The sequence below is a fragment of the Podarcis pityusensis genome (assembly GCF_964106645.2).
Source record: "Podarcis pityusensis genome assembly, chromosome: 9".
NCBI lineage: Eukaryota > Metazoa > Chordata > Lepidosauria > Squamata > Lacertidae > Podarcis > Podarcis pityusensis.
The window spans coordinates 74228398-74299999 of NC_138034.1; the positions used below are offsets into that span (position 1 = coordinate 74228398).

The 71602-nt window shown below is 46.7% G+C and overlaps 1 protein-coding gene and 2 long non-coding RNA genes across 3 annotated transcripts; 2 read left to right on the forward strand and 1 right to left on the reverse strand.

Annotated features, from left to right (window-relative positions):
• The first annotated feature begins 1026 nt into the window (after positions 1 to 1026).
• Positions 1027 to 3254, forward strand: LOC308485413 (uncharacterized protein). The gene is made up of 2 exons (XM_081021292.1): positions 1027 to 1179; positions 2818 to 3254. The coding sequence occupies exons 1-2, from the start codon at positions 1157 to 1159 to the stop codon at positions 3206 to 3208; spliced, it is 414 nt and encodes a 137-aa protein (XP_080877418.1). The 5' UTR covers positions 1027 to 1156; the 3' UTR covers positions 3209 to 3254.
• A 646-nt stretch (positions 3255 to 3900) lies between these two features.
• LOC308485485 lies at positions 3901 to 4600 on the reverse strand. Its single transcript, XR_013990558.1, has 2 exons — positions 4519 to 4600; positions 3901 to 4089 (listed from the first exon to the last, which is right to left on the reverse strand). It is a non-coding gene; the product is annotated as an uncharacterized lncRNA (long non-coding RNA).
• Positions 4601 to 4711: 111 nt separating this feature from the next.
• On the forward strand, positions 4712 to 9808 carry LOC308485437. Its single transcript, XR_013990490.1, has 2 exons — positions 4712 to 4872; positions 9340 to 9808. It is a non-coding gene; the product is annotated as an uncharacterized lncRNA (long non-coding RNA).
• The last annotated feature ends 61794 nt before the right edge of the window (positions 9809 to 71602 follow it).

The following is a 71602-nucleotide window of genomic DNA, read 5'->3' on the forward strand; positions in this document are numbered from 1 at the left end:
CATAAATTTCTCTTGCCACTGTTCTTTTTTCGGGGTTTCCTCATTCTTCCATCCTTGTGCTATCAAGACTTTTGCTGCTGTTGTTGCATAGATAAATAAATTCTTTGTTTTCCTTGGCAGGTCTTGTCCTACAATCCCTAACAAAAATGCTTCTGGTTTTTTAACAAATGTCATTTTAAACATTTTCTTCAATTCATTATATATCATTCCGCCCCCCCCTAACTTCTCTACATTCCCACCACATATGATAAAAAGTCCCTTCTTTTTCTTTACACTTCCAACATGTATTTGACCCATGCTTTTTGGATACCACCACCACCATGTATTATTTACACCCAGCCCATCTGGGTGGCTCCTAACAGAATTAATGATAATAATAATAATAATAATAATAATAATAATAATAATGGGATAAAACATCAGACATTAAAATCTTCCCTAAACAGGGCTGCCTTTAGCTGTCTTCTAAAAGTCAGATAGTTGTTTATTTCCTTGACATCTGATGGGAGGGTGTTCCACAAGGAGGGCACCACTACCGAGAAGGCCCTCTGCCTGGTTCCCTGTAGCTTCACTTCTTGCAGTGAGGAAACTGCCAGAAGGCCCTCGGAGCTGGACCTCAGGGTCTGGGCTGAACGATGGGGGTGGAGACACTCCTTCAGGTATACTGGGCCAAAGCCATTTTGGGGTGGGGAGCATCCCCTAGCCCAAAATGAAGGGGATCTCAGAATGGGCTCGACCCCCAGGAGTTGGTACCCCTGCTGGTAGCAAACAGGGAACCAGTGCAATTCTTTCACCAGCGAGGGAATGTGGTAGAACATCTGGAAAACAGGGACACTTAGAGGGTCTGTGAATGGGTCTCACTCTGTATATGGCAGCTTCCTGTGATCCTGTGCCTTTGATCTAACTGGGTGAAGGAGCTGAGATGCTTCCACCACCTGGCCCCTTTTAGCCAGCCTCTGGGCTACCCAACCTAATTTATGACATCAGCGCCAGGTGATGTGGTCATCAGCTTGCTTGTCCCACCGGGATAATGGACCTTGCAGAGGCCACAAGAGCTGTTTGGCTGGCAAGAGCTGGAGCCCAGCTGAGAGGGGAAAGATCTGGATGAAGGAATGAAGACAGGCTGCGTGTGGGAGGACAACACCCAGGGATAGAAATGGCTCGTTCAGAAGGCAGTCGGTGAGTAGGAGATTGCCGCAGTGCCTCTGTATGTGGAGCTCTTAGGGTGATTCTCAGTGGGCAAATCCCAACACAAGGACTCATAGACTCCAACAGATGACTGGAGCCAGATGAATGCCAACAAAGTAGAGTAGCCTAGTTTATGTACAATCCCTGTATCACCTAAACAGGTGAACACGAGGCATGCTCAGAGTCCAAGGACACAGTGCAGCCAGGCCAAAATACCTCTCTTGGGCTTGCCAATCAGAAAGTTCAGTGGTTCGAATCCCCACAACAGGGTGAGCTCCCATTCCTCTGTCCCAGCTCCTGCAAACCTAGCAGTTCGAAAGCACACCACTGCAAGTAGATAAATGGGTACCACTGTGGCAGGAAGGTAAACGGCGTTTCTGTGTGCTCTGGCTTCCATCACTGTGTCCCTTTGCGCCAGAAGCGGTTTAGTCCTGCTGGCCACATGACCCAGAAAGCTGTCTGTGGACAAATGCCAGCTCCCTCAGCCTGAAATCGAGATGAGCGCCACAACTCCATAGTCGCCTTTGACTGGGCTTAACCATCCAGGGGTCCTTTACCTTTTTTGTGTGATGAATGTGGCCTGGGAGAGCTTTGAGGGCCAGCTGGAGAGGGCTGCATAATGTCTATGGAAGATCCGTTCCTCAATCCAGACCAGGATTCCGGAATGCTTAGCCTGGGGAGCTAAATTCAGCCCCCTAGGACTGAGATTTCTCACTTCTGGTTTATACATACCCTCCATCATTCCTCAGATGAAAATAGGGATGTCCTATTCAACAGCAGCAGCAGCAACAACAATTGTATTATTTATATCCCGCCCATCTGATTGGGTTTCCCCAGCCACTCTGGGTGGCTTCCAACATATATAAAAACATATTAAAATTAAACATTAAAAACTTTCCCTATACAGGGCTGCATTCATATGTCTTCTAAAGGTTGTATAGTTACTTATCTCCTTGGCTCGGGGGTCACATAACTCCAGACCCTCTAACATTTCTCCAATGAAAATAGGGATGTCCTAAGGTAACCTAGGGACGTGGGTGGTGCTGTGGTCTAAACCACTGAGCCTCTTGGGCTTGCTGATCAGAAGGTTGGCGGTTTGAATCCCCGCAACGGGGTGAGCTCCCGTTTTCAGTGTTTTGCTTCCAGTTTGAGTGTCACACGTCCTTTTTGAGTGTTACATTGAGGTCTATCTATTTTTGCCATTTATTTTGCGTTTTTGTTTTTGCGGCTCTCTTTTGTTGGTTTTTGTGACTGTGTGGAACCCAGTTCAGCTACCGATTGATTGATTGTGTGACTGCTGCTCATTGCTTATTGCTTTCATTTTATGGATCAGTGGTCTCATCAGATAGTAAAATCCATGTTAAATTGGTGTTTTAGGGGTTGTTTTTAGAAGTCTGGGACGGATTAATCCATTTTGCATTACTTTCTATGGGAAAGCACACCTTGGTTTTGGAACGCTTTGGTTTTGGAACGGACTTCTGGGACGGATTAAGTTTGTGGACCAAGGTGCCACTGTAATTCACAATCCATTCCTCCTGTTTTGTTCCCTGTCGGCTGTTGCTTTATCACATACCCTCAAAGAGCAAACGAGGTCACGCGTTCCCTTGCCTCCTTTTCTGCCCCCTCTAGGCTGAATGTGTCACCCGAGGAGAAGGCCCCTCTGTCTCCGAGGTCGAAGACCTTCCTCGGCCTGCGTTCCATCGCAAGCAAGATCCTGGGGGCCCTGGAGCAGACGCTGCTCATCTTGGCCGTGCTGGTCTACAGCATCTTCCTGGCAGAGATCATGTTCCACGTTGTCGTCTCCCTCTCCATCCCACTAGCCGTCTTGCACGACCGCATGGTCCCTGCTTCCCTGGTCTTCATGGATGCCTTGGCTCCCGCCACAGAAGTCTTCTACAACGAAGTGCTTGGGGCCCTTCTGATTTTCCTGGGTGCCTTGCTGCTGCCGCTGACCGCCGGCTGCTGCCTGCACCTCTTCCTGCTCCCCAGCTATTTCAGGCTGCTGCGGCTGGCCTGGTGAGGATGGCGGTCCTGAGAATCCAGCTCAATACAAGCAACATGAACCAGCCGCGTGGTCTGAGCTCCTGCTTGCGTGGCGAGTTCCGCGCCGCCCCCAGTGGAAATAATGACGCATGACATGATTATTAAGGTTAATGGGCTAAATAAGGCCACAACTTTATTGGTTACAGGTGATGAGCGGTATTGGCTTAGGCATTGGTCCTAACCGACTATATCCGGCTTCAGCCCGTCCGCTTGAAGTCTGGGAAGGGTTAACCACCAGTAGGGGGAGTCCTGCTGATGCACATCAACTAGGAACTCCCCCTGGGTCACTGCTATGGGGCGTGCCTTAGGCCCTCACCTCCCCAGGCTTCAGACATGGCCACGCCCCCCGGAATCCATTAACGGACTTCCCTTCAATATGCGGGGCAGGTGATGGTGTTACCTCCCCTTTTCCACCTACAGAACAATACCAATGCCTAATTGCCAATACCAAGAAAGTTGTGACGATTTGCTACCAGGTAGGCGAAAACAAGGGATGCGGGTGGTGCTGTGGGTTAAACCACAGAGCCTAGGACTTGATGATCAGAAGGTTGCAGGCTGCTAAAGCTTTTGTCCTGTTTAACCCACTTGCAAAGCACCCTCCTCTCTCTACTCCTCTTGCAGCGAACAGACTACACACTGCTAAATAAGTTTAGACGCTTTACTTACAAATTCAAAGGTCAGATTCATGCATTTATTCAAGCAGCAGCAAGGAGAACACAGGCAGAATACTCTTGGATAGGAAATACAGCAACATAGCTTCAAACACATGCTCTGGGCTTGCAGCTTGCTTAGACACATCTTCCATGGTAAGTTACATGTTGTGGAGATAGAGGGAAGAGAAGGTTTCACTTTCACCTACTTTGGAGAAGAGGGGGTTGACCTAGCTGTGTCTAGGAATCTCACTCTGTGGTCTTAACCCCTTCATGCACTAACTAGTACTCATACATAGTTATGTTTGGCTGCAATTTCCCCAAAACAGTAGGATGGACATTCAACAATGCCTGTTGCTCAACAGTGCAACAGGCTGCCTCAAAACATAGTGGACTCTCTGTTTCATTAGGGGTCTTTACAAGCAGAGGCTGGATGCGTCAGGAATTAGGGATTAGCAGATTTCCTACAACAATCACCAGGAAACCATGCTCATGTTGGGACAACTTGGTACCGTATTGGCCTTTTGGGCCTCAGAATCACATGGTTGCCTCAAGAATGCAGCCATGCTGACTTTGAATCTTCTCAGGTTGGGTGGCATCTTTCTGAAGGGCCGGCGACCCACATGAGGCTTATCACCAAAGCCTAAACCATTGAACACCCACGTCCAGTGGCTTTCAGCACCATCTCAAACGGCAGTGACACTGCGCTGCTGGACTTGCCTCCCAGTGCCCTTTCCTCACTTCCTGCCAGCCTGGAGTCAGCTGGGCCTTCCATTAAGACCACACCCATTTGTGACATCACCGGAAGGAAGCATGACAGGGTGACAGAGGTGCCATGCTCACACAGCCCTGGCAGCGGCCCAAGGCTGTTGAGGAACCATGGCAGGAGAGAGGGCTCCACTCATTTGGAAGACGGACAGAGGTCGGGCGTGAGGTCAGGCAGGCAGGCCAATGGGACAGAGGGCAAGGTGCAGATGGTGCGAGGAACAAGGTGGGTCCACTTCACTGCATCGGGCAAGTCAGTTTAGAAGCAGGAAGGATCCTTCTCACCTGTTTGCCTTTTGCTCTCTAGCATTGTTGCCACTCCCCAGTCCCTGAGTCCTGGGACTTCACAGAGTAATAATAATAATAATAATAATGATAATAATAATAATTGTAGGGATAATAATAATTGTAGGGATGATCGCTGGGTGCAGAGCACACTCCCTGCCCACAGGCAGCCTCAGCTGTGTGCATGCGTGACCTTGGGATGTGGGGCACACTCCCCCTCACAGATAAAGCCACAGCTTTCTGAACATCTTGCCCTCTGTCTAACCTTTTGCGGTCTCAGTAGTCTGTGGTGTCCTGTCTGTAACCTTTGTCTCTGAGACCTTTGTCTCAGGTGGAAACAGGTGCCAAAATAGCTTTGTACCACCCCACGATCTCGGGACTGGCAGACTTGTAAAGGCCACAGCCCAAAATGTATCTGCCTGGGTTTGCATATTGTGTCAATAAAAGGAGCCTCCACAGAGCTGGCCGGCAGCTTGCTTGCAGCTCACCTGCATTATCAACTCCTGCCTCATGTCCTTCACTTCAATAATAATAATAAATTTTATTTATACCCCGACCTCCCCAGCCAGAGCTGGGCTCAGGGCAGCTAACACCAATAAAATCACAGTAAAAACATAATAGGGGAAAAAGAGAGGGGGAAAAAACCCAATTTAAAATACAGGTTAAAATGCAATTTAAAATGCAGTCTCAATTTAAAGTAGCCGATAAATCAAGACCATAAGGGGAGGGAAACATAAGGGTCAGACTGAGTCTAAACCAAAGGCCAGGCAGAACAGCTCTGTCTTGCAGGCCCTGGGGAAAGATGTCAAGTCCTTCAGGGCCCTAGTCTCTTGTGACAGAGTGTTCCACCAAGTCGGGGCCAGTGCTGAAAAGGCCCTGGACCTAGTTGAAACCAATCTAACCACCTTGCGACTTGGGACCTCCAAAATGTTGTCATTTGTGGACCTTAAGGACCTCCACGGGGCATACCAGGAGAGGCGGTCCCGTAGGTACATGGGTCCTAGGCCACATAGGACTTTAAAGGTCAAAACCTTTAGCCATAGCATTGTAGGTACTCCCAGGAGCCATCTAGTCCAAACCCCTGCAGTGCAGGAATCCCAGCTGAAGAACTCCTGACAAATGGCCACTTTCCCCTGCGGTTTAGCGCTGAATTGGAACAAATGGCCGTTGGGTGGACAAGCCCTTTCAGAAAGTTGGCTTGACTCAAAGAATCAGGCAGGAGATGCCTTGCCCAGTGCTTGTTATTATTACCTGGTTTGGGGAATCTTCTCTATCTGGCTAAATTACTGCCTGGGAGACAGGTGTGGAGAACCTTTGGCACCTGCAGAGGTAGCTGACCCACACCTCCAGGTGTTGCTAAGCTCATCTCTAAACTACAACTTTAAACACATTGGGGATGATGGGAGTTGTAGTTCAGCAACATCTGTTTGGCCAGAGTCTCCCCACCCCTGCCTCGCAGGTTCTCGAGCAGAGATACACAATCTCTCCTTCCTCATAGGCTTTTAAGCAGAGGTTGGATGGTCATCTATCATGAATGCTTCAGTTGAGATTCCTGCATTGCAGGGGGTTGGGCTGGATTACCCCCGGGTCCCTTCCAGCTCTGCAATTCTATGATTCCATGAATAATGATCAGAAAGAAAAGGGGAGGCGATGAAGGACTGGAGATTTATGGCTTTTCAGTGGTGGTGATGAACCAAGGACTTATTGGAAGAGGTGTCGTGATCAGGGGGCGAATAAAGGCGTCATGACACCTGGGGCGGGGTGTCGCTACATAGGGTACATATGCGGCGCCGCTATGTACGACGCATGCGCTGTACGTAGTGATGCTGCACATGAGCTGTACATAGCGGTTTGCCGGCACCGGCGCTCCAGTGCCGTATGGACGGTGCTAGGATCCTCTGCTTGCAGCTGTAGCAGTAAAGGAGTGCGCTGGAGCACCGCCGCCAGCAGACCGCTATGTACAGCGCATGTGCACCGTCGTTTGTACAGTGCATGCATGCGATGCCGCACATGTGCTGTATGTAGCAGTTTGCTGCCAGCGTTGGGATCCTGTGCTTGCGGATGCAGCCTTGAACAGAGGATCCTCCATATGTGGCTGGGGTGGTGTGATGGCTGCTTGCGCCGCCGCGAGCCCCCGTGGCGTGCCTTCATGTCACCCCCCCAAACATAGCACCTGGGGCGCACTGCCCCCCGCCCCCTGTTGCGATGCCACTGGTCGTGATCTGGGGTCATAGGGGGTTGAAGACCCGCTCCTGTTTCTACAGCAGGCTTCCTAATTCCAGGGTTCTAGAGCCACCCATTCAGCAAGAAAGGGGATTTTCTTTAGCCACTGAGAGAAAGCATTCTCACCCCTTGTGCTGATGGGAGCCAATCAGAGTGAAAGGAGGTGAGTCGGCCACTGAGGATTGGCTCCTAGGGTCACGCTGGAGAAAGTGTTTGGGAAGAAGACTGAGTTGTTTTTCTGTATGCTGCAAAGCCAAGGATTGAGGAACACAAGGCACTTCCATTACAAGAAAAATGGTGCTCAAGTTCTGCTGTGTATAGGAAAATACAAGTCAATTAGGAAAAACGAGATTGGAGCACTCCAAATCGTATGTCCATGTACATGCATGGAAAATAGTGGCTCTAGCTGAAAGGTAACATGTGGATGATGGACTATATGGAATTGGCGGAAATGACTGGCAGAATCCGTGACCAGGGAGAAGAGTCGGTGGAAGAAGATTGGAAGAAATTCAAAGATTACTTACAGAAATATTGCAAAATTAATGAATGTTAGAGTGATGTTGGATTGAAATTAAGTGGCTTCTAGCTGTACATGCTTTAAAATTTATATAGATCAAGATTAAGGATTAGGATTAAAAAGGTTAAAAGAATGGAAAATTGGTTTTTAATAGGTAAAAATTTAATGTTATATTATATTAAGATTAAAGATTGGGATTAAAAAGGAGGGAAAGGAATTGCTGGACAAACAAACTGAATTGGAATACAAAAGAGGGAGGTATGAGGAGGTCCGAGAAACAAGTAAATGTAAAAGTAGTGATGAAAAGATGGAATTGTTTTTAACTGTTTTTATTCTACTTTCTTTTTGTATTCTGTATTGTGTTTTTTTCTTTTTCTTTTTAAATTCTTTTTTTATATTAATGTGATTCTTTTCATGTGAAACTTTAATAAATATCATTTAAAAAAAAAAGAAAGGTAACATGTGGAGATCTGTAGAGATGGTTGCGTCTCTAATTATTACAGTCATACCTCGGGTTACAGACGCTTCAGGTTGCGTTTTTTTCGGGTTATGGACCCGCCAAAACCTGGAAGTACCGGAACAGGTTACTTCCAGGTTTCGGGGATCGCGCTTTGCGCATGTGCAGAAGCGCCGAATCGCAACCCACGTGTGCGCCGATGCGCCACTGTGGGTTGCGAACACTGTGGTTTGTGAATGTGCATCCCATACAGCTCACATTCGCAATGCGAGCTTTCACTGTATTATTGTATAATTATGAGATATGGGTATGATCTTCGAAGCTCGTATAATTTTAGAAGGGGATGTGGCTGTGGCTATAAAGTAGAGCAGCCTTTCATTCCTGAACTTACCACTGCCCCACTGCTTATTGGTTGCAAATGTTTGGATTCTGTAACGTCATTGCACAAGTATAGAAACTGATACAAGCCACAGGATTCAGTATCCAGAGAATTCCATAATCAAGGCATGTTTAAATCCTAGGTGGAATCTACACGCATATAAAAACCATTCTGAAAATGCTTTTAAAAATAACAATAATATTGAATTTCCCATAAGGCTCACTATCACCATCTAGTGCCACATTGCATACTGCACTTAAAACACACCTGAAACGTTTTATATGCAGCTGTATAGCTGAGGGACGCGGGTGGCGCTGTGGGTAAAACCTCAGTGCCTAGGACTTGCCAATCGCATGGTCGGCGGTTCGAATCCCCGCGGCGGGGTGAGCTCCCGTCTTTCGGTCCCAGCTCCTGCCCACCTAGCAGTTCGAAAGCACCCTTAAGTGCAAGTAGATAAATAGGTACCGCTTTATAGCGGGAAGGTAAACGGTGTTTCCGTGTGCTGCGCTGGTGCTGGCTCGCCAGAGCAGCTTCGTCACGCTGGCCACGTGACCCGGAAGTGTCTCTGGACAGCGCTGGCGCCTGGCCTCTTAAGTGAGATGGGCGCAAAACCCTAGAGTCGGACACGACTGGCCCGTACGGGCAGGGGTACCTTTACCTTTACCTAGCTGAGTCCCTACCCTTCATTTTGTTTAGAATTTCAGGATGGCGTCCAATCAGTTATATCACTGCAAAATGTAGACACGGCGGGAAGCGGATGGGCAACTGTCTTTCCTCCAACCCATGTTTCGTGCTCCCATGATCCTCCAGTCCTCTCTCTCCTCCCTTGCAGGGACGGTGCCACAGCTGAGGAGTCTCCACAGCCAACTGCCCACGCCGAGTGAGCTCCCAGGCAGACCCTTTGGCAGAGCATGGCCTTCCGCATCACCTTGAGAGGCATCTTCCGCTGCTTTCGGAAGCTTCTCTCCATCTTCTTCACGCTCCTCTTCTGCGACCTCCTCCTCCGCATAAGCTTCGTCCTCCTCTTCTTCCTCCTCCTCCCCTTCTTCATCATCTACGACCATGTGATCCCTTCCATCGTCTTGTTTGCCAGGTCGACTCGGCCCATCTTGGACACCTTCTTCGGGCGGCTGCTTCCCTCGCTCTTCGCCTTCGTCCTCTCCCTGGTCCCTCCCATCCTCATCTTCTTCTTCACAAAGAGGATCCTAATACCGGTCTCCATCAAAATCTTCCAGCTCACATGGTAAACGGCCCTCCTGGCCGAACTTCTCCGAATAAAACAGTCCAAAGTTATAACCTCACGATGGATCTCCTTTCCCGTTGAGATTGCAGGGTGCTGAGGAGGCAAAGGGAGATTTGAATACGCGCAGCCTGGGGGCTGGGAGCTCAGGCAGAGCGACTGAGGGTGGCTGAGGGGGACGTGATTGGCATGATCCAGACCCCGAACCGGGCAGCACTGGGCCTGCAGGGCACCCGAGCCACGGAGTCCCTAGCAGGCGACCTCCAGCTGGAAGGCAGCTGGGAGGATGGCAGCTCGGGTGCCCTGCAAGCCCAGCACCAGGGGGCAGGAATGTGCCTGCTCCATCCTTCTTGGCTGCCAGAGGGTGGCTGGGGGAGGGGAACGCAGCAGTTCAGGGGCATTGTGAGCCAGGCCCTGCGCTGTTTTTGTGAGCAGCGCATAATAATAATAATAATAATAATAATAATAATAATAATAATAATTTATTATTTGTACCCTGCCCATCTGGCTGGATTTCCCCAGCCACTCAGGGCGACTTCCAACAAAGATTAAAAGTACATTAATGTCACACATTAAAAACTTCCCTGAACAGGGCTGCCTTCAGATGTCTTCTAAATGTCAGGTAGTTGTTTATCTCTTTGACATCTGGTGGGAGGGCGTTCCACAGGGCGGGTGCCACCACCGAGAAGGCCCTTTGCCTCATTCCCTGTAGCTTTGCTTCTCGCAATGAGGGAACCACCTGAAGGCCCTCAGAGCTGGACCTCAGTGTCCAGGCTGAACGATGGGGGTGGAGACGCTCCTTCAGGTATACTGGACTGAGGCCTTTTAGGGCTTTACAGGTCAGCACCAACACTGAATTGTGCTTGGAAACTTAACTGGGAGCCAGTGTAGGTCTTTCAAGACCAGTGTTTTGTGGTCTCGGCGGCCACCCCCAATCACCACTCTAGATGCCACATTCTGGATTAGCTGTAGTTTCTGGGTCACCTTCAAAGGTAGCCCCACGTAGAGCGTATTGCAGTAGTCCAAGCGGGGGATAACCAGAGCATGCACCACTCTGGAGAGACAGTCTGTGGGCAGGGAGGGTCTCAGCCTGCATACCAGATGGAGCTGGTAGACAGCTGCCCTGGACACAGAATTAACTCTCAGGGTCCCTTCCAACCCTTCAATGCTGTGATTTTAAAGCTCAGTCGGAGCAAACGGCAATCTGCATAAAAACTGAATTGCCGTTTGCGGAGCTTCAGCTTTTAAGAGTGGGTTTCCTCAGGAAAAACTCCAGGGCAAAATGAATAAATGGGATTAAACCAACGTTCCGACACTGAGCTTTAAGGTGTCGTCTGTGCCTGGAAAAAGCCGGGCGAGATATTAATGTGGATAAGCCCGTTGTGTTTCTCCTTCTGGCCCAGGAGTCAAGCAAGGTGCTTTCTGTGGGTGCTATTTGGCAGAGTGGCTTCCAGGGGGCAGGATGGAGCCACTTTGCAGAGCTGAGCTAAGTAGGCTCTCCCTGGGGCAAGGCAGGCAGTGGAAGACACATCAACAAGAATTTGGCAGAAGAGGAGGAGGAGGAGAAGGAGGTACGCAGCCGGCTAATGTGTCCCCTGCCAGACTCTGTGTCTGATCCGGTTACCGCTCTCTAATTGGGACCCTCCAGACTCCAGTGGTGTTTTGGATGACTTCAGAAATGGCAGGAGGGATGTCCCTGGGGAGGCCGTGCTGTGTTCCCAGGTGACCAATTTAAGCCTCCCCAAGGAGGATCGGGGAACAAGAAAACAAGCCATGGAACATTTGGCAAAAGGGCTGGGGCAGAGGAGGCGAGGAGCCACAGCAAAAGTATTAGAGCGAGAGATTGTGCATGGACCTGCGCGGGGTTTGAAAAGGAAGTTGTGGGGCCTCGAGCTGTGGGGAGAGCCTGGGCAACACGCACACATGCACACGCAACACTCTTTGTGCCTCATGACATAGGGCTATGCTTTGCCTGCAAGGTCACAGGCAGCAGCGCTTCTGAATGCCATTTGCTGGAGAAGAGAGAGCGCTCTTGTGTTCGAATCCTGCTTGCTACAGGCATGTACACAAAACAAAAGAATTGCCGTGAAAATCCCTGAAACGAGAAGTAATCGACTATAGAATTGAATTAAATAACAAAAATCTAAAAAATTAAGGAAAAGTTAACCTAGAATTAAAGACTTAACGAGATGCCGGCTACAAAACTCATTTCACTGAATGAATCAGTTTCCTCAGAAGGAAATAAAGAAATTATAAACCTTAAATGATTTAAAGTGATATCAAACAAACTCAAGAGCAGGGCTGAAATGCTTCCTTGAGTTTACAAAAAAGGTATCAAAACCTCAATGACAAGTTTTACAAGTTTTACAAGTCAATTACTTCTCGTTTCAGGGATTTTCTCGGTAATTCTTTTGTTTTGTGCAATTTCTTGGTTCCGTGACTGTCTTTTTTTCACTGCTACAGGCATGTGGCTGGCCACTGGGAGATCTGGCCACTGGTCCAGGTGGGCCACTGGCCTCATCCACCAGACTCCTCTAATGTTCTAACCAGGGGCATTTTTCTAGAAAAAGAGTTGCTGGACCTCACCACGAAGGCCTCTCTTGTTCTCTTATAATAATGGCAATGGCGCCCATCTAGTCCAGCGCCCTCTTCTCAGATGCCTGTGGGAATCCTGTAAGCAGAATTCGATCATGAGAGCATCTCTCCCCTCCTGTGGCCCCCACAGCAAAGGGTATTCAGAAGTGCTGCTGCCACAGTCAGAGGCAGAGCCAAGCCGTCCTGACTGATAGCCATTGATAGCTCTTTCTCTTCCTCCATGCATTTGCCCAATCTTCTTTTAAAGTCTTCTGGGTTGGTGGCCATTACTGCCTCCATAATTTAACTACGCGCTGCATAGTTTATGTGTCTCGAATCTTCCAACTTTCAGTTTTATTGGCTGCCCATAAGTTCTAGGTGGCGCTGTGGTCTAAACCACTGAGCCTTTCGGGCTTGCCAATCAGAAAGTCGGTGGTTCGAATCCCCGTGATGGGGTGAGCTCCTGTTGCTCTGTCCCTGCACCTGCCAACCTAGCAGTTCAAAAGCATACCAGTGGAAGTAGATAAATAGGTACCACTCCAGCGGGAAGGTAAACGGCATTTCCATGCGCTCTGGCACTCATCACGGTGTCCCATTGCACCAGAAGCGGTTTAGCCATGCTGGCCACATGACCTGGAAAGCTGTCTTTGGACAAAGCCTGAAAGCGAGATGAGTGCCACACCCCATGGTCACCTTTCACTGGACTTTCACCTTTCACTTAACCATCCAGGGGTCCTTTACCTTTTTTTAACCTTTCCCCCTCTAGATGACTTTAAAAGATGGTTAGACAAATTCATGGAGGAGAGAAGAAGACGAAGAGTTTGGATTTGATATCCCGCCTTTCACTCCCCTTGAGGAGTCTCAACGCGGCTAACATTCTCCTTTCCCTTCCTCCCCCACAACAAACACTCTGTGAGGTGAGTGGGGCTGAGAGGCTTCAGAGAAGAGTGACTGGCCCAAGGTCACCCAGCAGCTGCATGTGGAGGAGCGGGGAATCGAACCCGGTTCACCAGATTACAAGTCTACCGCTCTTAACCACTACACCACATTGGCTCTCGATGGCTACTAGCCACAATGGCTCTATTCTGCACCCAGAGGCAGCAAGGCTTCTGAATACCCGTTGTTGGAAACCACAGGAGAGATGCTCTTGTGTTCGAATCCTGCTCATGGGTTTCCCACAAGCGTCTGGTTGTCTATTGTGAGAAGAGAAGACTGGACTAGATGGGTCATGGGCCTGATTTGGCTGGCTCTTCTTATCTCCTTAACCAGGGGGTCGGCAAATCTTTTTAGCCGCAGGCTGGTCCACTGTCCCTCAGACCTTGTGGCGGGCCGGAGAAGCAGCACTGGGGGGGCGGGAGCTGGAAGAAGAGGCGAGGGGGGCAAGTAGTCCTCCTCCCCAACCCCCAGCTCCAGCCCCAGCCGCTGGACTTGCCTTCTAGGGACTGCCACCACCGCTGCCGCCACTGCTTCTTGTGGGTAGGCAGAGTGAGGTCGTCCGCTCCGCTCTCTGGACCACTGGAGCACTAGGGCAGCAATGGCGGAGGGAAGATGAGCGGCACGAAAGGGCTGGCTCCGGAGAGGGGCTGCTTAAAATGGCGCTCAGCCAGCTCAGCCCAGCCCCCTTCATTCTCTAGGCAGGGCAGGGAGAAGCCAGGAGGAGGGAGGGAGGAGGCGCTGCCAGGAGGTGGGAGGGGGGAAATGAATCCTCACGCTGATCCACGGACAGTCTGCAGGCCGGATCCTGAAGGCCATTGGGTCTGATTTGGCCCGCAGCCCTCAGTTTGCCGACCCCTGTCCTTAACAATATCCCCTCGCTTTCTTTTACTGTTCATAAATAATAATAATAAAGTAAAATTTTATTTATATCCTGCCCTCCCCAGCCGAAGCCGGGCTCAGAGCATCTAACAACAATAAAAGTAACATGGCATTCTAAAATCAAGTCGTTCTAAAATCAATTCAAAATCAAATTAATGGCAACCATTGGGCTAGAGTTCTGTGAGGATTACTGAAGGAGGGGGTCAGGCTGTGCCTTGGCCAAAGGCCTGGTGGAACAGCTCTGTCTTGCAAGCCCTGCGGAAAGATGTCAAGTCCCGCAGGGCCCTGGTCTCTTGTGACAGAGCGTTCCACCAGATCGGGGCCACAGCCAAAAAAGCCCTGGCTCTGGTTGAGGCCAGCCTAACCTCCCTGTGGCCCGGGACCTCCAAGATGTTTTTGTTTGAAGACCGTAAGGTCCTTCGTGGGACATACCAGGAGAGGCGGCCCTGTAGGTACGAGGGTCCTAGGCAGTGAAAGGCTTTAAAGGTTAAAACCAGCACCTTAAACCTGATCCTGTACTCCACCGGGAGCCAGTGCAGCTGGTATAGCATCTCTTTGCATGTAGGCTGCCCAAGAAAGCATATTCTGCAGGTTCCACCACGCCAGCCTTTCCTCCTATGACTCTGCCCTGTCCTGTTGACGAGTCAAAAGCTTAAGGCCTAGGACCCTTGTACCTACGGGACTGCCTCTCCCAGTATGCCCCACGGAGGACCTTAAGGTCCATAAATAGCAACACCCTAGAGGTCCTGGGCCCTAAGGAAGTCAGATTAGCCTCAACCAGGGCCAGGGCCTTTTCAACACTGGCCCCGGCCTGGTGGAATGCTCTGTCTCATCAGATCAGGGCCCTGCAGGATCTGATTTCTTTCCGCCTGGCCTTTGGCTTGGAGTCAATTTGATTCCCTCCCCCTCTTTTTTCCTTTCTCCTCCTGTGATGTTTCAATGTTTTAATGTTGTATTTTAATCTTGTTTTTAAGTTGTATTCATTCAACTTGTTTTTATTATTGCTTGTTAGCTGCCCTGAGCCCGGCCTTGGCTGGCGAGGGCGGGGTATAAATAAAATTTATTATTATTAGTATTATTAAAAAGAAGCAAGCAAGCCCCCTTGGAAATCGTATTTGCCTGGCTGGCTGGCTGGCTGGCATGGGCTGGCATCTGGATTCGCACCAGCTTCCTGATATTTGGGAACGGGAGCCATGCACAGAAGAGGAGAGGCCCACTGCCTGCTGCTTCTGCGTTCCCAGGACCAGGAGCATGTGTGGCGTGAAATGACTAATTAGAAGCATTGTGCGAAGGCACCCCAGGGTCAGGGACGTGCAGGCACAATCAATCGGCCAGCTGGAAGGTTCTCTCGGAATGGGAGGGCTAACTGTCCACTGGGGAGCCCCTTGCGAGCACATTCCACCAGCAGGAAAGGGAAAGGGGGAGAGTGGGGTGGCTGGAGCCCTGCCAGTGGGTCGAGGAAGTGGAGAGAAGAATATTCATATGCGGGGGGCATGGAATTGCAGCAGCAGAAAGGGGAGCGCATTGCACGCCACATGCCATCCCCATGCACCCAGTGGCGCAGTCTTTGGGCTGAGCAGGTTGTCTAAAGCCTTGGCTGGCTCACAGCTCCCCGAGGGGGAATTCCTGGCAGTGGGAAGCAGGTGCGCTGTCTTGGCTGGGAAAAACAAAAACAGAAGGAAAATGCCAGATTTTGGCCTCTGATGTCTCTCTGCAAACAGAGCAGGGCGGGGGAAACCTGGCTTAGGTTACATGCGGGAAATGTTGGCTGTTGCATCCCCCTCACCCCCTGATTATGCAAAACGGTGCCTTCTCGACTTCTCTGAACACCCGGGGGAGAGCTCTGGGCAGCTGGGCTTGACATAGCAACAAAAATGGATTTGACAAAGGAGAGATGTGGAAGGCGATGGCTTGGATCAGGTTCCCCGGGAAGGCAGGTGCGATGTTTTCAGAGCAGGTGGAGGTGGTTCCGGGAGTGAGCTCTCTCATCTAAAATCACACAGTTGTGATTGGTCTGGGGTTGGTCTGGATGTCCTCGGGGGTGCCCCTCCCAGCCCTGTGATTCTGTAGAAGCAAGATTGGGGTCTGCAGAACAGAAGGGCTGTTCCTTTTGGATTGCAATATTCTGTGAACCACCCTGAGACCTCCTGGTATAGGGTGGTAAAGATAGATAGATAGATAGATAGATAGATAGATAGATAGATAGATAGATATAGATAGATGATAGATAGATTAGATAGATGATAGATGATAGATGATAGATAGATTAGATAGATGATAGATAGATAGATAGATAGATAGATAGATAGATAGATAGATAGCCCTGGACAAACCTGTTAGGTTTCCTTTTTGTAATGTAAACCTGGGCAGTATCTTGCCATGGGAACAAAACAGCCGGAGACATGAAATCAAAGAACTGAGGAGTTGGAAGGGACCCTGAAGGTCATCTATTCCAACCCCCTACAATGCAGGAATCTCAATTGGATCATACATGGCAGATGGCCATCCAACCTCTGCTCAAAGTCCTTCTGTAAAATAGAGTTCACCACTTCTTGTGGGAGCCTGTCGAACAGCCCTTCCTGACAGAAATTTATTCCTGGTGTTGAGTCGGCACCTTGTTCCTTGTAACTTGAACCCTTTGGTTTCAGTCCTACCCTCCGGAGCAGCAGAAAGCAAACTTGCTCCATCCTCCATGTGGCAGCCCTTCAGATATCTGAAGATGGGTATCATGTCTCTCTTTCCCCAACCTTGGGCTGGAGGCGATGCCACTCATCAAAGTGTGTGTGTGTGTGTAAGAGAACAATACACTGGCAGTGTTGTGACCGAGTCTGAAAGAGGCCAAGAGGCCAAATTTGCTCTCTTTCACACATCTAAGACCTTGGGGTTTTCTGTGGAACAGGATATGTTAGAGTGTTGACACAACCATCTTACGCTCTGCTTGCATATTATAAGTAAATAAATAAAACCAAACTCACAGAAATGGGTCTCCAGTAACCCCATTCATAGAAAACCATGCCAGGCTATGTGTTATGTGCCTAAAACCTCTCACTGCTGAGAGGCCAAGATGCATGCAACAATATTTCAGGTTTTGGAGCATCCAGGTGCTCAGTTCTTTCCCCTGCATGTTGTGGTTCGTTTAAAGGGTCCTGAACAAGAGGCCTGTAAAGCGAGATAAGTGCCACAACCCCAGAGTCGTTCGCGAATGGACTTAACTGTCAGGGGTCCCTTTACCTTTAACCAGAGGTGTACCTTGGGTCCTTGCGCCCTTGGCAAGGAGCCCACCCCAGGAAAAAAACCCACTTTACTGCAGTACTTGCATTAGAAATTACTACAGTTTACTCAAAGCAAGTACTTGAAGTGGGAATGAAGGCAAAGTGAGAAAGAAGGGCAAAAAAAAAATCGCACACCTTTGTGCCACAGTGTGAGAAGTATGCAGAGCTTCTGCCATGTTTGATTTTGCTGTGACATCAGCAGTGCATCACCACACACATATTTGTCATCCAATCAATAGCCTGATGGGTGATTTTTTGCACCCTCCCTGGGCCTGCACACCTGGTGGGGTCTGGTTTCTCCTACCCCTAGGTAAACCTCTGTCCTTAACTTGAACACATGCTGCCATGTCTGTTTTGGGAAAGCATGCAGTAAAACCCCAGTAACAGTCCTGTGCAATTAAAAAATTGCTACCCAGAGAGCAGCACTCGACAACAACATCTTTGTGTATATTATTGTGGGGTTGGACTGGATGTTCTCTAGGGATCCCTCCCAACCTTGTGGTTTTATCCTTGTGAAACTGGGGTCTGCCAAAGAGGAGAGTTGCTAAAACAGTCAAACCACTTTCTTCTTGTTAAGCAAACAGCCCTGGCCAAGTCTGTTAAGTATCCCCTTTCATAATGTAAACTCAGGCAAATACCTTGCCGTGGGAACAACATCACTTGATTTTTTACCAGATTCCCAGAGTGGTTACTGCCTCTTTTCAAATGCTCAGTTGAAATAGTGACATGGTGAGGGAGATGTTCAAGCATGTTATCTTCTTGGGTTGGTCACTGTTGAAGTAAATGATAAAAAATGGACCCTCTCAAACTCTCTTTCAGTTGGCAACCTTGTCTTATTCGAAAGTGAAGAGGAGAAATATATACCACCAAGCTAAGCCATTTTGCCAGCAAAATTTTGTGTGCAAATAACTTGATTTAAAATAATCAGGAAAGATAGGCGATGCTTTTGCTCTTATTTTTCTGGCACTTATTAGTATTGTACATGAAGAAAATAGTGGAAAGAGCTGGCAAGCAAATAAAATTATAGCAACCAGAAAAAAGTAGGGCACATGCCTTACTTTGTGAAAGAGGGTGGAATGTCATTGCAGGTACCCCTAGAAATCTGATGGGGGAGCGATTTCTGTCAATGCTGCAAACCTCCACCTGGTGCACAGCCTATATATGTGTGTGTGCATGCAAATAAGCAGTAAGCTCAGTGGCAGAACACCGGGAGGTTTTTAATGCTTGATGCTTTATTATGTTTTATATGTGTTGGAAGCTTCCCAGAGTGGCCGGGGCGACCCAGACAGACGGTTGTGGGGTATAAATAATAAAATTATTATTTTTATCGTCTGCTTTGCAAGCAAAAAGTTCCTAGGTTCAATCCCTGCCACTTCCAGGTAAGGTTGAGAGAGAACCCTGGCTGAAATCCTGGAAAGTCACTGCCAGCCAGTGTAAGCAGCACTGAGCTGTATGGACAGCTTCCTATGTTCCTAACCATCTATCACAAGATCCCCCAGGGTCAGGGACGTCATTCCACAGAAGCCAATCCAGGGTCTGCCTTGGAAACCCCACCCCCAAACCTCTCAGTGCGCGGAGACTTGAGCGTGCACCAAAATATATTTTGCTGCTATGCAGTAAAATATAATAGTGGCTTGCGCACTGCAGACATCTCAAAACAGCACCAACATATATCTCCAAACAAGTTCAATACCTAGCTACGCAAATACAGTTGTCAAAATACACAAAGTGCAACAGGCTGAATGATAATAACTGCAAAAAAATTTTTACTGGTTATTTCCTATCGTAAAGGTCTAGTCCAGGGGTCAGCAAACTTTTTCAGCAGGGGGCCGGTCCACTGTCCCTCAGACCTTGTGGGGGGCCGGCCTATATTTTTTTTTTGGGGGGGGGGGGAATGAACGAATTCCTATGCCCCACAAATATCCCAGTGTTTGGGTTTTTTCCCTCTAATTCATTCCAATTCATTTCCTAATACCCTTTTACCCTTTTACAAGTCCCTGTCATATATAACCTCTCAATCTTCCCTTCTCCTGGTGACCCCAGATGTTTTGGTCTGCAACTCAGGCTGATGGGTGATTTAGTCCAAAATGTCTAGGGGGCACCAGGTTGTAGAAAGTTGCCCTGTGCCATTCCACGTTTCTCCTCAAGACTACATCCATTCCTTTGCTAATTTCTTTCTTTCATTTATATCCCACTTTCTCCTCCAAGCAGCTAGAGGTGATGTACAACAAGTCTTTCCCTCATCATTTAATACCCTGCAAGGGACGCGGGTGGCACTGTGGGTTAAACCACAGAGCCTAGGGCTTGCCGATCAGAAGGCTGGCGGTTTGAATCCCTGCGGCAGGGTGAGCTCCCATTGCTCTGTCCCTGCTCCTGCCAACCTAGCAGTTCGAAAGCACATCAAAGTGCAAGTAGATAAATAGGCACCGCTCCGGCGGGAAGGTAAACGGCGTTTCCGTGCGCTGCTCTGGTTCATCAGAAGCGGCTTAGTCCTGCTAGCCACGTGACCCAGAAGCTGTACGCCGGCTCCCTCGGCCACTAAAGCGAGATGAGCACTGCAACCCCAGAGTCGGTCATGACTGGACCTAATGGTCAGGGGTCCATTTACCTTTAAGGTAGCTTAGGCTGAGAGGAAGTGAGCTTTATGGCTGAGTGAGAATTCGAACCCCGGTCGCCTGGGTCCTAATCCAGCACTTCCCTGAGCCTGCCAAATTCCTCCCTTTTTCTTTTTCCTTTTTTCCGGATTGTGTGAAGCAGGTTTGCCAGGGAGACAATGATGCAGCTTGACAGTCTCTGCTAATTGGAGTAAATTAATTTATCTCAGGCGCAGGCTCCGTCTGCGCATGCCAGCTCGTTCCCCTGAATAAGTGATGAGCATGTAAGCCCCGAATTAGCTCTGACTTTTTAATCATTTAAAAGTTGCAATCTCTTAATTAGCAAGGGGGGCAGGGGGCAGGAGGGGCACTGGCGAGGGGGTTTGATGGAGGAGGAGGAGGAGGAGAACTGGGGGGTGGGGGTGGAGAGAAATGCCAACTTGCATCTCCGCACCGGGGACAAGGTGGGACAGGGAGGAGGAATAAAAAGACTGGGGCTGGGAGGGGGATGAGTTGCAATCTCCAAGTTGTCAACTGTCTCCAGCTTTGATTTATTAATCTTTTACAGCAGATGTTGGAAAGATAATGTTATAGGGTTTGATGGCTTGTGCTGGTGGGGCGGGTAGCAGGAGCCAAGCCAGGAGGGCTGGAGAGAGAAAGGAGAGTTCACACAACCACCTTCCTGAAATGAATTCACACTTCCGTGGGCAACTTGTATCTGATCTGCACCACTTCAGAAATTTTATTGGGGTGTGGGGGTCGATTTCAAAGAATAGTGTGCTTTAATGCCACAGCAAAAACAGCTAATGCTATTCTAGGCTGCATCAACAGAAATCTTGTGTCCCAATAAAGGGGATCAATAGTGCTATTTTTCTAGAAAAAGAGGTGCAGGAACTCACCTTTGAGCGCCTCCCTTGTTCTCTTATGTTGTTGTTGTTTAGTCGTTTAGTTGTTTCCGACTCTTCGTGACCCCCTGGACCAGAGCACACCAGGCACTCCTGTCTTCCATTGCCTCCTGCAGTTTGGTCAAACTCATGCTGGTAGCTTCGAGAACACTGTCCCACCATCTCGTCCTCTGTCGTCCCCTTCTCCTTGTGCCCTCCATCTTTCCCAACATCAGGGTCTTTTCCAGGGAGTCTTCTCTTCTCATGAGGTGGCCAAAGTACTGGAGCCTCAGCTTCAGGATCTGTCCTTCCAGTGAGCACTCAGGGCTGATTTCCTTCAGAATGGAGAGCTTTGATCTTCTTGCAGTCCATGGGACTCTCAAGAGTCTCCTCCAGCACCATAATTCAAAAGCATCAATTCTTCAGCGATCAGCCTTCTTTATGGTCCAGCTCTCACTTCCATGCATCACTACTGGGAAAACCATAGCTTTAATTATATGGACCTCTTCAAAGAATAGAGTGCTTTAATGCCACAGCAAAAACAGCTAATGCTATTCTAGGCTGCATCAACAGAAATATTGTGTCCTGATAAAGGGGAATTAATAGTGCTATTTTTTCTACAAAAAGAGGTGCCGGAACTCACCTTTGAGCACCTCCCTTGTTCTCCTATAATGGCTGCAATTCCCACCTGAGTGGTGCCAGAACTGAGTTTTGGTGAGTTCCAGCTGGGGGGGGGGGGAAAGCTCTGCCCCCACTCTATTCTGCCTTGGTCAGATCACATCTGGAATGCTGTGTTCACATCTGGGCGCCACAATTTAAGAAGGATATTGGCAAGAAAGGAGAATTCAACTAAACATTAGGAAGAACTTTATGATGGTAAGAGGAATGGAGAATCTTGGAAGTTGGTGGAATCTCCTCCATTGGAGGTTTTGATGCAGTTTGATAGTCATCTGTCAGGAATTCTTTAGCTGAGATTCCTCAGAGCTGCCTTCCAACTCTACAATTCCATGATTCTATAATTCTTCAACAGCGGGGAGGGAAACCCTGCCTACATAAAGTCTATTTATTTATTAGATTTATCTACCGCCCTTCGTCCGAAGATGAGGTGGGATGAAGAAGGAACTATTCATTCAGATCCCACTTTCCCCATCTTGACCTGAGCATCATCTGGTCCAACGCCCTGCAATGCAAGAATATGTAGCTGTCTCATACGGGGATTGAACCTGCTCTGCTGGTGGGATAATAAGACCCTTCCACTTGGAACGGCAGAATGGGACGACGGTACCCACCTGAGGGCATGCGGTATACAGCTGGTGGCCATGGCTGCCACTTTGGGAAGTGGACCCCACAGTTTAACTTCATGCTGGGTGGAGAAGTCCCTTTCTTTAACCTGCCCCGAATCCAGGGTTCAGTGGGTCGTCCAAAGTTCAGGGTCTCAAGCAGACATCTTTCACATCACACGCTGCCAACCAAAGGATCAAACAAGCACATGCTCTATAGAATCATAGAGTTGTAGAGGTGGAAGGGATCTCCAAGCATCATCTAGTCCATCCCCCGTGATGCAGGAATCCCAGCTAAAGAACCCCTGGCGTCTAACTGTAGGAGGTGAGGACAGGTGACCCCACCTAGGCCCGAAGTCACCCCCCCCAACCAGGCCTCAAAACTGTCCAAAATTCATTTCTTGTCTTCTAAAAATCCACAGCTAAAGCTTTCATCTGCTTTTCTCACAAGATGATGTGCATAGGCAAAAATGTTCCTTTTATCAGCACAAGAAGGCTTCAAAAAGCTAATGAATAGACTCTGTCAGAGCAGGCCCAGAGAAACGAATCTTATCTCATTCAGTTGCAACATCTTTGGACATGCTGAACTGCTCTCCTTCCCCTTTCCTGGGAAGGGTGCCAAGAGTCCAAGAGTCCAAGACAGGAGCTTTCTGTACATGCTCAGGAAACACAACATGGGGCAGGACTCCTGAGGGAGGAGAAAGGGGAGGGAACTGGAAGGGGAATATATGTTCTGTGCAAATGACTGTGAACCCGTGCTTGATTGTGAACTATCACACTTGCTCCTTCTACCAGTTCATGGATGGTAGAAATAAAGCTTTTTCTCCGAAACTATTCCTTGAGTGTCTGTTGACTCCCATTTTCCCTTTCCCGGGCGCAATATTTTTCCCACCCGAGGGCAAAGCCTCATAAGGCTACATAACCTCTGCTTAAAGACCTCAAATGAGGGACAGCCCATCACCTTCTTTTTTAAAAAATGCATTTTTATTGGGTTTTCTTTAACATAAATCAAACAAATACAGTAAAGTTCCATAATCTTATACCCACTTGTTTTTTCATCGCTCTGCCGAGCGTGGACTTGCCTCCCTCCCTTCAACACGTTTTCATTTTCCACTTTTCTTTCCGCAGTTTCTTAATAACAGCCTATCCACATCATAAGATTTATTTTAATCCTGCTACGGTCTTTAGACTTCTACAGTTATTACTTATATACTCCACAAATTTACTCCACTCTCTTCTGAACTTTGTTTCCTCTTGGTTATGAGAAGTAAGTCAGTTTTGTGAATTCCCCATATTCTACCATTTTTGTCTGCCATTCCTCTGATGTTGGTAATTCCTGTGACTTCCATTTTTGGATACCAAGATTCTAGCGGCAGTCGTGGCATACACGAATAACCTCTGGTTTACTTTTCCTATTTCTTCACCTATTAAGCATAGCAAAAAGGCTTCTGGTTTTTTTTGGGGGGGGGGAGGTAGATTTAAATAACTTTTTCAGCTCGTTATAAATCATATCCCAAAATTGTTTCATTTTCTCACATGTCCACCACCTTCTGAGTTCTTCCATTCTGCCATCAAACAGCTCTTAACCGTGGGAAAGTTCTTCCTAATGTTTAGTCGGAATCTTGCTGTTTGAATCTGTCAGTTGGTGTCCCACCCCTGGAACAGCAGGAAGCAAGCTTTCTCCATCTTCCATGGGACAGCTCTGTAGACCCCTCTCTCCCCTTCCTTCCAAATCAGGGTGGTCTCCCTGGGTCCCCCACCACATTTGACACGATGGACATGGGAGACAATCTACCAAGTGTCTAGCCCCCTTTTTCGGCACAGGTGGCAGTTCAAACTCCACAAGGTGCTGGACCAACCCTAATTTGGGGAGACTGTTCCATTCCCAAACGGTAGGGCCGGCAGATTTCCTCCTGCCGACTTTACGGCCCTGCGGGCTGCATTCAAGCCACGGCGGGGGCTTGATTGGAAAAGTTTAACGTTACAGATGAGTTAATAAAAGTCTTTAGCTCCTCTCTTCCACACCCTCCCCACCTGGTGTCTCTCCCTCGCCTGCCCCATTGCACCAAATGGTGATAAATGTCCTCCATATGTTCTCCATAAAGGCGCAGAGTGCCACATGGCCCGGGCCGTAAGCAAATAAATTAAAGCAATTACTGCCACGGCTCGTCTGGCTTTTAACGAGCGACGAGGAGCGGGCGGGGAGAGCACCTGACACGTCCCATTTGCTGGAAATGTCAGGCGCTCCCTTCCAGAGGCAGCCAGATGCTGTGCTCCTGTTCCCCCCCAAACTCAGCCCACCTCCCCACTTTATTTACCTGTTTCGACTTCGGCCCACCTCATCCATAAGGCTGGAGGGGGATTGGAAGGAAACTGAGCCAAAGGAGATAGCCACATGCAATCAGCTGGGGGTTGGAAACTGGCGGACTTGAGGCCACTCATATTTCATAGAATTGTAGAGTTGGAAGAGACCCGAAGGGTCATCTAGTCCAACCCCCTGAAAGGCAGGAATCTCAACTAAAGCATCCATGACAGATAGCCATCCAACCTCTGCTTAAAAACCTCCCAGGAAGGAGAGTGCACCACCTCCTGAAGGAATCCATTTGACTGCGAAACAGTTCCTGCTGTCAGAAAGTTTTTCCTGATGTTTATTCGCAATCTCCTTCCTTGTAACTTGAATCCACTGATTTGGGTCCTAGCCTTTGGAGCAGGAGAAAACAAGCTTGCTTCATCCTTCCAGGACCAGGTGCGCAGCCTAGGAGTCATTTTGGACTCACAGCTGTCCATGGAGGTGCAGGTTAACTCTGTGTCCAGGGCAGCTGTTTACCAGCTCCACTTGGTACGCAGGCTGAGACCTTCCCTGCCCGCAGACTGTCTCACCAGAGTGGTGCATGCTCTGGTTATCTCCCGCTTGGACTACTGCAATGCGCTCTACGTGGGGCTACCTTTGAAGGTGACCTGGAAACTACAACTAATCCAGAATGCGGCAGCTAGACTGGTGAGTGGGAGTGGCCGCCGAGACCATATAACACCGGTCCTGAAAGATCTTCATTGGCTCCCAGTACGATTCCAAGCACAGTTCAAAGTGTTGGTGTTGACCTTTAAAGCCCTAAACGGCCTCGGTCCAGTAGACCTGAAGGAGTGTCTCCACCCCCATCGTTTTGCCCGGACGCTGAGGTCCAGCACCGAGGGCCTTCTGGTGGTTCCCTCACTGCGAGAAGTCAAGTTATAGGGAACCAGGCAGAGGGCCTTCTCGGTAGTGGCGCCCACTCTGTGGAACGCCCTCCCCCAGATGTCAAAGAGAACAACAACTACCAAACTTTTAGAAGACATCTGAAGGCAGCCCTGTTTAGGGAAGCTTTAATGTTTGATGCATTACTGTATTTTAATATTGTGTTGGAAGCCGCCCAGAGTGGGTGGGGAAGCCCAGCCAGATGGGCGGGGTATAAATAATATATTATTATTATTATTAAATTATTATTCCTATAACAGACCTTTAGATTTTTGAAGATGGCTCTCATATCTCCTCTCAGTCTCCTCTTTTCCAGGCTGAACATACCCAGCTCCTTCAACCGTTCCTCATAAGGCCTGGTTTCCAAACCTTGATCATCTTGGTCACCCTCCTCTGCACACCTTCCAGCTTATCAAGATCCTTCTTAAATTGGACACAGTATTCCAGTTGTGGTCTGACCAAGGCAGAATAGAGTGGGACTATTACTTCCCTTGATCTGGACACTATATTTCTGGTGATGCAGTCTAGACTAACATTTTTTTGTTGTTGCTGCAAAGGGGGGAAAAAAAGGGGGGAAAAGGTAAGGGATCCCTGGACGGTTAAGTCCAGTCAAATGTGACTAAGGGGTAGTGGCGCTCATCTTGCTTTCAGTCCGAGGGAGCTGGCCAGCATGACTATGCTGCTTCTGGTGCAATGGAAGACCATGATGGAAACCAGAGAGCACGGAAATGCCATTTACCTTCTTGTCGCACGATACCTATTTATCTACTTGCACTTATTTTGGTGTGCTTTCGAACTGCTAGATTGGCAGGAGCTGGGACAGAGCAACGGGAGCTCAACCTGTCGTGGGGATTCGAACCGCCAACCTTCTGATCGACAAGCCCAAGAGGCTCAGTGGTTTAGACCACAGCGCCACCTGCATCCCATTTTTGTTGCTGCATCACATTGTTGACTCATGTTAATCTTGTGGTCTTCTAAGATTCCTAGATCCTTTTCACATGTACTACTGGCAAGCCAGGTGCCCCACATCATATATTTGTGCATCTTGTTCTTCCTGCCTAAGCGCAGAACCTGACATTTGCCTCTGTTGAAATTCATTTTGTTTGGGCCCAGTTCTCCAATCTGTTCAGGTCATCTTGAATCCCAGTTCTGTCTTCTGCAGCACTAGCTACCCCTCCCAGTTTGATGTCATCTGCAAATTGGATGAGCATCCCTCCATTCCTTCATCCAAGTCATTTATAGAGACATTGAACAGCAATGGGTTCAGGAGAGAACCCTGTGGCACCCCACTTGTCACTTTCCCCCAGGATGACAAGGAACCATTAATGAGTACTCCTTGTGTTTGGTCAGTCAACCGGCTGCAAATCTACCTAAGGGGAAATAGAGCATAGGAGGAAGATCCCTGCTGTTATAGTCCAAAGGTCCATTTAAATAATCTGGCCTCCTAAGAGACTTCCGGAGGCGGCGCCATTGGCAATGGCGGATTCCCTCTAGTCTTGAGGGAGTAGCTCCACGGAAATCGGGTCTTGCCACTACGGCGAAGCAGGGACCCCTTCGAAAACCACAGGCAGGTGAAGCCTGTGACCGTGGGACTCGGCAGGCACCCTTAGCGCCCCCCCCAATCTGCAAAGGAACCCTGTAAAGAGTTCCGGAGCAAAACAGGGAGTCTGGCGCGGTGCTGAGAGTCAACTGCTTCTTCCGTGGAGTGAAGCCGCGCAGCTGTTGCCGGAGAGCGCTGACCTTTTTCCTGTGACAGTTCGGCTAATAAACAACTACCCGTGAGTAGGTTAAGTTTGAAGATTGGGAAATTTAAGGAAAAAAGGACTAATTTGGCACTGAAGCGGGAAGGCGTAAACAGGAAGTCCGCCTTCCGTTTTCTGTAAATAGATCAAAGCGAAGACTGTCTAAGCTAAGACCCTGAAAATCGTGTTGAAAAAGACTCAAATCTTAACATCAATTAAAAGAGAACTCCCTCCCTGAGGTGCGGGAGAAGGGAGGGAGAAGGGGAAGTATCTTTTGCCTGCAAAAAAAAAAGAAGAGAGAAAGGGAATAAAGACCATCACTTAATGCCTGGGAACGGACTGTCAAGGGACAATGGAACTGCCGTATTGTGAATCGCGCAGTTAAAGGACAATGCAACTTTTTGACAGCTAACTCTGTAAGAGAGATACTTTGATTCTGAAGGGTCTCTTCGGACCTGAAATTGTTGCTTTTCTTGGTTAAAGGGGGGATTTCTGAAAGTTGGAAAAGTTACTTTATTGTTACAAGTCTGGACTGCTATTGTGTCCCCCTAGAGGAACTTTGAAATTGCTACAATTGGCCAGGGAATTTTCCACTCTAAACTGGCCAAGGGGAATTTTCCACTACAAAACAAGTAACCGTGGGACTGACCTTGATCATTGGATAAAGTGTTATGGCAGACTTGACTCAGGAAAAAACAACAAGATCGGGTAAAATTAGACTGCAGCAGCGTAGGCCGTCAGCATCTGGCCTCCCTGCCCCACCAGGGGAAGATCCAGCTCAGGTGGCGCCTAAAGGAATGGCATCTGAAGGGGGTTTAGCTTCAGCACCAGATAAAATTTTTGAATCTTTGGAAAAATTAAGCAAACAAGTTGCTGAAGCGACAACTAAAATTGATCAAAACACGTCAAGCATCAATAACTTGGGGCAGAAGGTGAACTCAAATACAGAATCTATTGAGAAACTGCTGCAGCAATCTACTTTGAATCGAAAAACAGCTGAAGAAGCCAAGGAAAAAGCATTGGCTGTAGAGGAAAAGATACCACCGATATGTAGGCAGCTTGAGGACCGCAAGTCATTGCTGTCTATGATTGAATTAAAAGAAAAACAGATAAATCTAAGGATCAGGGCTGTACCTGAACTTGAGAAATATAGTTTGATTGACTTTCTTACGCAGGAATTTGCAGACTTTTGGAACCTAGACTCAGATAAGCTGGCTTTTAAGATAGTAAGTGCTTTTAGACTTGGAAGAGGGGGGAGAAAGAACAGGGTGAGAGACTGTTTGATCACCCTCCGATCAAGAGAGGAGAGAGACAGAATATTAAGTCTGCACTTCCAGAAGACCTTGGAAATAGGTGAATCAAGAGTGGAGATATTTAAGGACATCCCTAAACACCTTTTGGATCTCAGGTCCAACTACGGAGATCTAGTAGCCCTGTTAAGAGGAAACAGAACCATTTTTAGGTGGGAATTCCCCCAAGGCCTATCTTTTACATTTAAAGGGAAAAAGTTTAAAATAAGATCAGTGGAAGATAAAGAAAAATTTCTGAAAGAACACGGAGAAGACCTGCGAAAGGAAGCTGAAGAAGAGCCAAGAGCCTTAAAACCAGGAATACAAGACATAGTACCACTACCTTTGGGATTGGACAAGCTGGAGAAGGTGATACCACCGACAGAACAAGAACAATTACTTGGCGCAGTTGGAGGAAAAGCAAAATAAACACACCATGTCCCTGCAACTACTAAGTTGGAATATTCATGGATTTAACTCCCCGGAGAAAAGGAAAAAAGTCTTTCATTTATTGAAAAAGGAACAATTGGACTTGATTTGCTTGCAGGAAACATATGTGATAAGGCTTCATAGGAAAGTATTGATTAATAAAAGATTGGGCCAAGAGTTTATTTCATCGGACAAGGTTAAAAAGAGAGGAGTAGTAATTTACGCGAAAGAGAGCCTATCACTGAAATTTATTTTTAAAGATGACCAAGGAAGATATGTGGCAATTGAAATTCAAACACAAGGAGAAAAAATTTTGATAGTAGGAGTATATGCACCAAATGAGGGGAAATCTGAATTTTTTAAGAAGTTGCATGAGACATTGTTAGACTATATGGATTACAACATTATCATGATGGGAGATATGAATGGAGTGGTATCTACAAACATGGACAAGTCACAGAGACAGGTAGTTACTAAAGATGGCAGACTACCAAAAACCTTTTTTGAGATGACTGACAATATGGACTTGATTGACATTTGGAGAATAAAGAATCCCTTGGGCAGAGAGGGAACCTTCTTCTCTGAAGCCAAAATGACATGGACAAGAATTGACCAAATTTGGATAACTAGAGGACTGGCACCTAAGACTCGAAAAGTGGAAATTTGCCCTAAAACTTGCTCCGACCATAATGCTGTGAAAATGGAGATGAAATTAATACCTACCAGTTCCTTCAGATGGAGGATGAACGACACCTTGTTTAGAGATCAAGAAATTATCAAGAAGGCCCCAAAAAACCTTGAGAGACTATTTTGAGATAAATATGAACACTACCAGTGAAAAAAGAGTAATCTGGGACGCAAGCAAAGCAGTGATGAGGGGGTTTCTAATTCAACAGAACGTAATAAAGAAGAGAACTTAAAATGAGAAAAAAGAAAAAATTCTGGAAAAAATAAAAGAGGGTGAGAAGAAACTGAGAGCGAAACCAAAGTCACAAGAGATTCTGAGAGAAATAAAGTTATACCAAGTTCAATATATGAAGATGATGAATCAGGAAATAGAATGGAAAATTAAACAGATGAGACAAAGGACATTTGAATCGGCCAATAAATGTGGAAAACTAGAAACAGAACTGTTGGAACCCAAAACTAAGATTCTGTCAAAGATGTATAACTTGCTGTTGAAATGGAATACTCAGGATGAAACGGTGAAATCTGCTATGATTAAATGGGCACAAGATGTTGGACATAACATTATATTTGCTGACTGGGAACAGTTGTGGACCACAGGTATGAAATTTACGGCATGTAATGCCCTAAGAGAGAATATTATGAAAATGATATACAGGTGGTACATGACACCAGTCAAGCTTGCAAAAATCTATCATTTGCCCGATAATAAATGCTGGAAATGTAAGGAAAATGAAGGTACATTCTTTCACCTTTGGTGGACGTGCCCAAAGATCAAGGCTTTCTGGGAGATGATTTATAATGAACTGAAAAAGGTATTTAAATATACCTTTCTAAAGAAACCAGAGGCCTTCCTGCTGGGCATAGTCGGCCAATTGGTGCCAAAGAAGGATAGGACTTTCTTTATGTATGCCACAACAGCAGCAAGAATACTTATTGCAAAGTATTGGAAGACACAAGATCTACCCACCTTGGAAGAATGGCAGATGAAGATGATGGACTATATGGAACTGGCAGAAATGACTGGCAGAATCCGAGACCAGGGAGAAGAGTCGGTGGAAGAAGATTGGAAAAAGTTTAAAGACTATTTACAGAAATACTGTAAAATTAATGAATGTTAGAATGATGTTGGATAGAAACTAAGTGGTTTTTAGCTGTAATGTTATAAGGGAATATGAAAAAATGGACTATTAATAGGTAAAAATCTAATGTTACAATACTTTAAGATTGATGATTAGGATAAACAAAGAGGGGAGGGATTTGCTGAACTAACAAACTGAATTGGAATACAGAAAAGGGAGGTGTGAGGAGGTCCGGGAAATAAGCAAATGAAAGATAAGTGACTGAAAAACTGAATTGTTTTTAACTATTTTTATTTTGTATTTTTCTTTTTTCTTTTTTCTTTTGTAATATTTTGAAAATCTTAATAAATATCTTTGGGAAAAAAAATTAAATAATCTGGCCTCCTGTGTCCCAAAGTGGCCCATCAGAAATCCTTGAGCAGGGTGTGAAAAGAAGAGGTCTCCCTCACCCTTTTCACCTGCAACTCTGAGGTAGCGTGCCTCTGGTTCTGGAGGTTCTACATAGCCATTGTGGCTGATAGACATTGATACTTCTCTGACACTAGAGGGACCATTGGCCTGCTCCAACATGGTTCTTCGTAAGATCATGGTGGCCTCCTAGTGGTCATCAATCCGACCTCTGTCCCTCCAAGTCATAGCAACCATGGATTTCGCTAGTCAAGAGTTGTCAGGTCTTAAATTCTGTCGCCATCAAGACGTATTCCCTCTCAACATGCCAAACATCCCATGCAGAACAGAAAAAAATTGCTGGCTGCCAAATATAGCTATCAAATCTTCAGTGAATATTTAGAGTGCTTCTGAATATTCAGGGAATATCGGATGAATATTCAACATAATGGCTGGGTGAGGAGATTTTTTGGGGTGCGATGCAAATCCTCCCCCCCAACTCCACTGTTTTTGAATGCTGGCAGATTTGGGAGACAGTCCTGCACACAGCAGGAGAGGTAATGGAAAAGGCTGTAGCCTTTGTTGAGGTCAAAGAAGACCGGGTGGCCTGAGACACAATTTTGTTTTCTGATGACTTGAGGCAGCCTGACCACCCTGGATGCTCCAGTCCCGCCGAATCCTGGTGTGTTGCTGCAGCGCAGCGAGATGGTTGGGTGGGTGCCTGCTTTTTATTCCACGCCAAAGAGCCAATGTGTGGGCCAGGACAGAGAAAACAGAGGCATCTCAAACTTGTTCCCCTCTCTCCATCAGGAACCTGTGTTCCTACCTCAAGCGTCGGCTGAGAAAGCAGTGGTTCTTTCATGTCAGCTAGACACTCAACCATAGTGTTCTCCACATCCTTCTAGAAAGGAAATAGAATCTAGCATCAGAGGGCACCTTAGAGGCCATCAAGGCCAACCCCACACCAGATCCTGCAAAACAAATCCTCTTCCCCCTCTGTACCACATCAAATCACAGATCGCATCTGCCTCCATTGACAGAACCATAAAATTATGCATCCTGTGCGTTTGAGCAGTTGTTGCTGGCATCCGTTTGTCTCAAAACACAACAGAGTGTGCCTCTGGGGGTGAAGTCAAACTACTGTGTTATCAGAACCAATGTGACCTTCGCAGGGTGCAAGTCTGGGCCATGTGTGTCGCGGTCTGGTCTATGGGCAATTGAAGTCCCGGCTGAGGACGTTGGGACCAGGGGCAAGATGGCAGGGTGGGAGCAGGAACAAGAGTCCAGAAGCCAGGGGTCCAAGGGTCGAGAAGTAAGGAGTCACAAAGTCAAGGGTCCGAGGGTCGAGAAGCAAGGAGGCATGAAGTCGAGGTCTGAGGATCAGGAAGCAAGAAGCCAAACGCAACAAGGCAGGAAACGTGTTGCTGTGGCAAAGAGCCAAAGGGAAATGCTGACCTTGTATCCCTTCCCGGCTCTTGCCACCAGGTGCTGTGAGTTACCAGTTGGCCTCACCTGTGTGGCTGCGCCTTGCTTCTCCAGAACAAACTTAGGAAGGCCCCAGTTCTGCGAAGCCCTACTGGTCACAGGGCCTGGCTCCTGCACGCACTCCCGACAGTGCGCATGGAGGTCCTGGGCTGTCCAGATGACAAGGCCCTCCCCCTTGACCTCACTTATGGGGTCCAAAGGAAAGCAGAGTAGGACGTTTGGTACCAGCTGGGCTGGATCCAAGGCACATCCTTCTGGATCCCCTTAACCTTTGCAAGGGATCTACTGAAAGTCACCTTCAAATCATAGGTCATCACTTTGTCTGCAGACATGTTCCATGGCTTGTCATGTGCATGTAAAAATCATGGAAATTCATGAAGGTCTGTGACTTGCATCCATTTTTTTTAGTGGTGCTGGCAAACTTCAGGTCTGTGATTTTCACTGTGCAGTGTAATTTTAATTGGGTGGTTGTTCTATAAGTAATAATAATAATAATAATAATAATAATAATAATAATAATTTATTATTTATACCCTGCCCATCTGGCTGGGTTTTCCCAGCCACTCTGGGTGGCTTCCAACAGAATATTAAAATACAATAACCTATTAAACATTAAAAGCTTCCCTAAACAGAACTGCCTTCAGATGTCTTCTAAAAGTCTGTTACAGTGGTACCTTGGGTTACATACGCTTCAGGTTACATACGCTTCAGGTTACAGACTCCACTAACCCAGAAATAGTACCTCGGGTTAAGAACTTTGCTTCAGGAAGAGAACAGAAATCGTGCTTCCGCGGTGCGGTGGCACCAGGAGTCCCCATTAGCTAAAGTGGTGCTTCAGGTTAAGAACAGTTTCAGGTTAAGAACAGACCTCCAGAACGGATTAAGTTCTTAACCCGAGGTACCACTGTAGTTGTTTTTCTCTTTAACATCTGGTGGGACTCCATGTAAAATCATGCACATTCAAGTGGATCTGTTGAAATACAAAATCTGGATTTTACCCAAATTCCATGGGAAAGCAAAACAACCACAAGAGGAAGAGGAAGAGGAAGAGGAAGAGGAAGAGGAAGAGGAAGAAGAAGAAGAAGAAGTGTGTGTGTCAGGGAGGTGGTGATGGTTGGCTGAAGTGATCCCGAATGGGGAGGATAGAGGCAACTGGAGAAGGTGAAGCAGGAGGTTGGACTAGATGACCGTTGGATCCCTTCCAACTCTACAATTCTATGACAATTCATATTCAAAGACATGCAAAGGTTTGTCACTCCTTTCTGACTTGTGCCCAATGCAAGACATGGTGTCCCCTGGAGGGAGGTGACCCCTCTCCTCTCCTCTCCTCTCCTCTCCTCTCCCCTTCCATTGCTTTTAATGTTTAAATGCTGCTAATGCAACAGCAGTGCCCTCTCTCTGTCTCTTCCTCCTCTCCACATCACTCTGAGAACGGAAACAGGGTCCTTCTTCAGAGTGAGGCATTTGGGAAGAGATAGCCCAGGGTTTTTTCCGGGGATAGTCACTATTTTTTCCGGGGCGAACGAAACATGCAAAAAACAACTTATTTATTTAGTTGCTGCATTTATATCTCACTAAGGAGCTCGTGGTGGCATATGTGCCCCCCTCAATTAATCCCCACAACAACCCCATGAGGTAAGTTCGGCTGAGAAGCAGTGACAGGCCCAAGCTCACCCTATGAGCTTCATGGCCAAGTGGGAATTCGAACCCGGGTCTCTCTGGCCTTAGTACGACACTCTAAACACTGCACCACACAGCTTAAAAGGATGATCTGCCGGAGTGTTGCTGGACGTTGCCCAAGTTTGCAAGGCTCATTCAACAACAAGAAATGGAACATTTAGGGTCATCCATCCAGCATCGTGGAATACTCTGCCAAGAGAGATTCTGCTGGCGCTTCTTGTTTCAATTTTTTATTTTTTATTTTCCCCCAATTTTTTTTATTAGTTTCCCACATTTTTAGACAAACAAACAAACAAACAAACAAACACAATCATAACTGAATTTGATCCAATATTAATATCATAGTTAAATGACTTCCTCAAATGCCCTTGACTGAATTTCATTATGTATCATTGTAACGGTTTTCCAAAATAATATCTCATAAAATTTACTTAATCCTCTTAAGATCTTTATCTCTTTTCATCTTAACTTTAAACATATTGTTTCATAATTTCACATATTCAGATCCTTAGCCTAACTAAGGATTAAAACACCTACTGAAAACCTTTCTGTTCCATCAGGCTTATGCAGGTGATTAAAAACACACCTCCCCACAATAGTGAGCTGACTTCTGATTTCCACATTTAGCACTGTTTGATTGCATGGTGGGTTTTTGTTTGTACAATTGTTGCAAACTGCGCTGAATTTTTCAAAAATGAACAGTGATGTACATATATATGCAACAGAGAAACATTTTAAAAATAAGCATTAAAAGTATGGGTAAGGAGGAAATGCCTCATTTTGTCTAACGTGTGGGCTGGTCTCATAGCCACAGCCAAAGAGGGAGGCACACAAAACACAAACTGCACTTTTCTCCTTCACTTGAAGGAATGTCCAGCTCAGCAAGTGAAGTTGAAGAGGAGTATTTTTGAGCCTTGTTAGCCAAGTCAAGATAATCCACGTGAGGCTGTTTGCGCTGCACTCCTTGGGGGCTGGAAGATCTCCTTTTGTTTTGATGGTTGCATTTGGCTCATTAGCACCGTGATGTACACACACAGAGCCTTACCTGGAGATAACAGCTTTTCCTTGGGGGGGGGGTGGTTCGGGGGGGGGGAAACAGTAGCAAAATAGCAGAAAGTCTCTCCTGGGGATCGCAGCTCCCTCCCTTGATGTTTGGCCCAGCTACGTAGATTGCCACGGAAAGTGTTAAGTTTCTCGTGAAGCGAGGAACATTGGATCAGGCCAGTGAAATCAACTGGGGACCAGTTTGCCTACAAGATTGTCTTACTCCTCATTAGGGCTGGGCAATATATTGATATATCATCCAAAACTGGTTTGAAACACATATAGTGATGTCAGTTAAATATATGTGTGTGTGTGTGTGTCCATATATAGAGATTTCTCTGAATCTCCAGACTTCGCCCCATCCCCTCCATTTTGTCCTATTGTCAACATTTTCAACCGCACATTATTTCATAATCTGCATTTTGTATCTGTCCATATTGTCTATAGTGTTTGTTACATCACAAGTGTTATTAGAATCCTGCTAATGTTTTCATCTGCTTACACTGGTCTCCTAAATAAATTATAAAATTTCCCATTCTTTCTTAAAGTTTTTGTCTTCTTGGTTCCCAAGCTTTCCAGTCAGTTTTGCCATTTTGGCGTAGTCCAACAGCTTAGTTTGCCATTCCTCTCTGGTAAGGACTCTTTCTTTGGGCTAGTAACATCTGTGCGACTGTTGTTGCATACATAAAAAGTCTTTTCTGCTCCTTTGGGATGTCCATACCTCCAGTTCCTAGTAAGGAAGCTTCTGGTGTTTTTACAAAAGTTATTTTAAACATTTTTTTCAATTCATCGTACAGCATTTCCCACAAAGCTTTTATTATCTTACATGACCACCACATATGATAAAAGTTACCTTCTTTTTCTTTACATTTGCAGCAGGTATTTGTACTTGTCTTATACATTTTTGCTAACTTACTAGGAGTCAGATACAACCGGTACATCATTTTCATATAATTTTATTTCAGTGTGCAACATGCTGAGAATTTCAGGTCTTTTTTCCATAACCTTTCCCAATCTGAAAGCTGAATATTATGCCCCAAATCCCTTGCTCAGTGTACCATTACGGATTTTACCTGTTCATCTTTTGTATTCCATTCCAAGAGCAATCTATACGTTTTCGACAGTAGTTTTGCATTGTTTTCTAACAGTTAAACAATTTTTGACCTGGCAGTGCATAGCGAATCATGATGCATGTGCCATGCAAAACTCACAATGTGGGAAAAACCGTGAAGTCAGCCGATGTTTCTCTCGATTCCTGCAGCCGCTCTTAACTCTGCTGCCTCAGCTTTCCCCCGTCTCCTGCAGGAGGAAGCAAATCCCAAGAACAGGAGCCAGCAAAAATCATGATGCAGGAAAAATCGAGAAGGAAGCCATGGCCTCTACATCGCCCCATCTTTATTTCAGACATTGTGATATATCGGTATATTGCAATGTTTAGCTGGTGATATCTTCTTCTTTGGCGATCACTCGTAGCTGAGTAAGATTTTCTTCCACAAACAGCCCCTCCCCGTTTTCAGGGTGAGCAGAATGGATCCTAAAAAGGGCTGCTCAGTCATGGATACAGCTGCCGAGCTGCTCAACTGCCTCGTTCCTTGAGTCAGAACGACGGAATCTGTTGGTGTTTTGCAACGTTGACCTGTTGCAGGACCTTAGCCAAACCTTAGCAGAGCATACGCAGAGTTCACGAAAGCAATCAGTTGCAGGCAGGATGGACGAAGCAGGAACCAGTAACTTGTTACTTATAAGTGTGTTTATTATTTACAGCTGACTTCAAGTTACTATGTACAAGAACAGAACAGATACACGGATCTTAACTAACTCTGTATCCACTGCCCATGTGCTGGTTCATGACTAAGGGCTTCCAGATTTCAAGATCCAGCCCCCGTTACCATTTGCCATTCACCTTGGGACTTTGGGGGTTTGGGATGGGTTTTTGGAAGACACTTGTGCATGAATTTGTTTTATGTGTGTAGATCAGTGTGCGCTGACCAACACACAGTCTTTGCAGTAAGGCTCTGTTCCAATGGCATGAATAGTCACGACGAACTGGTAGATTCGTTTCTGCTGCAGCCTTCATCTGCCTTCACAGCCGTTGCAACATACAGTGGTACCTCGGGTTAAGTACTTAATTCGTTCCGGAGGTCCGTTCTTAACCTGAAACTGTTCTTAACCTGAAGCACCACTTTAGCTAATGGGGCCTCCTGCTGCTGCCGCGCCGCGGGAACAAGATTTCTGTTCTCATCCTGAAGCAAAGTTCTTAACCCGAGGTAAAATTTCTGGGTTAGCGGAGTCTGTGACCTGAAATGTCTGTAACCTGAAGCGTATGTAACCCGAGGTACCACTGTACCACTTGTTATCATCCTTCTCTTCTGCCATTGAGGACTTCTTGGATCATTCTTTGTCTAGCTCCTTCCCTTTGACCTTACCGCCTTGGGTAACCTTGCTGGGAGTATGAAATTCCCGACGGCTTCAATCACAAGGGTCATAGGAACATGCAAGCCCACTCACGATGACAAGGTGATGATCCAGTGAGTGAGGAGCTGGTGATATAGCATGATGTTGAAAACCAGAAAATGCCCAGGCCTCCTCCTCATGTGCCCACTTAACCGCTTTGATCAGTAGAGCTGGCACTACTGCAGGCGCCACATAACACCTGTTTCACATTAGCAGGAACTCAAAATTTTTGCATGGTGGCACCTACACTTTAAGGGACACGCGTGGCGCTGTGGGTTAAACCACAGAGCCTAGAGCTTGCCAATCAGAAGGCTGGCAGTTTGAATCCCTGCAATGGGGTGAGCTCCCGTTGCTCAGTCCCAGCTCCTGCCAACCTAGCAGCTCGAAAGCACACCAGTGCAAGTAGATAAATAGGTACCGCTCTGGCGGGAAGGTAAACGGTGTTTCCGTGTGCTGCTCTGGTTCGCCAGAAGCGGCTTAGTCATGCTGGCCACATGACCAGAAAGCTGTACACCAGCTCCCTCGGCCAGTAAAGCAAGATGAGCGCCGCAACCCCAGAGTCTTTTGCGACTGGACCTAATGGTCAGGGGTCCCTTTACCTTTTACCTACACTTTGGAACTCCCTATTGATAGCAGGCAGGTACCTTTACTCTGCACTTTTCAGTGCCTGCTAAAAATAGTCCCACTTAGACAAGCTTACCAAGATGCTTAGAAAGTCAAGGTGAATTTAAATATGTTTTAGTATTATATTTATTAATTGATTGAATTTATATACCACCCAAGATCCAGAGGTCTATTTTAACTTTTTGTATGTTTTAAAACATGGTTGTATTTCCCCCCTTGATTTTCTCATTTTATCTTTTTGTAAACGGCTTGGACATTTTATTTTTTTAAAAATCAAGCGGTGTATCAGTGTTACAAAATAAAATTAATTAATAGATCTGAGTACAAGAGCAATGCTCACCCCCTGTGGTTTCCAGAAACTGGTGTTCAGAAGCATTAATTTCTTATGCAATGCACGAACCAAAACACAGGAATCCTTTGAATTTTGCACTTCTCTGAATTTTGTAACAGTCAAGTAGTGTATGCAAAAATGCATATATTAGTGAAAATGGCACAGCAAATTGCATTTTATTGGGGGAAATTGGCTGTGCATGTGCATTGGGTAAAATTACATGCAAAAGGTGCATATTTGGTAAAAATCACACTAGGATGCTGAATTTTCATCCAAAACATAGCCATTCTTCAGAAATCGTGCTTTTCTGAATATTGCACTGCTGTACAAAGTGATGTGTACAAATATGCATATACTTAGGTAAAGTGTGCACAGGTATGCCTTGTTAGTGAAAATAACATACAGAAAGGCATTATATTACAGGGAATGGCTTGGAAAACTTTGTATTAGTGTACACATATTTTCCCCCTAGCAATTTGCTGAACAAAATGTGGAGATTAAATGAGAGGGATAGAACTAAGTATGCCATCTTGTGATTCTTGTGGGGAAAGGCAGGATACAAATGCAAAACAACAACAACAACAACAACAACAACAACAACAGGCATTTTAATCCCTACATATAATCCCTTAATTACTCAAAAGTGTATAGAAAGATGTGAAAACGATGTAGGTTTAAACTGAAATTCTTTGTAATGTGAAAATAAGGAGCATCACCCAACTCAAAATAGTCCGGCATGAAAAGCCCCAAACACGGTTCCATGGGTGATTCTGAGACAGTTTATTGTTGCACATTGTTTCTAGATTTAGTGTTGTATATTGTTTTAATTGTCTGTTTTAACCATATTTGCACAGCAGTTTTTAACGCTGTGAGTGTCCTCTATTTAAGAGGCTTCTACTCTGCAGCCTCTTATAGTTGTTTTATCTGCAAGTCTTTTAGTTCTTATGCTCTTACAGCTGTTTTAACTGCATGTCTTCGTTGGTTTTTAGCTCTTATCTGTTTTAATTATTAGTTTTTTATCCATCCATTATCTGTGTTTAATCTTGTATTTTATTTGGATGTTTTATGCCTGTTTCCTTGTCCTCATTTGCCCTAACAATTACCGGACAAAAATCCCAACTGCTATTTTATCTACAGTGGTGCCTCGCAAGACGAAATTAATCTGTTCTGCGAATCTCTTTGTCTTGCGGTTTTTTCGTCTTGCGAAGCACGGCTCTTAGCGGCTTAGCGGCTATTAACGGCTTAGCGGCTTAGCGGCTTTAAGAAAAAGGAAACAAACTCGCAAGAACTCGCAAGACGTTTTGTCTTGCGAAGCAAGCCCATAGGGAAATTCGTCTTGGGGAACAACTCAAAAAACGGAAAACTCTTTCGTCTTGCGCGTTTTTCGTCTTGCGGGGCACCACTGTATATGCTTTTCTTAATCCTGGTCTGTGACCGTAATAAAGTTCATTCATACGAGCTGATTTACATGTAAGGAGGCAATTATTATAAAAAAGAAGTTTTAAGGTAAAAAAGTGGTTATAGAAATGCGAAAATGTAATAAAAATGTTTGGAAGTCAGAAAGAGGGGGGAAAGGAAGCCGATGCTCTGTTTGAGCAATGCTTTTTTGTTATAGATTTGTGTAATGAGATGTTTAAATAGGAAAACTTAATACAAATTATATGAAAAATGTGTGTGCTAGGAGAAATACACACTAGATTTTTGAGGAATTGTCATAAGGACTTTGCAAAAACAACACATTCTGTGGAGAACTGAACATAAGGCTGGGAAAATGAGAAAGTGTAACAGATTCAAACAAACAAACAAACAAACAAACAAACAAACAAACAAACACAATATTTTGTGTGTGTGTGTGTTTAGGGAAAGGTTGTGCCAATATATCCAAAGCCTCCAGGGCCTGCAGGGGGCTCTATCCTCTTTGAAATGGAGCAATGGGGAGAGAGGCAAAGCAGAGAGCAGCAAAGAGGCTGGAAGGAAGAGGAGGAGGAGGAGGAGGAAGAGGAGGAAGAGGGGATGGGCTGTGAGGGAGATGCAGCTGGAACTGGCCTCTTCCAGGAAAGAGGCGTCTGCTTTGGCCGGCTTTCCCTTCTGCGCGTGTGCATCCCCGCCCTGCAAGCAAAGCCTTTCCCAAAGAAAGGAGGAGTGGGAGATTCAGGACGGAGAAAAGGAAGCCCTTTGTCATGCAGTGCATCGTTTAACTACGGAACTCCTTCCCACAGGGGACAGTAAGGTCACCAACCTAGGTGGTTTTAAAAGAGGATTAGACAAATTCATGGAGGGCTACCAATGTCTAGGGATGCGGGTGGTGCTGTGGGTTAAACCACAGAGCCTAGGACTTGCCGATCAGAAGGTCGGCGGTTCGAATCCCCATAACGGGGTGAGCTCCCGTTGCTCGGTCCCTGCTCCTGCCAGCCTAGCAGTTTGAAAGCACACCAGTGCAAGTAGATAAAAAGGTACCGCTCTGGCGGGAAGGTAAACAGCGTTTCCGCATGCTGCTCTGGTTCGCCAGAAGCGGCTTAGTCATGCTGGCCACATGACCCGGAAGCTGTACGCCGGCTCCCTCAGCCAGTAAAACGAGATGAGCACCGCAACCCCAGAGTCGTCTGCGACTGGACCTAATGGTCAGGGGTTCCTTTACCTTTACCAATGTCTACCAGCCATGAATGCCCTGCCACCACAGTCAGAGGCAGCAAATGCTTCTGAATGCCAGTGGCTGGAAACCACAGGAGGGGAGAGTTGCTCTTGTGTGCAGATCCTGCTTGTTGGTTTCCCACAGGCATCTAGTTGACCCCTGTAAGAACAAGATGCTGGACAAGATGGGACACTGGCCTAATCCAGCAGAGCCCCCTTATGCTCTTAATTCCCGCAGGAATCACTGAGGGTTCCATTCTGGGTTCACGATGTCACTCCAAGTTCTCTGAGCAAGAATCGCTGGGAAATTGCCAAGAACGGGTGCCAAAACCACGTCTGTAGTACGACTCATGCAACACGTTGTTCGCCCCTGATGGGGCCCTTTTACTGGGGCTTGCAGGTAGCATACTCCCAAGGTAGTTTTCCGGGCTTCTTCAGTGGTCTATTCTCAAAGCCTTGATACGTATATTGATATTCAATTTCATAGAGAATACTATTTCTTGGCTTAAGCTTAAGAGACTGATTTGCTTAGGGGGCGAACAACGGCCTCTTGATTACTTGGACTGCCAGGGCGAACTTTATTAACATCCATCTACAACTTCACTAGCATCTCTTGGTATTGTCAACAACACCGAACTTACCTTTTGTTGGTATTTTCATGAACTTACCTAAAAAGATAAAGAAAACAAAAGACTGAGTCAATCACTTGAAAAATCCGTTGAAATCAGACATTATAAGTTCATCTCATGTTGGGTAGTTCGCAAGTCTCTGTGGCTTTGCATAAGGTTTTGTATTTTTTCCCCAGAAGATTGGTAAAGAATGTATAATCATTTTGGTCATTACTGTGTGTATATTAGTCGCCAACGTGTTGCATGAGTCATACTACTACCAAAACCACATCTGCGGCGACAGCAAAAACCAAAAGTGATTTCAGCCCAAGCTCATTTCAGCTGGCCTTTCACTCTGGAAATGAACTTCCCCACACAAGACTCCCTTGGTGGACCACAAGCATGAGTCCACAGTGTGATGCAGCAGTGAAAAAAGGGCTAATGCTATTCTAGGCCGCGTCAGCAAAAGTCTAGCGTCCAAATAAACGGAAGTCATACTACTTTTCTATTCTGCCTTGGTCAGACCACACCAGGAGTGCTGTGTCCAGTTCTGGGTGCCACAATTTAAGAAGGATGTTGACAAGCTGGAAGGTGTGCAAAGGAGGACAACCAAGATGATCAAGGGTCTGGAAACCAAGCCTTATGAGGAGTAATTGAAGGAGCTGTTGACATTTTCTATTCCACCTTAAGGAACAGGCATGAGATTGTTGCAAGTCACATGTCTGTTTACTTTCCAGCCCAGTATGCTGGGAACTTCCGTTTGAGTATAGCTTTTGCTTTTGCTGTTCTCTCCAAGATGACATGAGAGAGAGATGACATGTTTCTTTGTTCTGATTTATGTTTAATAAATCTGTAGCTTCAGCATGACTTACACCTCATGCCTACTTCTGTGTGCGCAGTACACCCTGCTAATTGCGTGCCCTGGCTTTTGAAGTTCGGGTTGCTGATTTACATTGGAGCACGGGCCGATGGAAGGAGACGTCCGAGCTGGGCTTGCCAGCTGGCCTCCTGGCCCCTCTGCATGTCGACAGGAGACCGAGAGGAGATATGAGAGCCATCTTCAAGTATCTCAAGGGCTGTCACACAGAAGATGGAGCAAGCTTGTTTTTCTCTTGCTCTGGAGGGGAGGACTCGAACCTATGACTTCAAGTTACAAGAAAGGAGATTCCAACTAAACATACGGAAGAACTTTCCAACAGCAAGAGCTGTTCGGTAGTGGAACGGACTCCCACAAGTGGTGGTTGACTCTCCTTCCTTGATGGTTTTTAAGAAGAGGTTGGGTGGCCATCTGTCCTGGATGCTCGAGCTGAGATTCCTGCATTGCAGAGATTGGATGACTCTTGGGGTCCCTTCCAACTGTATGATTTTATGTTCCATTGAAGTTCTTCCTAGTTCCCTAGAGGAACAGATTGACTTCTGAATGACCCCAGACAGACAGCCACCCACCCACCCACCCACCCACCCACCCTATAAACTCCTCTGTTTCCCTTGTAAGGATCGCCTTTGCGGGATAACAACCCTGAGACAGGAGCCTCCAGACTGTGGTGGAACCACCAGAATCCCAGGAAGGTGTATGTGGCGTTTGCCCTCCTATGTGTGTGACATCATACTGGGTTCATAGGGAAAGGGTTAACTAACTGTAAAATGACTAACCAATGGGAACCCAGGGGGCAGAGTTAACTGTGTATAAGGTTTAAGCACAGAGGTTCTTTTTGGAGAGTTAGAGTTGTTAGAAGAGACAGGGAAGATAAGTCTGTGGGTTGGGCTAGTCTGGTGTGAGAGAGGGAGAGAATTTGTTAAGAGGAGTCAGTCAAACAGTTGAGATAATCAGTCAGAAGGTATTAGGAAAGTATTGGCCGGTAAAGAAACCAAAGTTAAGATACTGACAGGAGTATTATCTGAGAAACCATAAACTTGTTATTGTTTGTAAAATAAACTTGTTTTTTTGGTTCACTTTTAACAACTGACTGGACTCAGTGTTTCACCAGAGAGTGACGGGTTGGTGGCAGCGGGGAAGCAAGCACAGTGGTGGCACAGGGATCAATAGACCGCTAAACGTCCGGGGACCCTGTGTGATTGCCACAGTGGCCACCCACCTTGCAACCTTCTCCAGTCATGACCATCTTCTGGTCGTCCCTTGGGATGAAACCGTGTCACTGGGAAGAGACGAGGGTCTGCGTAATGGAGCAGCGCTGAAACCCAGCCCCACAACCACATTTCCGGGAGATTCCAAGGGGTGGTTATTTCTGTTTGGAGCACGTCTTTAATTACCGCCGAGGTGCAGGCGTGAGTGCCACCCTCACGAACTCTGTGCTGTGATAACACCCTCTGCCGCTGTACACACAGACAGCCTAATTAACCTTTCTTGATTAAGGCAATTATTTCCAGCACATTATCCTCTAATCTAAACATCGCAGACTTCTCCACTGAGTGGGGTTTGAGGAGGCGGCGCATGTGCAGAGGAGCCACAGGCGGGGATGGGGAGAGAGGAGGAGGCCTCTCTTTTTGGGCCTAGCCTCCAAAACAGGCAGGAAGCAAAAGATGCTCGCGAAACGTGGCATGAAATCATGAAGCCAGGATTTAACCCTCAATGACTCCTGGAGGAACATAAGAACATAAGAAGGGTCTTCTAGGGATCATCTAGTCCAGCAGCCTGTTCTCACAGGGGTCAACCAAATGACCATGGGAAACCAGCAAGCAGGATTTGAACACAAGATCTCTCGAGCTTTCCAGAAGCATTGCTGCCTCCAACTGTGGCAGCAGAGGATAGCCATTGTGGATGGTAACCATCAATAGTCTTCTCTTCCAGGAATTTGCCATTGGAAGTCAGAATTGTCTTTGAAAGGCATCCAAGTCGGTGGACATCACTGCCTCTTGTGGGAGTGAGTTCCATAGATTAACTTTGCGTTGCATGAAGAAGTACTTTTTTTTATGTGGGTGGCGGGGGGAAAGGTCATTTCCAGAGCGAAAGGCCAGTTCCAATGAGCTTGTTCTGGAACCACTTTTGTCGATGCCACAAACATTATTTTGCCACCTGTTTTTGGCAATTTCCCAGCTATTATCGTGGGGAGAGTTTGCTTATCTATTTACACTAATGGTTCCCAAAAAAATTCAGGCAACCTGCCCTCCTCAGGTCCATAAACTTATCCCGAGTGTGCCGTACCCTACCCTATAAGAAGCATTATTCCGAAGAGTGGTTTGCACGGCACACTAAGAAATACAATACCATGAAATTCAAAACAGGGACGCGGGTGGCGCTGTGGGCTTGCTGATCAGAAGGTTGGCGGTTTGAATCCCCACGACGGGGTGAGCTCCCGTTGCTCGGTCCCTGCTCCTGCCAACCTAGCAGTTCAAAAGCACAAAAGTGCAAGTAGATAAATAGGTATCGCTCTGGCAGGAAGGTAATCGGTGTTTCCGTGCGCTGCTCTGGTTCGCCAGAAGCGGCTTAGTCATGCTGGCCACATGACCCGGAAGCTGTACGCCGGCTCCCTTGGCCAATAAAGCGAGATGAGCACCGCAACCCCAGAGTCGGCCATGACTGGACCTAATGGTCAGAGGTCCCTTTGCCTTTGCCTTTTAAAATTCAAAACAGTAACGGTTTATTCAAAATCCATTTAAAGGACGTGGACACTAGACTTCTGCTGATGCAGCCTAGAATAGCGTGAGCTTTTTTTTGCTGCTGCATCACACTGTGGACCCATGTTCAGCTTGTGGTCCATCATGACCCCAGATCCTTTTCACATGTACTGCTCATAAGGCAGGTGTCCCCTGTCTTAATTTTGTGCATCTGGTTCTCCCTGCATATTGCTTCCAGTACTTTGCCCACACCAGATTTGTGGGCAGCCAATGGCTTCCTTGGGGCCATAAGAACATAAGGAGACCGTTGCTGGGTCAGGCCATTGTCCCATCTATTCCAGCATCCTGTTTTCTCGGTGCCCAACCAGATGCCTGGATCCGAGCAGGATCCAAGCACAAGAGAAATGCTCTCCCCTCCTGTGGTTTCCAGCAACTGTGGTTTGGAAACACTGCTGTGTCCAACTGTGGAGGCAGAGTCAAGCCACCATGACTAGGACCCATCGCTAGACACCTCCTCCACCAATTTGTCCAGCCTGCTTTTCTTTTCTTTTTTTTTAAAATAATAATTATTATTTGATTTTTCAAGCGTAAACTTAAATACCTGAAGGAGCGTCTCCACCCCCATCGTTCTGCCCGGACACTGAAGTCCAGCTACGAGGGCCTTCTGGAAGTTCCCTCATTGCGAGAAGTGAGGTCACAGGGAACCAGGCAGAGGGCCTTCTCAGTGGTGGTGCCCACCTTGTGGAACGCCCTCCCACCAGATGTAAAAGAGAAGAACAACTACCAGACTTTTAGACGACATCTGAAGGCAGCCCTGTTTAGGGAAGCTTTTAATGTTTAATAGGTTGTTGTATTTTAATATTCTGTTGGAAGCCGCCCAGAGTGGCTGGGGAAGAAATAAATTAATTATTATTATTATTATTATTATTATTATTATTATTTATTACTACTACTACTACTACAATACCAAATAGATCTATCTATCTATCTGAAGTTGTTTTTGATTTTACAAATGTAATGTTGTAACAATACGAAATATATATCCATATTTAGAAATTTCTCTGGATCTCCAGACTTCCCAAACTCCCCTCCATTTTGTCCTATTGTCAACATTTTCAACTGCACATTATTTCATAATCCATATTTTGCATCTTTCCATATTGTGTTATTAAAATACTGCTAATGCTTTCATCTGCGTACAGTGGTCTTCTAAATAAATTATATTTCCCCCCCATTTTTGTCCTCTTGGTTCCTGAGCTTTCCGGTCAGTTTTGCCATTTCAGCGTAGTCCATCAGCTTAGTTTGCCATTCCTCTCTGATAGGGACTTTATCTTCTTTCCATCTCTGGGCCAGTAGCATCCTTGTGGCTGTTGTAGCATATATAAAAAGTCTTTTCTGTACCTTTGGGATGTCAGTACCTACAATTCCTAATAAGAAAGCTTCTGGGTTTTTTTTATATAAGTTGTTTTAAACATTTTTTCAATTCATTATATATCATTTCCCATAATGCTTTTATCACTTTACACGACCACCACATGTGATAAAATGTACCTTCTTTTTCTTTACATTTCCAGCAGGTATTTATACTTGTCTTATACATTTTTGCTAACTTACTAGGAGTCAAATACCAACGGTACATCACTTTTCATATACCACATTTTTCCGTGTATAACACACCCCCATGTATAAAAAAGGTAAAAGACCCCTGACAGTTAAGTCCAGTTGCGAATGACTCTGGGGTTTCGGCGCTCATCTCGCTTTTCTAGCCAAGGGAACTCACGTTTGTCCGCAGACAGTTTCAGGGTCATGTGACTAGCATGACTAAGCCGCTTCTGGCAAACCAGAGCAGCGCACGGAAAAGCCGTTTACCTTCCCGCTGGAGCGGTACCTATTTATCTACTTGCACTTTGACGTGCTTTCAAACTGCTAGGTTGGCAGGACCCCATGTATAAGATGACCCCTATTTTTTTGGACTGTAACAAAAAATGGGGGGGGGGGATTGCCCAAAGTTGCTGAGCTTTTTGGGGGGGTGGGTCACTTGACACAACCACAGCCGATTGCACACACGCCTCACCACTGCCGTAAATTGCCCACGCAATTGCCCCAGTCACAGCCAATCAACAGCAGGTCCTGCTGCAGCAACCAATCACATGCCCAAATGCTGCTGCCAACGTCCTGCTAGCTGCTGCCACCAATTGCCCGTCCCCCCCTGCTATCCATTAATATGACGACCCACAATTTATGCCTATTATTTCTAAGGAAAAAATATCGTCTTATACACGGAAAAATACGTTTTCTTTTAGCGTGCAACATGCTGAGAATTTCAAATCAGTTTTCCATAACCTTTCCCAATGTAAAAGTTAAATAAAGGTAAAGGTAAAGGGATCCCTGACCATTAGGTCCAGTCATGGCCGACTCTGGGGTTGCGGCACTCATCCCGCTTTACTGGCCGAGGGAGCCGGCGTACAGCTTCCGGGTCATGTGGCCAACATGACTAAGCCGCTTCTGGCGAACCAGAGCAGCGCACGGAAACGCCGTTTACCTTCCCGCCGGAGTGGTACCTATTTATCTACTTGGACTTTGGCATGCTTTTGAACTGCTAGGTTGGCAGGAGCAGGGACCGAGCAACGGGAGCTTACCCCATCATGGGGGTTTGAACCGCCGACCTTCTGATTGGCAAGCTCTAGGCTAATATCGTGCCCCAAATCCCCCACCGAGTGTATCTTGTCCAGCCCTCTTTCCAAGGCACCCAGGTTGATGATCACCGCTGCCTACTGTGGGAGGGAGTTCCACAGTTTCACTATGTGCTGCATGAAGAGGAACTATTTCCACCCAGGCCTCTCTGAAGCCAGGAGCCTGGGTTAGGCAACATCCAGCTGCCGCTCCCCTTTGCAACGGCCTGATTCCTAGGGTGAGGAAGGCGGAGTTTCTTATGGGGGAGCTCCTTGGCCGATTAATATTCATGAGCCGAAAGGCAGATGTTCTCGGCATCTGGGCCATGTCAGGATGCTGTCAACACATTGTTAGCATGAGCAGAGCTTTCCACACACCCCTCGCCTGGTTACGGGGTGAGAATGCAATTTTCATGTTTATCTTACAACATTTGGCACTCGCTAGCCTTGCCTCCTGCTTCCCTCCCTCTTCCTTTCCCTTCCTAAAATTTCCTGGTGCCCGGTTGTTGTAGGGGAGATCGGGAATGGTTAAGCCGCTCTTCCTGAGACTGGTTCATGGAAGACTTTAAACTTTGGGTCTGGGGGAAAGAAGAATGAGATGAGAAGGGCGAATAGGCTGCTTGTAGCTATGCAATATCTCCATGCGCATGTTTGTTTGTTTTTGGTGTTGTTTAACTTCAGTTTGCAGGGCGATTGGCAATAAACAGCCAGTATCAGGAGAAACACCTGCTGGTGTTGTGTAGATGCCTCTCTTGATATTTTTGGAAATTGTGCCTCTCGCTCTCACTTCCTTCGCTAGCGCACGAGCTTGGCAGAGACAACAGATTCCCTGCCAAATCTCACCATCAGAGGATCTGAGTTTGGCATGTGATGAAGATGCTGCCACTGTTGTTTTGTGTGTGTGTGTGTGTGTGTGTTTGTGGTGGTTGGTGCAATGAGACTAAGACATTGAACCAGGCACTTCTGAATCCTGCTCTGAAGGTCAGAACCATTCCCAAAATCGACTGTGTTTTCTGACAGTTCAGCCTATTGTTGTAGGTTTCCTATTAGCTTTCATTAGGGTTAAAGCAGTACCTCGGTTCTCAAACGTAATCCATTCTGGAAGACTGTAACGTTCGGAAACCGAGGCGCAAAGGGCTGTCTGTAATTTCAATTGAGAAAATTGAAAAACATGCAGCTGAAGCCGTTTGACTTCTGAGGCGCATTCGAAAATGGAAGCATTTACTTCCGGGTTTTCGGCGTTCGGGTTCCGAAACGTTCATCAACGGAGATGTTCGAGAACTGAGATACCACAGTATCAACATGGGTTGCCCTAAAGTGACTACCCACTAAGCGTCTTGGGGTGCCTCCACATTGTCAGCAGTCAGTTCATTTTAAAAAGCCAATCCATCAAACTTGAGCTTTCCAAGAGAACTGAAACGCAAGTGAGCCTTCGAAATTTGCACTTACCTGAATTTTGCAATGCAAATAAAATGAAAGTGACATACAAAAATGCATTGTAGTAGGAGAAAGGGTGTGGCATGGTGTGCACACTAGTTGAAATTGCATGGAAATGGAAATATTAGATATTTGCACTATAAGGCTGAACCATTTTCTGGAGGGTTAAGAAAAGAAAAATCACACATTGCTGTAGAGACGTGGAACTGAAAATGATGATTTATTTACTCCCAGAATGGTATGGAAAGCATCCAACACAAATTGAAACTGCACAAAAAATAAAAATAGCTGAAAATATATGAAAGATAATAGTTTAAAAAGTAATTAAAACTGAAAACACTATAAAAACAAATCTATTAAAATACAGTGGTACCTTGGATCTTGAACAGCCTAGTTCATGAACAACTTACTGAATGTTGCAAACGAGGAAGTGAGCGTTCCGGTTCTCAAATTTTTTTTGGAAGTCAAACGTGTCCTGAGCTTCCGGTTTTAGTGCTTTGCTTCCGTTTTTAGAGCAATTGTGCTGATTGGTGTGGTGAGGAGGAGTGTTTTGGCAGCGCTTTGACGAGAGAGAGAGAGAGAGAGACACTAAAAGATTGTGCTAATTGGGGCAGTGGGGAGAAGCATTTTAGGGGTAGTTTTTCAACAGCCTGGAATGGATTAATCCATTTTGAATTACTTTCTGTGGGAAAGCATGCCTTGGTTTTGGAATGCTTTGGTTTTGGAACAGACTTCCGGAACGGATTAAGAGAACCAAGGTACCACGGTACAAATAGCAGAAACAGCACAACGCTATTAAAAGCCATTTCCTAAAGAACCAACCTGTTCCCAAGGCCTGTCAAAATAAAACAGTCTTCACCTACCGGCAGAAGGATGACTAGGAGGAAGCCAGTTTAGCTTCTGTAAAGAGGCAGAGACACAGGCTGGGAGCCACCACTGAGAAGGCCCTCAGCCACATCTCCACCAAGGCGGCCTGCCAGGGTGGCAGGACTGAGAGAACCAGAAGAGCCCATATTGGCCAGCATCCTGTTCTCACTGTGGCGCATCATGGGGCCTGTGGGAAACCCCCAAGCAGGATTCAAGCACAAGAGCAACAAGAGTTTCCAGCAACTGGGATTCAGAAGCATTGCTTCCTGCGACTGTGGAGGCAGAGCAGAACCACCATGGCTGGGAGCCATCAATGGCCCCCATGAATGTGTCTAATCTCTTATTTTATTTTATACAATTTTTATTAAATTTTCTGTTTTACAATTTAGAGCATTCATTTAAACAACCTTAAAATATCAGTGACTTCTCTTCTCTTTCTGTGGTTCATTTTGCATACCATACGCCCCTGCATATTTTACATAAACCAAACCATTCAGTATTCCATTGTTACTTCCATCAAAACTAATTTACACTGTTGAATTTATCTTAATGCTGCCAACGTTTTCAAGTGCACACAATTTCCCCCCATATATTCAATAAACATTTCCCAATCTTCTTTAAATGTATGTTCTTCTTGTTCTCTCCTTCTGTATGTTAGGTCTGCAAGCTGCGCATATTCCTTCAGTTTAAGTTTATTCTTCTTTAGTTGGGACCTGGCTCGTTTTCCATTTTGGGGCTAACAAAACACAGGCCGCAGTTGTGGCATACATAAATAACCTTTTTCGACACCTGGGAATTTCAGTCTGAATTATCCCCAACAAAAAAGACTCTGTGTTGTTGTTGTTTGTTTGTTGTTGTGTTTTGGAAAAGTGCTTCTAAACATTTTTTTCAATTCATTATAAATTCTTTCCCAGTACTCTTTTGCCCTTTTTGTCTAATCCTCTTTTTAAGCCATCCAGGTTGGTAGCCATAACTGTTTCCTGCAGCAGGGACATCCATCACTTAAGGATGCGCTGCGCAAAGAAGTCCTTTCTTTTCCCCTGTCCTAATAAAATCCCTCCCACAGGCTTTGCATATCACGGCTGCTGAAGCAGCTCTGCAACAGCACACTTGTTCTCGTTGTTGTAAAGGTAAAGGTAAAGGGACCCCTGACCGTTAGGTCCAGTCGTGGATGACTCTGGGGTTGGGGCGCTCATCTCGCTTTATTGGCCGAGGGAGCCGGCGTATAGCTTCCAGGTCATGTGGCCAGCAGGACTAAGCCGCTTCTGGCGAAACCAGAGCAGTGCACGGAAACACCGTTTACCTTCCCGCCGGAATGATACCTATTTATCTACTTGCACTTTGACGTGCTTTCGAACTGCTAGGTTGGCAGGAGCAGGGACCGAGCAACGGGAGCTCACCCCGTCGTGGGGATTCGAACCATCGACCTTCTGATCGGCAAGTCCTAGGCTCTGTGGTTTAACCCACAGCGCCACCCGCGTATGCAGCCCAAACCAAGCGCATAGGCTGCAGCGATGGATGTTTGTCATCTCCCAGATCTGGGAGTTTGACCTCGACGTGGGCTTGCTGGAGCTTGGCTCATTTTGAGGAGCAGTCTCTCCTGCCCTTCGTAGTTTTGCCTGCCTCTCCATGTCTCTCTCTCTGTGCATTTTGCTACCCCACCCCCTCGGATTATTCTGCCAGGGAGCAAGAACATCTTGAGCACGGAGTGCTGTTTTCGGAGACCAGATGGTGCGTGAGGCTGGCGCCTGCTAACACCTTGTGTGTCGAAGCTGTGGAATTCATTTCCCAAACTGCCGGCTCTGCGCATTAATTGGGCCTCCTGTTCACCTTGCGCTCGTGATGGGTTCAGCTTGCCTGAGCTCCCCCTCCGAGGAGAAAGAATTGAGTTTGGCCTGAGCGGTGCTGAATTTCAAATGGGGAAGTTTGAGGGCTCCCAGCCACTGGAAAGGCAATGCCTCTCTTTTGGAAATCTTCTAGACATTGTGCTGTATTAGTAGGAACATAAGAGGAGATTGGTGGGTCAGGCCAATGCCCACCTAGTCCAGCACTGGATTCTCGCAATGGCCAACCAGATGCCAGTGCGGAACCAGCAAGAAGGATTCAAAAACAAGGACCCTCTCCCCTCCAGCGGTGTCAAGCAAATAAAAAGCACTCTGTACAGGCACAGAAGTACTGCCGTTTTTATTGGTGCTGTCATTGAAAACAAGTTCTGTGACCTAAAAGACAGGGCATCCCTTGGTTTCACAGAACTGTAGAGTTGTATGGATTGTTTGGAAATGATCCATAATGAATTGGGGGAAAAGAGTTTTAAAATGTTGTTGTTGTTGTTTAGTCGTTTAGTGGTGTCCGCCTCTTCGTGACCCCCCTGGACCACAGCACGCCAGACACTCCTGTCTTCCACTGCCTCCCACAGTTTGGTCAAACTCATGTTGGTTTCTTCGAAGAACACTGTCCAACCATCTCGTCCTCTGTTGTCCCCTTCTCCTTCTGCCCTCCATCTTCCCCAACATCAGGGTCTTTCCCAGGGAGTCTTCTCTTCTCATGAGGTGGCCAAAGTCTTGGAGCCTCAGCTTCAGGATCTGTCCTTCCAGTGAGCACTCAGGGCTGATTTCCATAATGGAGAGGTTTGATCTTCTTGCAGTCCATGGGACTCTCAAGAGTCTCCCCCAGCACCATAATTCAAAAGCATCAATTCTTCGGCGATCAGCCTTCTTTATGGTCCAGCTCTCACTTCCATACATCACTACTGGGAAAACCATAGCTTTAACTATACGGACCTTTGTTGGCAAGGTGATGTCTCTGCTTTTTAAGATGCTGTCTAAGTTTATCATCACTTTTCTCCCAAGAAGCAGGCGTCTTTTAATTTCGTGACTGCTGTCACCATCTGCAGTGATCATGGAGCCCAAGAAAGTAAAATCTCTCACTGCCTCCATTTCTTCCCCTTCTTTAAAAAAGTTAAAAAATACTTTCCCCAAAACCCCCAGTGTCCTTTCTGCTGGGGATCATTGAGACTGAAATTCCCAGGTGTCAAGAAAGGTTATTTATGTATGCTACTACTGCGGCCCAAAATAGGAAATGAGCGAGGTCCCAACCAGAGAAGAATGGGAAATAATTGTGTACAGCTGAAAACACTGGCAGTATTAAGATAAATTCAACAGTGTAAATAAGTTTTGATGGGTGTAATAATGGAATACTGAATGCTATAAAAAGGTACCCCTGCCTGTACGGGCCAGTCGTGTCCGACTCTAGGGTTTTGCGCCCATCTCACTTAAGAGGCCGGGGGCCAGTGCTGTCCAGAAACACATTCGGGTCACGTGGCCAGCGTGACGAAGCTGCTCTGGCGATCCAGCACAAGCGCAGCACACGGAAATGCCGTTTACCTTCCCGCTATAAAGCGGCACCTATTTATCTACTTGCACTTAAGGGTGCTTTCAAACTGCTAGGTGGGCAGGAGCTGGGACCGAAAGCTGGGAGCTCACCCCGCCGTGGGGATTCGAACCGCCGACTATGCGATCGGCAAGCCCTAGGCGCTGAGGTTTTACCCACAGCGCCACCCGCGTTACTGAATGGTATAGTTTTTGTAAAATATGCAGGGGTTTATGATATGTAAAATGAACCATGGAAAGAGAAGAAGGGAAGTCATTGATATGTTAAGGGTGTAAAAATGAGTACTTTAAATTGTAAAACAGAAAATTTAATAAAAATTATATATATACACACACACACACACACACACACACACACATCATAGAGATGTAGAGTTGGAAGATATCTCAAGGATCATCTGGTCCAACCCCCTATAAGGACAGAATCTCAATCAAAGCATCCCTCAGGGGACCTCACAATTCTATGATTCTATGATTCTGTTCCCACTACCTGTGGCTCCTAGAAGCTAACAGCATGCGACAGGGTCCACACCCCGGGAAACGACTCCGACTGGCCAGCTAAACCAGGTAAGGGAACCAATGGGTCTCAAGCCCTTGGTGAGTTAAGAGCTTCCCCTGCGTGCAAAGACAGGCTCTGGTGCACTAAGCAGACGAAAACAGTAGCAGTTCCAATGGTCAAGAAGGCGGTTTCTGCCCATGCTATAAGGGGAAGGGAGGGGCAGATGGGGTTCGTCCACCTGGGAAGGAATCCCATCTAGAAGGAAAACTCTGGTTTTAAACCTCGGCTGCCTTGCGGGATATTTTCGGGAGAAGAAAAGGCTAAGGAGTATACCCTACACAAATCTGGAGCGGAGTCCCTAAGATGGTTGGACGGCGTCTTGTTTGCCTTCTTCCAGCAACTCCTGCAGCCAAGCTGGTGCCAAATGTCTTGCTCTGCTTTCCTTTGGACCACATCAGTGAGGCCGAGAGGAGTGGTCTTGTTGTCTGGGCAGCCCAGGACCTCCATATATACTGCCCAGTCTTGCAACCCAGGTGTGCTGGGCCCAGGGGTAACCCAAGAAACACGGTCCAGGACCGGACCAGAATCCGGAGGTTCCGCTAGGAGTCATTCCGACAGGGCTAAGGCAGGACACGAGGCAGGAAACCAGGCAAGGACAGGTACAGGATCTCAGGCAAGATCTGGCATACAGCAACGTTGCTCCCGCAACCTAGGGTGGGGTCCGACAGCCTTTTATATTTGTCTGGGTAACAGCCGGTCCTGATCCCCCGGTGACTCACCTCCCTGTCTCGCCCGAAGGCAAGCACTCCTCCTCCGAGTACTCAGGTCTCTCATTCTCTCAGACCTTAGTCTCTGCATCTCGGGAGATGTCTGTGAGTTAATGGACCCAGAGGCCGCCTCAGCCTCTCCTGACCCAACTGGTAGTGGAGCAGCTGTAAGTGATGGCCCAGCTGAAGGCGACGAGGTCATCCTTGTATCTGGAGCCAGGGCAGGCTCAGGCCCCTGACTCGGCCCAGCTGGTGTTTGTTGCAGGGGAACCTGTGCAGACTGGGACTCTTCAGGATCAGGCCCTAGACTTGGTTCAGATGACGCCTGAGGCAAGGATCCGGTGCAGACTGAGTCTCCTCTGGTTCCGAGTCCGAGCCCCAGTCCCAGGCCATCACACCGGGGAGGTCAGTACACAGTTTAATGTCATCCCTGGAGGCTCACTCCACTGTCTCTAGAGACAGACAGATGCCAACAACAACAACAACAGATAGCTGGCCAAACTCTCTGAGAGAAGTCGGAAAACAAACCCAGGCGCCTGGTCCCGGATGTCGGCAGGGGGTGGGTGATGCTTCTTTGAGAACGTGCGAAGTGCACGGTTTGTGTGCATCTGCTCCCCGTCCTCTCTGAACCCAGTGTGTTGCCTCCCCTGGGGAAAACCGGCAGTGGCTCTTCGAACACATGGCATGTGCTAGCATGTTGCCGAGACAAAAGCTGATCAGGGTTGCATCGGAGTTGGGAGAACAAGCTCTGAGATTCCTCAACTTAGTGCCAAACTGTGGCGAGAATATTTTTTGAATCGATAGTGTGTTGCTGTTGCTGTTTTGGGGGCAGTTGCCAGGGCCTCGATCCAGGAGGAGGGGTGACAATACTTGGCCTTACTTACTTATGCTCTTTTCATCAGCCAAAGAAAAGACTTCCCTTTCCCTGCAGATTGGCTACTCACAATGCCTGCATTCTCCTTCCACTGTAATAAGCAACGGGGCTCTGAATATTATTTATTCCAGGTCAGGTTCCAGCATTTAAACACAACATTACACAAACAATTTAGAACTTGCAAGCATAAAAAGTGTGTCCTAAAAGCAAACAAGGGGCTCAGTTGGTAGAGCGTGAAAAGTCACCTAACCTGCATTTCTTGAACCACTGGCATAGCTTAGTCAGTACAGCACGAGGCTTTTAATCCCAGGGTTGTGGGTTCAAATCCCATGCTGGGCAAAAAATGTTGGGGGTTGGACTAGATGACCCTTGTGTTTCCTTCCAACCCTACAATTCTATGATTCTATGATTCTATGAAAAGCAGCCAGCGCAAAGAGCTGCGTCTCTAGCATCCTCAGGAGTGGGGAAAATCAGCCAGATGGGCAGGGTATTAATAATAATAATAATAATAATAATAATAATAATAATAATAATAATAAAAAATGTTGTGCAGTGAAGGTGCCAGGTGCCCCCCTCTCAATTTTATTACATGTTTTGTTTTACAATTTAAAGTACTCATTTTTACATCCTTAAGATATCAATGACTTCTCTTCTTCTCGTTCCATGGTTACATATCATAAATCGCTTCACTTTTTACAGACATTATAACATTCGGTATTCCATTATTGCACCCATCAAAACTTATTTACACTGTTGAATTTATCTTAATCCTGCCAGCGTTTTCAGCTGTACACAGCTATTTCCCCTATATTCAATAAACGTTTTCCAGTCTTCTCTAAACGTTATGTTCTTCTTGTTCTCTTACTCTATATGTTAAGTCCACAAGCTGCACACATTCTGTCAACTTAAGTTGCCACTTCTTCTTCGGTTGGGACCTTGCTCGTTTTCCATTTTGGGGGCTAACAAAACACGGGCCGCAGTGGTGGCCTACATAAATAACCAGGTGCATCTCTGGGGGGAAGGAGTCCCACGGTTCAGGGGCCACCACAGAGAAGGCCCTCTCTCCCTGGGCCACCACCTCCTGAGCCTCTGAGGGTGGAAGAACTACTAAGATGTGCCCCCTCAGCACCGGAGATGGTCTGTAGGCAATGAGGGGGTCTTTTGAATATTTGGGCTGGGGTAGCAGTTGCTGAGAGTCCTAGTTAAGAAGCAGGGTTTCTGTAATGTGCTTCTGGTTGGCCACTGTGAGCAGGGTGCTGGACCACGTGGTCCTGATCCAGCGGCTGGGTTCTTCTTCTTACGACCAGTCCCTGCTTTGCGGTCACCCCCTGGGTCTTCGCTAAACCCGCAGCCGCTGCATTTTAAGGTTTCCCCCTAAATTCAGCTCACTACCCAGAGCTTCCCAGCTCACGGTGGCTGCTAAAGTTGAATCAATTCCTCAGGATTTGACAATTAACACCCCGGGAATTATTTGGGGGAGGGGCGCCAGCGGGAGGAATAACCCCCCCGGCACACTTCAGACTTAATTGCTGCGCGTTACCTGCTGTGCACACCTGGTACATGATGGGCTACTTGCGGCATGGGGCTTTGGCAATCTGCTCCATGCCTGCTCCCAGTCCCTTTTACTTCCATCAGATAGGCTTGCTATGCTCGAAAAAGGCTTCTGTCTCTCTCTCTCTCCTTCCTTCCTTCCTTCCTTCCTTCCTTCCTTCCTTCCTTCCTTCCTTCCTTCCCTCGTCCCGTCTTCCCTGAGCAGTGCAAAATATAATACCCCAGGCAGATAGCTGGGTTGCATGTAAAGGTAAAGGTAAAGGGACCCCTGACCATTAGGTCCAGTAGTGACCGACTCTGGGGTTGCAGCGCTCATCTCGCTTTATTGGCCGAGGGAGCTGACGTACAGCTTCCGGGTCATGTGGCCAGCATGACTAAGCTGCTTCTGGCAAATCAGAGCAGCGCACGGAAACGCCGTTTACCTTCCCGCCAGAATGGTACCTATTTACCTACTTGCACTTTGACGTGCTTTCGAACTGCTAGGTTGGCAGAAGCAGGGACCGAGCAACAGGAGCTCACCCTGTCGCGGGGATTTGAACCGCTGACCTTCTGATCGGCAAGTCCTAGGCTCTGTGGTTTAACCCACAGCGCCACCCGCGTCCCTGGGTTGCATGTAACGCATTATAATTCACACACTGCAAAAGAGAAATGGCATGAGGGCTGTGTGCTGGGCCCGGCGGTTAACCCGAGCAATGCGGTCCAGGTCTGGCCCTGAATCCAGGGATTCCACGAGGCGTCCGTCTGACAGGGCCAAGGCAGGAAACCAGGCTGGGTCAGGCACAGGGTCTCAGGCAGGTTCTAGCAAACAGCAATATTGCTCCCGCAACCTGGGGTGGGGTCCGACAGCCTTTTATCTCTGTTGGGGTAATGGCCGGTCCTTATCCCCCGGCCACTCACCTCCCTGTCTCACCCGAAGGCGAGCACTCCTCCTGCGAGTACTCAGGTCTCTCCTTCTCTCAGACCTCAGTCTCTGCAGCTTGGGAGATGTCGGTGGGTTACTAGACCCAGAAGCTGCCTCAGCCTCCCCTGACCCAACCGGTAGTGGAGCAGCTGTAAGTGATGGCCCAGCTGAAGGCAATGAGGTCATCCCTGCATCTGGAGCCAGGGCAGGATCAGGCCCCTGACTCGGCCCAGCTGGTGCTTGTTGCAGGGGAACCTGTGCAGACTGGGGCTCTTCAGAATCAGGCCCCAGACTTGGTTCAGTTGCCACCTGAGGCAGAGGATCTGGAGCGGACTGAGACTCCTCTGGTTCCGAGTCCCAGGCCATCACAGGCTGTTGCTGTAAGTGAGTGATCATAAGAACAGAAGAATAGAAGAAGTGCCTACTGGATCAGGCCAGAGTCCCATCTAATCCAGCAGCAACCCTGGTCAACCGAATGTCCCAATGGGAAACCCATGAGCAGGATTCGAACACAAGACCAACGCTCTCCCTTCCTGCATTTTCCAACAAGCGGTCTTGTGGGCTGTGGAAGCAGGGCAGAGCCATCAACAATAACCATCAATAGCTCTCTCCTCCTCCATGAATTTGTCTCATGCTCTTTTAAAACCATCTAGGTTTGTGACCGTCGCTGCCAAAAGACACACTGCAGACTCACGGTGTGCCAGGAGTTGTCCAATATAGCCTCTTTACAAATTTAAAAGCTTCTTAGGCACACTTTTTGTTCTCCGGTTTGGGATTTCTTTTCTTTCTTCCCTCCCTGCCCTCCATTTATTTCTTATTGAATTTTTGGTGCCATTGTTAAATACAGAGGCAACTTAGAATACGAAAAGCATAACAGGAAACAAAGTCAACATCAGCAAAAATAATGAGACATCAGAAAGGAATTTCTGCATAGAAACACTTGCTATTGGAATTGGGTAAGTACAGTCATTGGGACACAGGTGGCGCTGTGGTCTAAACCACAGAGCCTAGGACTTGCTGATCAGAAGGTTGGTGGTTCAAATCCCCGCGACGGGGTGAGCTCCCATTTCTCGGTCCCTGCTCCTGCCAACCTGGCAGTTTGAAAACATGTCAAAGTGCAAGTAGATAAAGAGGTAACGCTCTGGCAGGAAGGTAAACGGTGTTACCGTGCGCTGCTCTGGTTTGCCAGAAGCGGCTTAGTCATGCTGGCCACATGACCCGGAAGCTGTACGCCGGCTCCCTTGGCCAGTAAAGCGAGATGAGTGCCGCAACCCCAGAGTCGGTCACGACTGGACCTAACGGTCAGGGGTCCCTTTACCTTTACCTTTAAGTACAGTCATACAAACCAGCACTTTCTCCCCAAACTTAATATAGAACCAGGGGTTTAGTGTGAGGGTGCCAGAGGGGCTGGACCCCTGGGTGTGGGTTTTCGAGGGCGCATGAAGTAGGGACCCCCTGGCAGTGCCAGTGGTAAGAGCTGGGGTGCCACGGCCAGCTCCTTCACCCTCCGCACCCAGCACATACTCACCCCTTTGGCACATGCGCGCCCTCGCCACACGCTGTTTGTCCATGCAACACCACTCTATAGAGCACCGTACAAATGTATATTTCAAAGAGGCATTGTCCTTGCTGCAACTTCAGCATATAGATATCTTGGAAAGCCCTTTTTTTATACACAAAAGGAGTCAAATAAAACATAAATATTATTTTCGGTTGTATAAGTCTTAATTTAAAGATCCATCAATAGCTTTGGTATTGAGCAGTGCTTTTTTTTAAAAAAAGAAATGTTTAGGGATACTCTAATTTTGACTCAAGAAAATGACCATTTTATAGTTCAAACTGGGAAAAATAAATACAGTAAATGGACAAAAGTACAAAGATTCACAACATGTTTAGGGGTACCCCCCAGAAAAAAAGCACTGGTATCGAGGCTAAAACACTTTCCCACGGTCTGGGTAATATTGAACGTTCTAATTCTTTATTCCAGTCCTTTCTCAAAGTCTGCATATCAAACCTATTGATTGTAAATAAATAGCTATACAAAGTATTCACAGACGTTTTCATTTCCAAACGGGTTATCCAATTTCTCCAGTATCTTGGATGTCTCAGAAGCAGAAAATGCTGCCAGCCCAAACAAACCTCTTTGGAGATATTGTAACTGGATAGAGTGCCATTGGTCCACATCTGATAGATGACACTTTGTCATAAAACAGCAGAAGTATAAAATTCGTCTTCCTCGTCTATCAGTTGGTCCAAAGCAGGCATAGGCAAACTCAACCCTCCAGATATTTTGGGACTACAATTCCCATCATCCCTGACCACTGGTCCTGTTAGCTAGGGCCTGGTCCAAAGTTGGACATCTGCTGCCAGCCTGTGTAGACAACACCGAGATAGATGGACCAATGGTCTGACTGGGTAGGAGCAATTTTCTTTGTTCATATGTTCCATAAAGAGGGCCGGATTTGGCCCAGTGGCTGGTAGCTGCCGACCCCCTATTCTAAACCCACTAAATGGACCATAATGGAGAATATTGTGAAGGAAAATCAGTGACTTGAAAATGTTGCTTCTCCAAAATGATTTAAAAGCTAGCAGATGCACGGTGGGGGAAAACCTAAATATGGTACCTTAAGCAGGCACAGATGGAGCGCGAGCCAGAGAGAGTAAACAGGAGTTGTTTCCTGCTAGCTGAGTTTTGCAAAAGAGCCCGTCTTTGCTGTAATAGAGAAGATCTCCCTGGGGTTGTGAGCTGCTAAGCTGGGTGCAAGGCAGCTTGAGTTATGAGCTGGGGCGAGAGTTAAATAAACACCAAGCAGCAAGCTGCAGGCAGGTTAATGGAGAAGGCGACAAGTTTCTGAATGTGGAAGCCGGGGGTGTTTTCTTGGGCCCCAGAGACTTAGAAAACCAGCCAGGTGGCTTTTATGGGAAGATCAGATTTAAGGGGACTCAGATCAGAATCGGAGTCAAAGGATCCGTTGAGCAAGGAGCTGCTGTCTTGAGAACGTGTGGTCTGGCCTGGGCGGAAAACACAGTCCACCACAGCACTATAAAACTGTGCGGAGATTTCAGCACAGTGCTTTAAAAAAGCGATTCAAGAAAGCATAGGAGATGCACCCATGTTCATGTAGAAACCACGAAAGAGATTGCTTTAATTGCATTCCTGAAATATACTCGGGGTTGAGAGTGGATTTCATGCTCTTTATTCAGCTCATAGTGGTGAGGAGGCATGGAAGTTCCCCCAGAATGTCTGCTTTATATACATTATTTGCACAATGGGCCCCACGTGATTGGCTAATTCTGTGATCCTCCTGTAGGCCAATCAGGTTGCGGATTCACTTCCACCTGAGCTGGATTGGATGGCTCCTGTGCACCAATCAGACTGCTGCATTCTGGGTCCGTTTGTTCTAGGACCAATCAGACTGCTGCATTCTGAATCCTATTGCTCTAGGACCAATCAGACTGATGCATTTTGGATCCTATTCAACTCAGTACATGACAATTCCTATCCCAGCTTCCTCTCTCTCCAACAAGAGGCATATGTGGTTCTTCCCCCTCCTTTAACCTCCACAGCAACCCTGAGAGGTAGATTAGGCTGAGAAGCAGTGAGCTTTGTGGCCTAGTGGGGATGTGAACCTTGTTCTCCAAGGTCCTAGTCCGTTGCTCTAACCCAGGCTTCCTCAACTTCGGCCCTCCAGATGTTTTGAGACTACAATTCCCATCATCCCTGACCACTGGTCCTGTTAGCTAGGGATCATGGAAGTTGTAGGCCAAAAACATCTGGAGGGCTGAGGCTGAGGAAGCCTGCTCTAACCCATGGATAGGCAAACTAAGGCCCGGGGGCCGGATCTGGCCCAATCGCCTTCTAAATCCTGCCCGCTGACGGTCCGGGAATCAGCATGTTTTTACATGAGTAGAATGTGTGCTTTTATTTAAAATGCATCTCTGGGTTATTTGTGGGGACTGTTAGAATTCCTGCTCCATGATTGCTGTCTCCATGTATGTTTTGACTCCACAAAGTGGGAAGTGACGGAGACAGGATGTTTGTGTTACTGTGTTCCGTGAAGTGGAACTATTGTCCTTTGTTCTTTCTCTTTGCTGTCTGATGCTAGAGAGGGAGGGAGCCATGTTGCAGTGCTCCGTGTGTGTTTATATGTAAATAAAGTAGATTAGCCAAAATGCTGAGTTGCTGAGGTCTGGCACGTGCATCCTGCACAAACTCTGCGGATCCCTAAGGGTGCCGGTGTCTGTTAGCATCAGTCGCTGTGATGTTTGGGCTGAAGAAAGCTTTTGAAGCTCCTCAATGAACGACCAGGAGGGAGAGAACATGCCAGTCAGGCATGTGTCTCTACCAGGGTCCTACTCGAGTGTAGGATGAGCTCCTGACAGTTTTTACATGAGTAGAATGTATATTTTGATTTAAAATGCATCTCTGGGTTATTTGTGGGGCATAAGAATTCGTTCATCCCCCCGCCCCCCCAAAATAGTCCGGCCCCCCACAAGGTCTGAGGGACAGTGGACTGGCCCCAAGCTGAAAATGTTTGCTGACCCCTGGACTTGACTGACAGCTTTATATCCCACAACAAGGTCTGAAGGACAGTGGACCGTCCCCCTGCTGAAAAAGTTTGCTACACTATACCACATGAGCTCTGAAAAGACTGGTTAAAAAAAGTTGTGGATACTTTAGGTGGCTGTGACCAGGATGGTAGGTTTAGCAAACAACTAAACGACCTGGAAAAGTGTGACGAAGACATTCATTGAAAATCGGCATAAGAAAATGCGGAAAGTTAGTATTATGGGCGAGTCATTTTCTGAGAGGGTAAGCACTGAGCGAGGATCACTTTCTAAAAAGAAGAAAGGGATGTATTTCCAGCAAGAAAACACACATGTGAAAATAATCAGATGTACAAATATAGGATGAGGGGACACCTGACTTGCCAGTTTTATGTGTGAAAAGGATCTGGGGGTCTCTGTGGACCACAAGCTGGACATGAGTCAACAGTGTGATGCTGCAGCAAAAAAAGCTAATGCTATTCTAGGTTGCATCCACAGAAGTATAGTGTCCAGGTCAAGGGAAGGAATAGTCCTACTCTATTCTGCCTTGGTCAGACCCCACCTGGAATATTGTGTCCATTTCTGGGCACCACAGGTCTCCATTATGCTCACTATATCAATGGTGCCTTCTAAGTCCAAACAGTCCAGTTCACCCATCTTGGCTCAAAGGTTCTAGCATTAGCACATAAACACTTGCATGCTATCTCCCTCTTTAAGTGATGTACTTGTATTTTGTATTTTGTATTTGTCCTTGACAGCATCTTAAAAAGCAGAGACATCACCCTGCCAACAAAGGCCCGTATAGTTAAAGCTATGGTTTTCCCAGTAGTGATGTATGGAAGTGAGAGCTGGACCATAAAGAAGGCTGATCACCAAAGAACTTATGCTTTTGAATTCTGGTGCTGGAGGAGACTCTGGAGAGTCCCATGGAATGCAAGAAGATCCAACCTCTCCATTCTGAAGGAAATCAGCCCTGAGTGCTCGCTGGAAGGACAGATCCTGAAGCTGAGGCTCTAATACTTTGGCTACCTCATGAGAAGACTCCCTGGAAAAGACCCTGATGTTGGGAAAGATGGAGGGCACAAGGAGAAGGGGACGACAGAGGACGAGATGGTTGGACAGTGTTCTCAAAGCTACCAGCATGAGTTTGACCAAACTGCGGGAGGCAGTGGAAGACAGGAGTGCCTGGCATGCTCTGGTCCAGGGAGTCACGAAGAGTCAGACACGACTAAACAACTAAACAACAATTTGTCCTTGGGCCTCTTTGTGCATGCACAGTGGCTACTTCTCTGCCAATGCTACTTACATTTCCATTCATTCGTTCATTGTTTTAAACTTCACCATCATTTTAAAGCTGCTTTTGACATTGTATTGCCATTGTGTCCTGTTCGGGAACCCCAGGGGAGAGGGACTGGTTGTTAAACTGCCTTGGGAACTGTAGTTCAGGGAGGAGAAAACAATTCTCGGCACCCCTAGCAAACTACAGCTCCCATAATCCTTTGGGGGGAAGGTGCGACTGTTTAAAGCAGTGCTTCAAATGCAAGGTGTGAATGTGGCCAAGGTCTCGACCGTTAGCATCGGGGAGCTGGCTCAGGATAGAGGCAGCCTAGAGAGGAATCGTGCCCCCTCCATTGAAACAGGTGCAGGGAGGCAATGGAAGCAACACACCGTTGTGTCTCATGCGCCTGGTCGTAAAATCCTCATTGGCTGAAACGCGGCAGGAGGAGGAACGGCTGCTAAGTGACTCCATCGCTTATCCTTGATTGTTCGCGGATGAGCAGCCGATGTTTCCTCGATGGACATTAATGTCTGGAAGATGTTTCTCTAATGGTCCATTACCGTTAATGGTTGGGACCTGCCCTGCATTCTGGGGTGGGGTTGGCAGAGGGAGAGGAGCCTGGAGAATTGCGTTGCCACCAGAATTTGAGAAACAGCCCTGAGTTTTGCAGGGCAACAACACTGGGCAATCCCCCTAATGAGGAAGTGCTGAAGCGTTTAATACTTTTCAGCTTAGAGGAAAGGTTGAGCGAGACATGGCGAGATGGAAGTTTCGTGCAGGAGAACACTCCTGATGGCTCCTAGCCACGATTTCTACACTCTGCCTCCATGGCTGAAGACAGCAATGCTTCTGAATCCAATTGCTGCAAACCACAGGTGGGGAGAGGACTCTGGTTCCCGGATCCTGCCTGTGGGTTTCCCATAATGGGCATCTGGTGAGCTGCTGTGAGAAGAGGATGTTGGACCACATGGGCCATTGGCCTCATCCAACATTCTCAAGATTATAAAATTCCAAACACCAATTGCTGCAAAACAAAAGCAGAGACCTCACCTTGCCGACAAAGGTCCGTATAGTTAAAGCCATGGTTTCCCCAGTAGAGATGTATGGAAGTGAGAGCTGGACCATAAAGAAGGCTGATCGCCCGAAGAATGGATGCTTTTGAATTCTGGTGCTGGAGGAGACTCTTGAGAGTCCCATGGACTGCAAGAAGATCAAACCTCTCCATTCTGAAGGAAATCAGCCCTGAGTGCTCACTGGAAGGACAGATCCTGAAGCTGAGGCTCCAAGACTTTGGCTACCTCATGAGAAGAGAAGACTCCCTGAAAAGACCCTGATGTTGGGAAAGATGGAGGGCCCAAGGAGAAGGGGACGGCAGAGGACGAGATGGTTGGACAGTGTTCTCGAAGCTACGAACATGAGTTTGACCAAACTGCGGGAGGCAGTGGAAGACAGGAGTGCCTGGCGTGCTCTGGTCCAGGGGGCCACGAAGAGTCGGACAAGACTAAATGACTAAACAACAACAAAAACACAGGTGGGCAGAGGGCTCTGGTCCCTGAATTCCCCTTGTAGATTTCCCAGAATGAGAACCTGGCTGTCCACTGTGAGAACAAGATGTTGGACTCGATGGGCCATTGGCCTGAAGCAGAAGATCTCTTCTGATGTTCTTAATAAAATAATAATAAACATTTATTTATATCCCGCCCACCCCAGCCAAAGCCAGGCTCAGAGCGGCTAACAACCATAAAAGTAACACAGTTTACATAAAATCACAATCAATTAATTGAAATGCATTCTAAAATCTAAAATCAATTCATTCTAAAATCAATTCAAAATCAAATTAATGGCAACCATTGGGCTATGAAGATTACCAAAGGAGGGGGTCAGACTGTGCCTTGGCCAAAGGCCTGGTGGAACAGCTCTGCCTGGCAGGTCCTGCGGAAAGATCCCAAGTCCCACAGGGCCTTAGTCTCTATTGACAGAGCGTTCCACCAGATCGGGGCTATGGCCGAAAAAGTCCTGGCTCTGGCTGAGGCCAGCCTAACCTCCCTGTGGCCCGGGACCTCCAAGATGTTTTTGTTTGAAGACCGTAAGGTCCTCTGTGGGACATACCAGGGGAGGCGGTCCCATAGGTACGAGGGTCCTAGGCGTATAGGGCTTTAAAGGTTAAAACCAGCACCTTAAACCTGACCCTGTACTCTACCGGGAGCCAGTGCAGCTGGTATAGCACCGGATGAATGTGATCATGCAAATAATCTTATGTTGCAAATAATAAGATGTTACCAAAGGAACCCCTGAACTCTGATCCCAGGGGAACCAAACTCCATAGTGCTGTTTCCCCTGAAACTTCACACCACAGCACGTCCACGTACAATTGATGGGCAGTGGGTCCTCTTCCGCTCTCCCTTCTGCATTAGCAACAATCGCAGAGAGTTTGAAATGGGCTTTTAGTGCTAAGAGACCCTGAACACTTCTCCAGCAAGCACCCTGCCCAAGCTTTTCTCGTAAGGGGAAGGAGATTCCCAGGGTGCTTCTGCAGCCCCCAGAGGCAAGCGTTGCATCCCCCCCCAAGCCAGTTCATGGCCTGTGATGGATATGAGGTGCAGTTCAAAGTAGGAAAAGGATGACAACACCCACAAGAAATGTATTTGCACAAGAAATCAGCAATCTGTCCTGGACAGGCTGAAGGTGTGGGCACCCAGTCTGGAATTTCTTCCATATCACCTCTCCGTCTTCCCCTCAAAGTTTTAATTTATATATTTTTAAACTGTTGCTATATCTATATTGCCCCTGCTATACCTAATTGCAAATTCAAATGTATCCCTATCGTGTTTTATGATTTTCTTGATATTGTACGTGGGCTGGAACTGGTCTGTGACTGAAATAATAAAATAATAAAATTCTATCCTCTCCGTCTTCCCTTCTCCAAGCTAAAAATACCTAGCTCCTTCAACCATTCCTCATCAGGCTTGGTTTCCAGACCCTTGAGCATCTTGGCCGCCCTAAACTGTACACCTTCCAGCTTGTCCACGTCGTTCTTAAATTGTGGTGCCCAGAATTGGACACAGGACTCCAGGTGTGGTCTGACCAAGGCAGAATAGAGAAGTTGTTTGACTTCCTTTGATCCGGACGCTAGACTTCTGTTATAGACGTTGTTGTTGTTTAGTCGTTTAGTTGCGTCCAACTCTTCGTGACCCCCTGGACCAGAGCACGCCAGGCACTCCTGTCTTCCACTGCCTCCCGCAGTTTGGTCAAACTCATGCTGGTAGCTTCGAGGACACTGTCCCACCATCTCGTCCTCTGTCGTCCCCTTTTCCTTGTGCCCTCCATCTTTCCCAACATCAGGGTCTTTTCCAGGGAGTCTTCTCTTCTCCTGAGGTGGCCAAAGTATTAGAGCCTCAGCTTCAGGATCTGTCCTTCCAGTGAGCACTCAGGGCTGATTTCCTTCAGAATGGATAGAATGGTTTGGACTTCCGGGTCAGCGCCATCGGTGAATGGCGGAGTTCCTCCGATCGGAGGAACGGGCTCCGTAGAAACTGGGTCTTCCCGCCGCAGCGAAGGTGGGGACCCGCTAGAAATCCCAGGTGGAGGAAGCCTGGGAACGTGGGGTTTGGCAGGGCACCAGGAGCGCCCCCCCTACTCACCGGGAACCCCTTTTTGGGGCGCCGGAGTGAAGTGGGGCGCCGTGGCGCGGTGCTGCGAACTGATTGCTATTTTTACGGAGTGAAGCTGCACAGCCATTGCCAGAGAGCGTTGACTTTTTCCTGTGGACAATTGGATTCAAAACAAGTACCCGTGAGTAGAAACAGAAAATTGGATCAAGAAATATCTTAATTTGGCATCGAAGCAGGAAGGTTCAAAACAGGAAGTCCGCCTTCTGCTTTTTGTATATAGACTAAAGCAAAAACTTTGTAAGCTAAAGCCTGGAAAGCCATGAAAAAAGTCTAATTTCCTTCATTTATAATTACTGAAACCCCCTTGGAAGTAGGAGAAAAGGGGGGAGAACTTTGTTTAACCCCTGCAGGAGAGGGAGTGAAGAAGGATAAGTTTCCACCGTCTCTAACTTGGGAACGGGGTGTCAGAGACAGAAATAGTTGGAAAGGTTCATTGACTGTGAATGGAACATTTTGACAGATAGCTAAAGAAGAGAAATAGACTGATTCCAATGTTGCCTTTTGCATTCTAAAGAAACAAAATATCTGAAAAATATCTGAAAAATGAAAGTAATTTTCCTTTGTTGGACTTGCCTTAAAAAAATGGATACAAATAGAAATTGTCTCCCCTAGAGGGAGCTTGTTAAATTGTTGCTGCAGTTTACTTGAGGACTCAACAGCTGTGAGATTAAGATCGTGGGACCAGTCTTTTCTGACCTTGAGTAAAGATGAGCTGGGAGGAAGATTGGGTGCTTGCTTTATGCAAGACAAGTGCCTTGCTGGAACAGATGCATGAGAAGATGGATTTGATGAATGAGAAAATGGACTTGATGACTGTTGTGGTTAACAACTGTGGACAAATAGGGAATATTGATACAGAAACCATTCAGGGACCAACTCATGAACCTGTACTGACTGGGCAAGGGCAGAAGATAATGGAGGAGGATGCGGTTGCACCTCAAATAATACAAATAGAGAAAACAAGGGCCCTACAGGAGCATAAGCCGTTGTTTTTGAAGATTGAAGTTGGAGTGGGCCAGGGGGAGTCTGGAGCTGAGGAGGGTCCTAACTTTGGAGAGACCTTGAAATATGTTTTAAAATATTTTTTGGATTACATTGATGATTGTGGGGAGTGGGGCTGTGGGGAATGGGCGGGTTTGATGAAGGGAGATGGAGACAATTTTGGGTTGGAACCCCCCAGAGACCTACTCCTCAATGAGAAAGGAAAGAAATTAAGAAAGAGACCAACAAAAGACAAGGAAAAGGGCAAGTATAAACAACAAGAAGAAGATCTGCAGAAGGGACATGGAAGAGATTTAAGGGCCTCGGACATAAGACTTCCAGGTTGATGGACTAGACGGAATGGACAGTAAGGACTGACACGACCCGAGACCAGGAAGAAGAGACGTTGGATGAAGATTGGAAGAAAATTTATAAAGAAAATTTTTTATTTGGGGAATTAGCCTAAAATCAATGAATTCTAAGGAAAATGTTGGAATGAAACTATATGACTCTAGCAGAAATGATATTAGGGGTTATGTATATTTGAGTATTAAGATTCAAGCTTTAAGGTACTTTATGGTAAGATAAGGTTAAATAAATTAAGGTAATTTGAATAACAGAATATGGGGAAAGATGGAAAGGATTTGTTGAGTTGATTATTAGGTTAAATTGTTAAGATAAGTTATTTAACAAAAATTGAGAAAGATGGAAAGAATTTGCTGAAATAACTAATTAAACTAGAATACAAAAAGGGAGGTGTGAGGAGGTCAATGAAACAAGCAAATGGAAGTTAAAGATATGAAATTTGGGATTTGTGTCTCCCCCCCCCTTTTTTTATTTTTTGTTGTTGTATTGCTGTATTGGTTTTTATGTTTTGCGCTTTTTCTTCTTTTTTATGTATTGTAGTGTTGTTGTTTTTTTCTATTTTTTCTTTTTTTCTATTACTCTGAAACTATGAATAAATATTATTTAAAACAAAAAACAACAACAACAAAAACCCAGAATGGATAGGTTTGATCTTCTTGCACTCCATGGGACTCTCAAGAGTCTCCTCCAGCACCAGAATTCAAAAGCATCAATTCTTCAGTGATCAGCCTTCTTTATGGTCCAGCTCTCACTTCCATACATCACTACTGGGAGAACCATAGCTTTAACTATACGGACCTTTGTTGGCAAGGTGATGTCTCTGCTTTTTAAGATGTTGTCTAGGTTTGTTGTTATAGACATAGCAATTACATTGTTTTCCTCTAGCTGGGAACACGGGTTACTCCATAGAGGGGTTAGGTTCATGTGCTAACAAGGTGTAGGCAACCTCAGGGGAGACCACTGCCACCACAACCCCACACAACCCCTCCAGAGCACAATCTGTGCCGTCATCCTATAAACCTGACATCGCCTGCAAAGCAAGCACAACTCCATTTTGCTGCCCCCTTGGTCTAGTCCACAGATGGTTTTGATATCCCCGTAAATCATATTTATACAAGCCTACGCACTCTAGTGTGTATGTGAGCGCATTATATGTGTATATATAAAAGGACAGATGCATTTATTCCCCCGGGGAGGTCAGCAGAATTTATGAAGGGAAACAGCCACAGGCCTAGCTTTCTTTCTCCTGCCTTTGAAATAATAACAACAATAACAGAGAGTTCTTTTTTTGCTTTTCTCGGGGTGTCTGTGCATTGGAGAGAAAGAGAAGGGGTGGATTTGCTTGGATGCTGTTTTTCAGTCAGGGGAGGAAAATGGCAGTAACAAATCCCAGTTTGAACCCCTGTGTTTATTCGACCTCGACATGGATTTTGACTGCTGGGGAGGAGCCAGCAGGAAGCCCCTTTAAAACTGAGTTCCAGATTCAAAAAAACGCCCTTGACAAATGTGTATCTTTTTGTTGTTGTTGTTCTTTCTAAGCACCCCAAATCCCCTTGAAGCACCCCAGTAGAAGGATTTGAAATGTGAGCTCAATCAGGACTACGGATGTGCAAATCCGTCCGTTTTGATTTCTTCCAGTTTCTCGGTTTTCCAGTGATTAGTTCAGTTCCCCACATCACCATATGAGTTTGCCATTTTTAAGTGCTCGTGAAAATTCACCATCATTTTAGCCCCAATTTCTCAAAATATTCACATTTTTCTTCTATGCAAATTTTGCCCAGTACAAACTTTGCCCAATACGCACATTTCAGCAAGCAATTTCCCCCAATATAAGGCATTTTAAAAGAATGTTATTGCCACTAATCTGTGTATTTTATGCACACATTACTCTGCTATATTTAGTTTGCTTGATACTGTTTTTTAACATTTTATCTTAAACTGTTGTGACTGCCTCTGGCAACTTAGATATCTTTATACCACAGAGCTGATCTGCCAACAGGCCTGGTGCCTGAAGCCAGCTCCCTGTAAAGCACATCCCTGGGTGAAGGGTGGAATCCATGAACAGGGCTCAACTGAAACTAAATCAGCTGGATAGCTCATTTGACTAGACTGTGGTGCTGATAACACCAAGGTTGTAAGTTCGATCCCTGTATGGGACAGCTACGTCTTCCTGCATTGCAGGGGGTTGGACTAAATGATCCTCAGGGTCCCTTCCCATTCTATGATTCTATAATTCTGGAGGGCTGGATTTGGCTCTGGGCCTGAGCTTCCTCATGCCTGACATAAACACACAAACATACACATCACTACTGACACACTGTCAACTCTGGTCAGACAGGTCTTGCAGGATTTT

Bases quoted from the DNA above. Each gene is read 5' to 3' on its own strand.
- LOC308485413 (XM_081021292.1), top strand. From the start codon at position 1,157: ATGGCTCGTTCAGAAGGCAGTCG. The intron at 1,180-2,817 runs GTGAGTAGGAGA...TGCCCCCTCTAG, and splicing joins GCTCGTTCAGAAGGCAGTCG to GCTGAATGTGTCACCCGAGG.